The sequence below is a fragment of the Daphnia carinata genome, chromosome 5 (assembly GCF_022539665.2).
Source record: "Daphnia carinata strain CSIRO-1 chromosome 5, CSIRO_AGI_Dcar_HiC_V3, whole genome shotgun sequence".
NCBI lineage: Eukaryota > Metazoa > Arthropoda > Branchiopoda > Diplostraca > Daphniidae > Daphnia > Daphnia carinata.
Window position 1 is genome coordinate 5032151 of NC_081335.1, and position 59833 is coordinate 5091983.

General features: G+C 38.9%; 12 protein-coding genes and 1 pseudogene across 15 annotated transcripts; 9 read left to right on the forward strand and 4 right to left on the reverse strand.

Annotated features, from left to right (window-relative positions):
- Nucleotides 1–1221: 1221 nt before the first annotated feature.
- Nucleotides 1222–8649, forward strand: LOC130696130 (relaxin receptor 2-like). Its single transcript, XM_057519198.2, has 22 exons — nucleotides 1222–1480; nucleotides 2709–2831; nucleotides 3283–3402; nucleotides 3549–3604; nucleotides 3750–3808; nucleotides 3963–4034; nucleotides 4398–4469; nucleotides 4559–4702; nucleotides 4791–4859; nucleotides 4968–5039; nucleotides 5161–5232; nucleotides 5367–5438; nucleotides 5545–5616; nucleotides 5723–5794; nucleotides 5871–5938; nucleotides 6021–6182; nucleotides 6308–6453; nucleotides 6567–6714; nucleotides 6847–6976; nucleotides 7741–7873; nucleotides 7970–8030; nucleotides 8128–8649. The coding sequence occupies exons 1-22, from the start codon at nucleotides 1357–1359 to the stop codon at nucleotides 8523–8525; spliced, it is 2445 nt and encodes an 814-aa protein (XP_057375181.1). The 5' UTR covers nucleotides 1222–1356; the 3' UTR covers nucleotides 8526–8649.
- A 2019-nt stretch (nucleotides 8650–10668) lies between these two features.
- LOC130696144 (transmembrane protein 33-like) lies at nucleotides 10669–11974 on the forward strand. The gene is made up of 5 exons (XM_057519220.2): nucleotides 10669–10947; nucleotides 11018–11199; nucleotides 11260–11327; nucleotides 11400–11533; nucleotides 11603–11974. Exons 1-5 carry the CDS (start codon nucleotides 10778–10780, stop codon nucleotides 11829–11831), a joined length of 783 nt encoding a protein of 260 aa, XP_057375203.1. The 5' UTR covers nucleotides 10669–10777; the 3' UTR covers nucleotides 11832–11974.
- A 181-nt stretch (nucleotides 11975–12155) lies between these two features.
- On the forward strand, nucleotides 12156–16653 carry LOC130696151 (mediator of RNA polymerase II transcription subunit 25-like). Its single transcript, XM_057519229.2, has 10 exons — nucleotides 12156–12565; nucleotides 12627–12883; nucleotides 12942–13224; nucleotides 13287–13862; nucleotides 14179–14689; nucleotides 14764–14926; nucleotides 15273–15449; nucleotides 15521–15862; nucleotides 16117–16412; nucleotides 16487–16653. The coding sequence occupies exons 1-10, from the start codon at nucleotides 12262–12264 to the stop codon at nucleotides 16599–16601; spliced, it is 3024 nt and encodes a 1007-aa protein (XP_057375212.1). The 5' UTR covers nucleotides 12156–12261; the 3' UTR covers nucleotides 16602–16653.
- Nucleotides 16654–16845: 192 nt separating this feature from the next.
- On the reverse strand, nucleotides 16846–17704 carry LOC130696149 (large ribosomal subunit protein eL31-like). The gene is made up of 3 exons (XM_057519226.2): nucleotides 17589–17704; nucleotides 17123–17346; nucleotides 16846–17053 (listed from the first exon to the last, which is right to left on the reverse strand). The coding sequence occupies exons 2-3, from the start codon at nucleotides 17344–17346 to the stop codon at nucleotides 16903–16905; spliced, it is 375 nt and encodes a 124-aa protein (XP_057375209.1). The 5' UTR covers nucleotides 17589–17704; the 3' UTR covers nucleotides 16846–16902.
- Nucleotides 17705–19765: 2061 nt separating this feature from the next.
- LOC130696147 (endocuticle structural glycoprotein SgAbd-1-like) lies at nucleotides 19766–20651 on the reverse strand. The gene is made up of 3 exons (XM_057519224.1): nucleotides 20542–20651; nucleotides 20236–20465; nucleotides 19766–20151 (listed from the first exon to the last, which is right to left on the reverse strand). Exons 1-3 carry the CDS (start codon nucleotides 20548–20550, stop codon nucleotides 19854–19856), a joined length of 537 nt encoding a protein of 178 aa, XP_057375207.1. The 5' UTR covers nucleotides 20551–20651; the 3' UTR covers nucleotides 19766–19853.
- A 494-nt stretch (nucleotides 20652–21145) lies between these two features.
- Nucleotides 21146–22021, forward strand: LOC130696146 (endocuticle structural glycoprotein SgAbd-3-like). The gene is made up of 3 exons (XM_057519222.1): nucleotides 21146–21202; nucleotides 21280–21527; nucleotides 21611–22021. Exons 1-3 carry the CDS (start codon nucleotides 21146–21148, stop codon nucleotides 21930–21932), a joined length of 627 nt encoding a protein of 208 aa, XP_057375205.1. The 3' UTR covers nucleotides 21933–22021.
- A 3034-nt stretch (nucleotides 22022–25055) lies between these two features.
- Nucleotides 25056–25941, reverse strand: LOC130696706 (endocuticle structural glycoprotein SgAbd-1-like). The gene is made up of 3 exons (XM_057519799.1): nucleotides 25832–25941; nucleotides 25526–25755; nucleotides 25056–25441 (listed from the first exon to the last, which is right to left on the reverse strand). The coding sequence occupies exons 1-3, from the start codon at nucleotides 25838–25840 to the stop codon at nucleotides 25144–25146; spliced, it is 537 nt and encodes a 178-aa protein (XP_057375782.1). The 5' UTR covers nucleotides 25841–25941; the 3' UTR covers nucleotides 25056–25143.
- Nucleotides 25942–26435: 494 nt separating this feature from the next.
- On the forward strand, nucleotides 26436–27311 carry LOC130696698 (endocuticle structural glycoprotein SgAbd-3-like). Its single transcript, XM_057519792.1, has 3 exons — nucleotides 26436–26492; nucleotides 26570–26817; nucleotides 26901–27311. Exons 1-3 carry the CDS (start codon nucleotides 26436–26438, stop codon nucleotides 27220–27222), a joined length of 627 nt encoding a protein of 208 aa, XP_057375775.1. The 3' UTR covers nucleotides 27223–27311.
- Nucleotides 27312–28844: 1533 nt separating this feature from the next.
- On the forward strand, nucleotides 28845–42319 carry LOC130696743 (succinate--CoA ligase [ADP-forming] subunit beta, mitochondrial-like). Of its 2 annotated transcripts, none has more exons than XM_059495291.1 (8): nucleotides 28845–28928; nucleotides 40509–40783; nucleotides 40839–41001; nucleotides 41057–41159; nucleotides 41219–41380; nucleotides 41443–41586; nucleotides 41647–41927; nucleotides 42000–42319. In XM_059495291.1, the coding sequence occupies exons 1-8, from the start codon at nucleotides 28869–28871 to the stop codon at nucleotides 42162–42164; spliced, it is 1353 nt and encodes a 450-aa protein (XP_059351274.1). In that variant the 5' UTR covers nucleotides 28845–28868; the 3' UTR covers nucleotides 42165–42319. The 2 variants fall into 2 exon arrangements, with proteins under 2 accessions (XP_059351274.1, XP_057375828.1); XM_057519845.1 differs by lacking the exon at nucleotides 28845–28928 and adding an exon at nucleotides 40198–40356.
- On the reverse strand, nucleotides 30353–31238 carry LOC130696699 (endocuticle structural glycoprotein SgAbd-1-like). Its single transcript, XM_057519793.1, has 3 exons — nucleotides 31129–31238; nucleotides 30823–31052; nucleotides 30353–30738 (listed from the first exon to the last, which is right to left on the reverse strand). Exons 1-3 carry the CDS (start codon nucleotides 31135–31137, stop codon nucleotides 30441–30443), a joined length of 537 nt encoding a protein of 178 aa, XP_057375776.1. The 5' UTR covers nucleotides 31138–31238; the 3' UTR covers nucleotides 30353–30440.
- Nucleotides 31781–32610, forward strand: LOC130696704 (endocuticle structural glycoprotein SgAbd-3-like; annotated as a pseudogene).
- A 947-nt stretch (nucleotides 42320–43266) lies between the features above and the next one.
- Nucleotides 43267–46966, forward strand: LOC130696742 (zinc finger protein 436-like). Of its 3 annotated transcripts, none has more exons than XM_057519841.2 (12): nucleotides 43267–43446; nucleotides 43779–43907; nucleotides 43963–44038; nucleotides 44105–44298; nucleotides 44412–44503; nucleotides 44565–44754; nucleotides 44902–45225; nucleotides 45290–45451; nucleotides 45520–45828; nucleotides 45890–46000; nucleotides 46062–46239; nucleotides 46306–46966. In XM_057519841.2, the coding sequence occupies exons 1-12, from the start codon at nucleotides 43312–43314 to the stop codon at nucleotides 46839–46841; spliced, it is 2436 nt and encodes an 811-aa protein (XP_057375824.1). In that variant the 5' UTR covers nucleotides 43267–43311; the 3' UTR covers nucleotides 46842–46966. The 3 variants fall into 3 exon arrangements, with proteins under 3 accessions (XP_057375824.1, XP_057375826.1, XP_057375827.1); XM_057519843.2 differs by having other exon boundaries at nucleotides 43268–43446; nucleotides 45296–45451; nucleotides 46306–46964; XM_057519844.2 differs by having other exon boundaries at nucleotides 43307–43446; nucleotides 43967–44038; nucleotides 46306–46965.
- Nucleotides 46967–47471: 505 nt separating this feature from the next.
- Nucleotides 47472–49394, forward strand: LOC130697042 (ionotropic receptor 93a-like). Its single transcript, XM_057520157.2, has 9 exons — nucleotides 47472–47609; nucleotides 47673–47788; nucleotides 47851–47932; nucleotides 48007–48165; nucleotides 48222–48381; nucleotides 48449–48669; nucleotides 48731–48856; nucleotides 48921–49069; nucleotides 49141–49394. The coding sequence occupies exons 1-9, from the start codon at nucleotides 47472–47474 to the stop codon at nucleotides 49379–49381; spliced, it is 1392 nt and encodes a 463-aa protein (XP_057376140.1). The 3' UTR covers nucleotides 49382–49394.
- Nucleotides 49395–59833: the final 10439 nt, after the last annotated feature.

The following is a 59833-nucleotide window of genomic DNA, read 5'->3' on the forward strand; positions in this document are numbered from 1 at the left end:
AACCGGGTCGATGACGTTTTGTTTAAATCATCCAGTTTTATTTCGGCGATTTTTCGAAATTGTTTCAAAGTGCGCGCGCTTTTTGTTCTGTATCATTCTCAATTCAATTTAGTTTGGAATTTTTTGTTTTACTTCACGGACGCTGAGCTCATCAAACGGGAAGACGAACGCCAAGGACTTTGATGATATTGTTCGAAAAAATTTCCAAGGTGTTTGTAAGGGATCCGTGACAACTGGCCGCTTCAAGTCGTGTGATCTGAGGCTTTTGGCAGCATCGCCACACCAAGGAACTCGTTGGCATTCAACGAGCGTTCATTACAAAAAAAAGAAAGAAAAAAAGCCGGACTGAGAAAAAGAAAAAAGAAATTAAATCTATTCGGCGCCAATGCTCTAGGTAGTGTCCCACCCCCCTTCTCTCAGTTTCAATCAACTGACACACCTGAACACTACCGGTCTTGACTCGACGTTTATATGTGATTTTTTTTTTTTTTCCTTTTTCACTTAGTGAGAGACGGTTCGAATTCATTTTTGTTCTTCTCCAAATCATCGGTTCTTGGCAAGAAAAAAAAAAAAATAATAATTTGGATCCAGGGTCTGATCAGGTGCATAGACGCCTGGATATGTTGAATGCTTCGACGCACGTCAAATTCGATCCACTAAGGCAGTGAACGAAGTCGAGAAAAAGGGGGAAAAGAAGCCGTGAAAGTTTTTTCGCGTGAAAAGAGAACAACCGACTCGATTTGCGCACGAATGACGTCGTGATGGCGGTGTCGGACGAGGAAGAAGAGACAGCCACTACCGTTTGTAGTAACTTAACGACAATTTCGTACAACTCCCGTGCGGCTACGACTCGTGAATTCGTTTCGAAAAGGTGAATCGCCAACACAAAAAAAAACAAAAAAAAAAACAAAAACAAAGGGACAACGACGTTTGATTGTCATTGTTATACGTCGTCAAGAAAGAAAGGACAAAAAAAAACAAAAAAAAAAAAAAGGAAACTTTACCGCTTGAACCGATCGCCATTTTTGTTTTGTTTTTGGTTTTTCATTGGGGACCGCCCTTGTTTGTTCTGTGTTCTACAGTGATTGATTTCGGTGCGCACACGCTAAAGAAAAAAAGGCGAAGCGAAATTCCGAATTGAACGGTGAGTCGGTACAATCTGAACAAAAAAATAAAAGGGAGACAGAAAACCGGAAATAAGATCTCTCTCTCTCTCTCTCTTTCCGCCCCTCGTGCAATTCTCACCAAAAAAAAAAAAAAAAAAGGAAAAGGAAAAATCAAAGTTTGTGAGTGTGTGTATGTGCATTTGGTTGCTGCGCGTGTATCGTTGTTCGACACGGAGATCGGTGCGGAACGATGCCCACTTCTGTGGGCGGCGGTCACGGATTGGTCATATCGCGCCGGGTGTTACTGATAGTCGGACTGACCGTCTCCATCGTCCTGGTCGTCTGCGCCTTCACCCTCCTCCTCGTACTCCAAGGTTTTTTTTTTTTTTTCCTTCTTACTTACATAACAATTTATACATTATTATTTTCATTTTTTACTCTCTCTCTCTCTCTCTCTCTCTCTCGCCCCTCTTATCTCGCCGGGCGTTGTATCTTACATTCCGTTTCCATAGCCCATCGCTGTCTGGAAGTTAAAACAGACACAAGCCGTCGACAATTGTTTTTTTATTTTATTTTTTTTTTTTTTATCTAGACTGAGTTTGTCTGTGTGTATGGGTGTGTGTGTGTGTGTGTGTGTGTGTCATAGGATGGTCCCATCATTATAGTCTGACAACCATTCCCTTAGCAGAGTCCTCTGTTATCATCCGCTAGCGGAAGGATCGTAGGGCATATCTGGTTTCAGTCGTCCCATCGTAACGATTCCTGCCCATTATTCAATTAGTTTTGGCTTTACGTCGGAAGTTGATAGATGACGTGGTCCACTGTACGGGTGATCAGATAAAAAGAAAAACAAAACAAAAATCAAGCCACTGCATACACGGTATAATGCCAAAATAAAAGAAAACACTCGAGCTGAGTCGTATTTTATCTTCGGTGCAATGTTTCTCGTTTATTATTGACTATAGTCATGTTTTTACTGTCACCTCACATGGCAATCGTTAAACTGTAGACAAAAAGCGGGGAAAAAAAAAAAAAAAGCCATTTGAAAAGTATCAGGTTGGGAAATTGAAAACAAAAGACGTCGCTTTTTATACTTTCGTTCTTGTGGTCCTTTTTTCGTGAGACTAATTGCGGGTGTAGGGAGGCCAAATTGAAATTGTATAACTTTCGTTTACGAATTGAAACATACGCGCTAAAAGTGTTACTTGTTAAATTTTTTTTTTTAATTGGTGAAAAACTCGAAAGATCTTTTTTCAAACTGTGTCGTACCTTGTGTGTGTGTGTGTGTGTGGTATATCGTTTGTGTACGGCTACATGCTTTGTTTGCGAGAAGCCTTCGTTTTGAAATCCCATCAAGCAAAACAGCAGTCACAGCCAAGAGGCTTTGCCCGCACTCATACGAACGACCTCATTAGAATTTGATTTCATCGTCTCTTGGGTTTTTCCCTATTCCCCCCTCTTCCTGTCGCAATGGGAAACAGAGTTTTCCCGAATTATATTTATTTGTGCTATTCCGCGAAAAAAAAAACAAACAAAAAAACATAAAACAAATGTCATTTATTTTTTATTGTTTCTGTTTGTTTGATTTGATACAAAATCAAGATGGACCGTGCGGAAGCGGCAGTTTTCAATGCGGTAACTCTTCCGTTTGCATACCTCAGCAGAGCTATTGCGATAACGATAAAGACTGTCCCAACGGCGAGGATGAGGAATACGAAAAATGCGGTAAGCGAACTCAATGGCAATTGTTCGTTTTATTACATCCTTTCAATGGTAACAGTGACGGGCAATAATTTAAAAAAAAAAAAAAAAAAACCGTTCCGTCCTTTTTTTTTTTTTTTGTTCCTATCAATGACGTAAACGCGCCTAGGCGTAACTAACGTGAACCGGTTACGAACGCCGACGAACGTATCAAACGAATGATTATATTTTTGATTGTTCGACATTCGTCAGGGATTATGATTTTTGAAAGCAACGTGACAAACGAGTAACGAGAAAACGTCAGTCTCATTAATAACGTAGACCTTCGATGACCAACCTGACCGATGAATTGGCATGGCATTGAAGGCATTGCGTCATCAACTGTTGATCATCAAAACTCTGTATATTATAGGCATACCGTACGGACTCTTCGATTAATTAAAACCTATACCCTTACCCATATTTTTGTACGCAGTGGACTTTCATGGAAGCACATTTCTGGCACCCGACTGGTATAACGTTTTGAATAAGACTCAGCAACAAGCCGGCCTTCCTGACGTTTCGGCCGGTCAACAAGAGACAAATACGACCTGTCGTAAGCTTGGATGTCTTTTTTTTTTTTTTTTTTTTAAATATAACAAATGGCTTTATATTCATTTTATTTTTCTGGCGTTGTGTCGGTCATTCTTTTTGCTTTTCATGACCGGATCATCATTTATCTTCGTGAAACACAACGTGCAGTATTGAGAAATTTCCCTGGCAAATGCGTCTGCGAGCAAACAAATCTGTTTTGCAAGGTACGTTTAGCATATGGCCCAGTGGCGCCCAGAGTCATTTGAAATAACGACTCTATCGTCAGTGATTGATAAAGAGAGAGAGTGAAAAGGAAGCAGTTCAGCGACGTATTCTTAATGAGCTTCTTGTCTTCTTTTAACAATGCAGCACATGGGGCTCGCCCATATTCCGGAGCAGATCACTCCACCCAACACACTCAGTCGCCTGTAAATATTGAATGTTTTTCTTTTACTGATTTATATATTCACATAAGAAAGCCATTATTCATTGTTACGTTATTTTAAATGTATTGAACGTGACACCAATGGGGAATAACGTCAGACTTTCATTCGTCTTTTCCCTCTTGTTTTTTTTTTAAAGGATTTTAGCCAACAACAGCATCAAAGCTGTCCCTCGCTTCGCTTTCAGTCGCTACACCGTCCTGGAAATCCTGTATGTTGAAACAATGAAAACCCTAACATTTATTTTCACCCTACATAGTACTGTATGTGTTTGTTTTTCTCCATTATTCACTTGGGTTGTAAGTTTGAACTTTACTTCGAACCAACCGTCCAAATAGTTTTTTTTTGCTTTCTGACGTTTCAGTGCACACGTGCAGCCCTTTTTTGTTGACTGCTGCATTGTACGTTACATGCAGTGTACACACTGCAGTAGTACATAACTACATAAAAAAGCGTTACAGTTTGAATAGAATTAGATCTCTCTTGTTGACGATTGCATTTGCGAGTTCCATCTAATCTCCCAATTTATCGCCATCTAATCTCCTTTCATTGCAAACAATTTTTGTGTATGTAGACATTTGGAGCAGAATAGCATCAGGGCAATTGCCAATGACGTTTTCCGCCATCAGAAACTCCTGCGTTTTTTGTAAGTGTTTTTTTTTTCAGCTATGTTTTCAAAGCTAAATTGTTATTACTATCTTTTCGATTGATTTAAAATGACATTTTTTAAAACAGGTACTTGTCGAAGAATTCCATTAGTTCGATCGAGCCGAACGCTTTCAAAGGACTGGGCAACGTCAAACGACTCTTTCTCGACAACAACGAGATCAACGATACATCCCTAGACGCTCTCAACAGCCTACCCAATCTTCAATGGCTGTAAAAATTCGTTTATCAATTCATCTTAAATTACGAGGGTTTGACCGACATGTTTTGTCATTGCAATGTGTGCGTAATATTTTCGTAGGGACTTGTCCAGTAATTACTTGCGACTTAGCAATCATAGCTTTTCATCGTGGATACACCTGAGGGAACTGTAAGTGCATTACGATTCTTGTTTTGTTTTATTCTTCAAAAAGACGAGACGACATTGATTCTTTGATGTTCCGTTCGGCTTAAACGGTCGGCGTCTTTCCCATTACAGGATGTTGGAGCACAACGAAATCCAGTACATCGAGGAAATGACATTCCGCAATCTCAGCTCTCTAACCTACTTGTAAGTTCTAGGACTAGATTTTTAAACTCATTTCATTTGTAGCGAATGTTTATGAAGTTTGAAGTTGACTGATGGAAATATTGATCATGTGGCATTTGATTAATCGGGGCTACTTCAATAGATCTCTTCGGGAAAATAAACTGACTCGGCTGCATCCCAAGTCGTTCTGGACGCTCACCCAGCTCCAGGAATTGTATGAGTATCATCTAGATTATACCAACATAGTAACCAAGTGCAGCTCTAATGATGTTCTCTTGCTTTTGTTGTTGTTGTTGTTGTTGTTTTATTGGCCTCTATTTTGACTATCACATCGGACACTTATCGTAGGGATCTGTCCCGTAATCGACTCACCACCATCCCGCCAAGGCTCTTTGCTCAGAATATCCAGTTAACGTCATTGTAAGTAATTAATTTCATGAAAAATGGAAATTCAGAGGAAAAACAAAAAGAAACCAATGGTGGTTGGCAGCAAACTAATGAACCTCTTTTTTTTTTTATTCACGAGGTCTCTGGGTTCCAACAACATTCTACAACTGCCAGCCGAAGTTTTTCTGCCATTGAAAAACATCAAGTCCTTGTAAGTTTCTTTCTTTTTTCGCCACAACTATCAACTTTAACATTCATCAAAGAAATGACCTTACTACCATAAAATTTAACTTTCTCTGATTTTGATTGTAAACTAGAAATCTGGAGGACATCGACATTCAGAACATCGACGTCGACATGTTCATCACTTTAACTAATTTGGATTTCGTGTAAGTAATCAATTTATAAAGGTGAAAAACAAGAAACGAAGAAGCCCAATCTTCACGCAGATTTATTCACACACAGGTACTTCATCCGGTTCCAGTATTGCAGCTACGTACCTACTGTCCCCAAATGCAGACCAAATACTGACGGTACGAAACACATGAGCTTAGATAACATCTCAAGAATCACGTTTTCCTTATTTCTTAAAAACAAATCCCAACAAATACACAGGCTTATCTTCTACGGAGAATCTGCTGAACCGAACACTGATTCGCATCATCCTTTGGGCTATCGCTATTTTTACTTTGATTGGCAACTCGCTCGTGTTACTAGGCCGTGGTATACTCAAAGATGAGAACAAAGTACCGCTCAATTTCATCCGGAGCTTAGCAGGTACAATATGAATCCGTTTCAGCTGACCGATATGATTCATTTTTTTTATTTAGTTTCCCGCTTATTTTTTGTTTTGTTTTTTTCTGCTGACGTTTTATGTTCGCCATCCTCATTCCGCCTCTCAGTGGCCGATATGTTGATGGGCTTCTACCTATTCGCTATCGCCATTCAAGATTTGCAGTATCGCGAGGTCTATCACCAGTACTCGCATCAATGGACCTCGTCGTTGGGCTGCACTTTTGTTGGCGTGGTAGCCATGACCTCCACCGAGGTAAACGATCATAGCTTAATCTGGTCTGGCATTGCGCCATCTCGGCAATCTTTTGGCCAGGAAAGGAGCTTTTGTTATCGTGTACAGTTTTTTTTTCTCTCTCTCTCTTTAAGGTTTCCCTGTTGCTCTTAGCCTTCATGTCAATGGAGCGCTTCCTATGTATAGCTTCACCTTTCGGCTACACAAAACTCAACCAGAAAACAGCCAAAATTAGCCTTGTCCTCATTTGGGGCCTTGGACTCATCATGGCCATCGTTCCAGGTCGATAAATAATCTTGCCAACATAAGAAAACAAAAAAAAAAAAAAAAATTGAACCTTAAAACAAAACAAACAAAAAAAAACTAAAAATGCAATAACTCATTGTCACTTTGTATTTTATGCATAACGACCAGTGTTGTATTGGCGGCAGTCGACGCACTACTACGGCTCCAACGGACTCTGCTTCCCGCTGCACATTGGCGAGTCACTTTCACTCGGCTGGCAGTATTCCGCTTTCATCTTCTTGGGTGTCAATAGTTTATGGTAAGGAGACGCCCCTATAACAGTCAACTCATTTCCATATAAGAATTTTGCCTCGTCTTTCTTTTTTTTTTTTTTCATATCCTTCTACTTGACTATTTTTTGCCATTCAATCGACTATTTGTGAAAAAAAAAAAAGAAGAAGCCATTTCAACAGCTTCCTATCATTATTTCTTTCACAGCCTGGAATAGATAGGGTAACACTATCGTGACGTCAATGAGCTCGTTTTCTTTTGCTCGTAATATCTTTTGTTTCCCTTAACAGTTTTATTCTTCTATTTTTTTTTTTTTTTTTAGATATAAAGGACCCCGTTCCGCTTTGGTTTTTTTTTTTTTTTTTTGGCATCCGTTTTTCACTGGCAATAGCCTCCCGGTGCTTCCTATTCCCAGATTCCTCCTATTGAAAGGCATAAAACAACAATAAAAGTTTTGGGCTCGGTCCAAAAGTTTGGCAAATATCATAGCGCCCCGTTCGTTTTTAATTGTTTTCTGTAATCCCCATTCCAAGTTAAGACATTTACTGCAGTGTACTTGATGAGGATCTATATTGCCCACCATCCACTCCTCTACCCCCAAAAAGCAAAAGTTTGCGCACGGAATTTTGTTTTGAAACACGTGTGCGCTCTAATTAGTCCGGAAGCCTTTTCCCGCAAGCAAGCCATCTCCTCTCGGATATTTTGGATTTTTTTTTGAGCTAAAATAATTAATCTATTGGTGCACCTTCTCTACTGGTACTAATCATATTTTATTTTATTTTTTTTGCGTAGCGTGTTGGTCGTGATCTGTACCTACGTCGGTCTGTTCGTGAGCATCCGCCGGACGCGCGGTCAAACGCCACTAGCTAATCCCAATGATATGGATTTTGTTTTACGATTTTTCTTCATCGTTCTCACCAACATTGTAAGTTATCCTCCTTTATTTTGTTGCATTTAATAGAAAACAATCTCTAATTTTTTTTTATTCCCCTTTTATCTCGTACGCCTTGTCCATCGGTAGATGTGCTGGGCTCCAGTTTACGTTCTCAGACTCCTCGTCCTTCTTAAGTATCCAGTTCCAGGTGAGCAAACTTATTACGGCAACCCACCGTCTTTTGTCATAAGGGTCATATTATACGTCACCTAACTTCTTTATGTTTTGGTTGGCATCCACGCTAGATGAAGTTTCTATTTGGGTAGTCGTTTTTGTGGTGCCGATCAATGCGGCTATTGATCCAATTCTGTACACATTCACGACGCCGAAATTCCGCCGCCTTCTTGCCCAGCTATTCGCTGCAACGGGGGCCGGAAGCTTGGCGCACAATAGCCGACGTTTCAATTCAACGTCTACAAAATTCAAAGCCGATCAGAGCTACATGCAGCCCATGCTTTCGCCTTATCATCGCCGCATGAGCTGGGATCATCACCTCCAGCTAACCCGCCGGGTTTCCAGAGATACTACGGCCGTCGCTGCAACCGACCCAGTGGCTCTGATGGACGGCCTTCACGATCCGTCAGTTTTCATTGAAATGGTCAATCTCCAGTCGCCCATGGCCGGCCGGAGGAATTCCTTGTAACTATTAATTCCACCATTTGTTTGTAATTAATGTACATGTTTTCAAAATCAATTAAGCTGTTTGTCTGATCGTGACCATCAATGTCATCGAAAATCGATGTTCAATTTCGTTTTCACCGCTTCTAAATATAAATATTATCAAAGTGATGGGCAATAAGAAAGCTTATTTTTAAAAAACCCAAAACAAGACGAAGATAACGTGAGACGAAGACGAACGCTCGGAAAGTTAGGATGTAACGTGCGCATAACTCATTTTTGAGGCTTCATAAATCGTTTAGTTCTCATCGCACAAGGTGATGACGATCCATATGGATAGTATTTCACTTTACGCGACTTGATAGGGTTGCAGCTATTTAATGTTCAGTTTAATTAGAGCAGTCATTAGAAAATGAAATGAACTTGATGACTTATTGAAGGCATTCGTTACATTTGGCAAGTTCTTGGGTTTACGAGACTGGTCCAGTTATTTTGGACCAAGAGAAGCGAAAGTGTAGACCACTATCACCTTTTCTCTTGGTATAAAGTCATTGACGTAACCATGCAGACGTGAGTGGACTAACTTTATACTTCAAAATGAAAGGACGACAGAAGATTTTCTAAACTGATTATTAGATGCTTATGTCATCTCTCCTTGAAAAATCGAGTTGTGCAGAAGGGAGCGGTAAAGCGAGAGACTAATTAACGAGAACGCTTCATGGAGAGGAAAAAATGTTATTTTACTTTCACGTCAACTAGTAGTGTTTATCTGGGTCCGACGGCTAGTTACCTAGCAGGCTGCTTTAGGTTTCGTCATGTACGTAAGCTTGTTTCATTTTTTTTTGTTGTTTTAGTTTGAGCTTACTTCTGTTGAAACTCACCACTGTCCACCTATTAAGGCTGACTTATCTTGAATCTACGTAAGTTTTCTTCGAGAGTTTCGCTCTCAGTTGCTGAAGAAATGGAACTTGGATCAGAGCTGGAACTTGAATTTAAAGGGATGGTCGGATGAAGAACTAGACAAGCAAGAGTTCAACACGATTTCTGCTTGGCACAAAGGCATAAACAAATCCGGCGAGATAAATGCAACGATCGACCCGATATTTTCTTCTTCTTCTTCTCCTCTTTTTTTTTGGTGGCGTTCGGAAGTCAAGTAAAAATAAAAAGGTGGCATGCTGCCAACGTTCAACAAAATTCATTGAAATTCTTTCTTTGTGTGATTTCATGTCCTGCGAGGCTATACCTCCGTAACAACTACTAATTCATGCAAAAAGAAAGAAAAACATTTGCCTCCCGTCTCATCTGCTTGTTAAGTGGTGTTTTACATCCTATTTCTCGAGTCACCTTAATTAACGATTCCCTATGAAAAAGCATACTTCGCCGATCAATAGTAACACGAACGACAAAATTACAAAATACAGCGAGTGTAAATGACAATAGGCTGCCTATAATGGGCCATCAATATTGTCGCTTTGGCAGTTATTGGGTCGTTTAACGAGGTTTTTCGTTCGGGAATTTGACATTTTGAAAATAATTAATTGGTTTTTGATGGGGAATAGCATTTCATGGAGGGAATAATAGGGAAGGATGAACGTGTTAAAAAATCCATTTTCTGTTGGGATCATGTTTGCTACAATGTGTTCTATTCGTTGCCTTCCGACTACTGGCGCAATGCCGAATTTGTATTAGGAGAACTGATAACAATGAACGGTTTTTAGGGGGCCAACATTCTACCATTTAAAAGGGGCTGTTTGTATTTGTTTTTTCTGCATCAAGATATCGCTGTAAATATTATTTAAAATATCAAGAATTCAGGCTGCTTGGCTAAACTACTCTACAAAACAATTTTTCACAAAAAAAATTAATACCAGGAATCGCCATGATGATGCGTTAATAATATGAATTCTGCGGGAAAGAGAACAAGTTTTGCCTTGCATTGTTTAGTTAGGGAAATCTTTTGTTTGTGGTTGTATAGTTCGAGTTTCTTTATGGCTATGGTTCGTCTGTTTTTCTTCATTTATAGGGTTTCGTTTATCTTTACTTCTTCTGTTCTTTAAGAGCCACGACTCGCAAATAGCAACTCGCAATTTTCTATCGCTTTTAGGTCGATAGTAATCAATGAAGTGGCAACGTTGTGTTTATCAGACGGAAATTGCTGGATCTACCTTGAGTTTTTTGTATAACTAGTGTATGACAGATCACGAACGAACGGTCATTGCCTTACCATCTTTTTATTAGTTATTCATCTATATTTCTCACGTAGACTGCGTCCAAAAAATGAGCGAAAGTGAAAACAGAAATGAAGAGGATAGGCCGCAGCCTCAACCGTCAACGGGACTTCACGTGCTTACAGCACACATTAAGCGAAACAAAATCGACTTCGCCCTTTGGTGCACCCGGTTCGCCACAATCATCTTCACCTTTAACTATCTAATCCCAATATTTGGGTAACTAATTTGAAAAATTTACATCTATTTTTGAAGTTTAAATAGTTTAATGTTTTAAATTCTTTCTCAGGTCGGGCTACAATATGTACTATAAAGCTCTGCTGGCTAATTCCGCAACAAGTGCCCTACGTCTTCATCAAAGACTTCCACAAGTTCAGCTGAGTCGAGAGTTTTTGGGAAAAGTGTTTCTAGAGGATAGTGCTCATTATCTCCTTTATTCAATGATATTTTTCTATTCTCCTCCTGTCACATGTAAATAAATTTGTATTATTATCTTTGTAACAGTTAAAAAATTGTAGTTACTTCTTTCAGGGGTTTTGCTGCCAGTATTTCTTTTTGCACTACTCCACATTTCTAGCTATTCTTTAGGCCTGATTGAGGTAAGCATTGTAGTGTGTGCCAACAAAAAGTTTAGCCATCATAAACATCTGACAATCTTCTTTTTTAAACAGCTATTGGGCCCAAATGCCTTAGGATTGGTGAGGATGGCTATTGGAATTGTGGAAGTACAAAGTGTCAACCTTTTGAGAACTATTGCCTCTTCTGAAATATTCCTATTTCCCTTGCTGCTTCTCTCTTTTTTCAGGTAAATATTTTAATGGCGTATTGGAAAAGAAATGTGTACCTAATCAAAACGTTAAACTTGGAATTACAGTGGTCGCGCTACGCTCATGACGCTGTTCGTGTACTACAGGTTTCTTACAATGCGTTATTCGTCTAGACGTAATCCCTACACGAGGAATACTTTCGGCGAACTTCGCATTCTTGTCGAAAGCTTCGCACAGAACCCATCTTGTCCAACAGTTATCCGTAATCTAGTATCTAAGTTGGTCGCTCTTATCTCCCGGCTTGCTCCTCCTATTATAACTGCAGAACAACAATAACAGATATTGCGATTGCGATATGGGTGTCTATGCCGCCTAAAAAAATTGTCCATGCCCTTTTGTTTTTATCTAGTTTAATCCAGTAGATGTTTGGTGTACTTCCTTAATGTAAGTGTGAAGAATAAATTTTTTCTATAAATGTAGCACCATGGAACGTTATCCAGCGTTGAAAAGGCTATTCATTAACTGCCGGAGCATGGGGTAGGAATTGGAGAGTGGAGACCGCCAGTCCGTCACGGCGCCACTGGAAAATGTCTTTAAATAATTTATTTCTAGTTTAGAAATGTGGCAACGTCGAAGAATCAGTGCATCTCAGGGAAAAAAAATGTCAAATGCGTTTTTGCATCAACGAAAGGAAACCGAGTAACTGAAACGATCTTAAACAGAAAAGCCATTCTTGTAAGAATCCTACCCATCAGGGTTTACAAGAATGGTGGTAGGCAGTGCGGAGGCCGTTTGCAATGATATCGTTTTCCTTGTTGAAGGGACTTCTGCTTGTGGAGCTTATATGAACGAGATTAAAATGAACTACATTTGTCAAACAGTAGAGTACTTTAATGGAGGACCTATAATAGAGGACAGGGATTGCGGATCAGAAACTTTTGCTACATTGTACTCATTGGTGGTGTATCATTCTTCTGATTGTTTACCTGCTGATATGGTTGATGTGTATGGGCCATTCAGAAATCCACACAAGTTTCTACAGCTCCTTGATAAGCTCGATTTCTCAGGAGGTATCATACATTTTTTTGCAATGCTATTGTATTATTATGTTTTAATGTTGAAAATTATTAGGTCATGCTGAGCATATGGCTTCATTAACCGAAGGATTAGCTACCACTTTAGAATGTTTCAAGGATCTTGCATTATTACGGGACCCTGGTTTAAAGGCACAGAAGTTCTGCATTCTGGTATGCAATTCAACACCCTATAATCTGCCAGTAATGGATCTGCCAAGCTTCAGAGGTCTGACCTTGGAGCAATTGGCAGTGCTTGTGAATGAAAATAATATACAATTGAGTATAATCAGCCCAAGAAGACTTCCTACATGGGTAACACCAGCAATATGTTGCAAATAGTAAACTTATTAATCTGTGGAAATGTATGTAGATAAATTTATTTGACAAAGCTGGTGGAGATTCAATGGCAGCCAATTCAAAACACTATGCAAAAGATCTCCGCCATTTGGTTATGCTGAGTGGGTTTTCGCTACAGGAATCCACCATTAGCCAAGCACCTATACCAAGTATACCCATTCCAACAGTCCCAACTAGTCCCCAAGGCCTAAGTCCAAACCAACAACAAACTCTTCGGCCAGTTGTGAATGCTGTGGTCAGGCCAATTCAGCCTCAAAACCAACCTCAGCAAAGACCCCCTGTACCAGTACCCTTTGGTAAGTCTCAGTTTTTAACTTGCCTATCTTGCCACTAACATATATCTTCGTCTCTATAAAAGGAATTAACGTTACCGGACCCACGTCTGCTCCTAACGTCACGATTGTTAACACAGTACCACCGATGATGACTACCGATGGTGGGGTTCGTATTCGTGGCCCTAACCCACGGTGGACAGGTCCCAACCAAGGCCAGCAATTACCGAATCAAGTTCTTCAACAAACACAACAAACCTTACCAACACAAATGCAGCCTACAAATCAAGTGCGCCAGCCGTCTCAAATTCAGATACCGCAAACAATGCAGATTCCACTGCAGCAACAACAGTTACAGCAACAACATCAGCAGCAAGCGTCGATGCTTCAAACCCAACCGCAACAAGTTCCTCAAGTTCTAAATCAGAATTCCATGTCAAACAATCAGAACCTTCAAAATTCTGTACTCCAACACCAACAGCCCATGACAATGCCAATGGCTACCAATTCCATCCAACAGACGCAGGGTCAAGTTCAACTCCAAGTGCCACAGCAGTCTCAAGCAGCAGGTCAAATGATAATCAATCCCCAACAGCAGCAAAATGTTCGGGCGCCATTTGTTGCCTCGCAGAGTTTGGTGAATCAGTTGAATCAAGTACAAGGTAATGTTATTTCGTTAATTAAATTCGTACGGCTACAGTCTTTGGAAACTTTAAGGTTATATTTTTAAAGCTTGATCTATTGAGATGCTCATGGGCATTTTGAGCACAATTATTGAACTAAAACCTGAAATAAGTATAGTGATGAATTTATGAACGGATAAACAAGAAGTTGATTCGGTTGAAATTCGCCATTGCGAATTGATGCTTTGAGTCCTTCTATGAATAAATTTACTTTTCTGACGTAATGCTTTGTAGATTTTTGGAAATTAAGTTGTCTTATGATTTCGAAGATATCTGACATTTTGTTCTTGGGTAGCTCCGAACGCCGGTCAAATGGTGAACGTGAACCAGCAGATGCTAAATCAACAGCAACAACAACAAATGGCTGCCAGAAAATTAGCAATGGAGCAGCAGCAGCTCCAACAGCAACAACAACAGCAGCAACAACAACAACAACAGCAGCAGCAACAACAGCAGCAGCAGCAACAACAGCAACAACAGCAACAACCACAGCCACAACCACAAAATATGAATTTCGCGATAAACCCAGCGAATGCCAATTTGGGCATGCAGCCAAGTATGCCCCAACAGCAACAAATGCAGCAGCAGCCTCAGCAGGTCAATGTTCCTGCAACCTTGACACCAGGAATGGTTCAGCAACAAGCTACTGCTGTGGTCGGTGCAGCTCCGGCAAACCCCGCCCGCGAAAGACAAGTCATCTGGCAAGGTGTGCTTGAATGGCAAGAAAAAACCCGTGATCCACAGAAACTTCCCCGACACGTCCCTTGTCAAGTATCCGCGTCCGTCACTAACGGCGAGAGCGAAGTGTAGGTTATTGTTTTCTTTATATCATTTGAAAAGGCGTAATAACGCTGTGTTTCCATCTTTTTGTTTCACACAGAAAAGCGGAACACTGGCCGCAAAAACTACTGATGCAGCTTATACCTAAGACGTTAATAAGCAATTTTGGTGGCGCGCATTTCCGTAATGCCCGTTCGGTAATGTTCCATCCCCAGGACTGCGAAGCCCTAGAAGCTCTTGCCAAAGTGATGTCTACTGGATATGTAAGTTTGTTGGTTTAATTGTTTCTTTAGATTTTTCACTTCAAGCCTAGTTTAAACAGCGATAAGGTTTAGTTAGTTTACTTTACATAAAATTAAAAACCCCTTCGTGTCTTTAAAGAAAAACATGTTGCGTGATCGCCAAACGTTTTTATATATCAAACTATTTCTTAAAACAGTTCTTAGAACATGTTGTCCTTAAAAAAACAAGCAACGCATTAAAACAAAGCCTAGATGAAAACTAATTGAAGGTTCATTATTGTCAACGAGTAAACCGTTATTACTTGTGTTAACTAGGCTTCTCGTTTGTGTTATACAAATTCATTTTATATTGATTTCTTTTAATCAGGCTGGCTGTGTCCACTTCACGGGAATGGTCAATCCGAACGCCTGTGAAATTAAAGTGCTGATGCTGCTTTACAGCCCCGACAAGAAAGCTTACATTGGCTTCATCCCAAACGACCAGGCTGGCTTTGTCGATCGTATTCGTAAAGTTATTCAACAGCAAAAGAGCAAACAGGTTCAGGTAAGCATAGCTAAAATGGTCTTTAGCGAGCTTCTTTTCTTATCATTATAACTAATTCTTGAAAAATGCAGCAGCCACCAGGTCCTGGCCAAGCAGGTCCAAGTCAAAATATTGCTCAAACCGGACCAAATATTTTGGTGACACAGACCAATCCGTTGTCGATGGGAGGTGGTCAGATGAGCGCAGCACCTCAACCTCAGCAGCAACAGCAGCAGATGCAACAGCCTCAGATGATTGGTAATGCTCAACAGCCGGCGATGGCTGCCCCTGCTCCAATGGCAAATCCTGTCCGAGGTGCGGCACCTACTCCTGCCCAACTGGTAGCCGAGAGACACCAAAATTTGATGACCATCAAGCAGTTGCAGCAGACACTTGAAGCGGCCCAACAGAAGGATATTCATCTCAAGGCACTGGTATTTTCTGTATTTCCTTACGTTTAAGGTTGCCTTTACGCTGGTTTGGGGCTTAACTAATAATTATACGCTTAGAATATTACGCTTTAATTGCTCAAACTTCGTCAGTAATTTTTGGCTAATTAGAAAATCAAATTGCTCTACAATTTTAGGAGCAGCAACAACGACGTCAAATGTTGCAAATGCAACAACAACAGCAACAACAACAATTAATGCAACAGCAGCAGCAACAGCAACAAATCCAGCCCAATCAGCAGTTACAGATGCAACAACAATTGCAATTGCAGCAACAACAGCAGCAAATGGGTCAGCAACAAATGGGCCAGCAACAACCAATGGGACAACAACAACAAATGGCTGGGCAACAGATACAGCAACAGCTTCAACAGTTGCAGTCTCAACAGCAGATGCCGGTTCAGCAAAAATTGCAACAGCAATTACAGCAGGCCCAGCAAATGCAACAGCAAAGAAATATTCGACCTGCTGCGGCTCTACAGAACAACCCAGGATTGCGCAATCTTTTGCAGCAACAGCAGTATCGTCCGCAAATGTAAGAAAACCTTCAATATCCATTTATTTTATACTTGAGTTAACTTGTTTTTCTCTACTTTATTCATTGCACAGTATGCAGCCAAACCCACAAAACCGCATGCAACAACCTAATATGCAGCAGCCACAACAGCAGCAGAACAGTGGGGGAAGTCAATTTGATAATCTTAGTTTGGCAGATTTACTATAATGTAAAATATTGTAAATTGATGGGATGAAAAATAAAATTGTTTTTGTAATTATTACAACAGATTATTTCTATCCAAGTCTACTTACCTATCAGTGTAAACAAACCATGACTAAGAAAAGTATGAATATATGGTGCTAAAATGGTTACTTTCTTAGAAGTACAAAATTGCATAAGTGAATGATGTAGAACTACTTATTTTTAGTGAAAACCAAATGCTTATGTTTTGAGTTGATAAAACAGTATGTTAACCACAACACATTGTATTCCATTTGTCATACAACGAATCAGGCCATTGGATGTTTTAGTCTTCAGAGACTTCCTGGTTCTCAGTTTGAAGTCCCTTGAAGGATGCAACAGGGATGAAAGAGACCAAGGTGTACAGCTTGTGGGGAGAATCTTCATCCTCGTTACGGCGACGCGACAGGCGAACACGGACTCTGAAGGGGACACTCCTGTAAAGACCAAACTGCTGTTATAATCATCCTTGGTCGACAACAATGAAACTCAAAGGGATGTCTTACCTGACACCCTGAGACCAGATGTGTTTGTTGAGTCTTGTCTCAATACGAACGTCTGGGGTTCCCATGGCCTGTTCAGCGAACTTACGCAGTTCCTTGATGGCCCTAGGAGCGCGCCTCTTGAAGCTAATACCATGAATCCGTTTGTGGAGATTGACGGTATAATCTCTTGTCACCACCTCATTGATGGCAGACTTACGAGTCTTCTCTCGCTTTTCCTTGGCCATCTGAAAAATTAGTGAAAGACAAACGATTAAAACAAGTATACAATGACAGAAACCTTGCTCGACCGGCCGTGTGTAGCGATAGCTAACACTAAGGCAAAACATCGACAACAATCACAAAAATAGCAACAAACGGTACCATAATGTAGGGAATTTTCTTACTTGTACAAATAAAATTAAACTTTAAACGAAAGAGTATTCCAGTCGAGGATGAGAAAGGATATATAAGAAAATATCCAACTTACTTTGCTTTCGAGCTGTAGACTGCGACCCAAGTGAAGGAGGAGTGGCCTAAGTGAAAGAACAGCAAGGTTGTCAGACGCGAAGAAGGCGCTGAAGGTCCAAATAAACAACCTCCAGAAAGTCCATCCTTAACTTTAAAATGAGGAATTGATTGAACTGTTTTAGGAATCAATAAATGAAATATCCTCCAAGATGTGGCTTGTGCTCAACTTTTCAACTGATTATAATTCTTCAAATGTATATAGTTGTTGTAATTGTATACAAGTAATAAGCTTTGTTGAAAAAATCGATCATAAGATTCGTACTTGGCACCAGTAAAACTAGACATGTTCGGAAAAATTATAAATATTTGATGGTACCGCTAAATTTTAAGTAAAAATAAATATTTAAGTGAACAACTAAAGAAAATGTTGACTGACTTGTATCAAACTATCAATTCACTATAAAGTAAAAGCTTTTATTTAAACACCTTGTTTACAAACAAAGCGCCTACCACCATTCAAAGGGTTTGGCCAGTTTTTTTAACTTCGAATTCATTTATGTATCTGAACTGATGCCCATAGGATGCCAATAAGCAATCGGGGAATTTTACTATTGTTTGAAATACATCAATGAATGGTACGGATAGTCATCACAGAGGCATAGAGGGGAAACACAAAAAACAACCCCCTCTATGACTCTAGATATCGTAAACCGCACTGAATCGTACAATCACGGGTAAAATTAGTAAAATTTTTACATTTGCACTAATTAGTAACTAAATTATAAATAAACGAGAATTTTTGTTATTGTACTTGTAAAATATTTCACGTTGGGTTTCCTTCTACGGTACATCTAGAGTACATCCTGCCCGCCCGCAAATTCCACATACGAAGATTCGTTCTACTTCCACGATTATTTCCACGCCATACCGTTCCACATTCCAAGTACGCGATATACACAGGCGAAATGCATATAAATATTCTTGGAGGCTTACTATGATCAAGTAGGTTAAAAAGTTGACAAACGGAATAGAACGTCAACACAGGCGAATTATTCATATAAATATTTTAGATGTCAATGGTAAAGTTGTCATCTTAGGACATTTTCTGTACCAATACAATTCCAAATAGTACAAATTTTGAACATTGATAAAATCCCATAATGTAATATTGTTCTTCATCAACAGAGTTCCATATCCATATATTGAGTGCTAAAGGTAAAGCACTTTCAAAGGGCCCATACTTCTTAATAGCTGTAAATGGATGAAAAAGCTTTCAAAACCCGAAATAGAATATAATGGGTTGAAATTATTGGCTTATCACAAAATACCCGTTCTCAGAGGCCAAATTCAGGTACATTTTTTTGTTAACATTAGTAACAATTGTGACACTTGGTTAGAAAAATCTGTCAAGTCAATATGGACTGAAAAATACAAAAAAAAAAATGAAAACTATAAAAATAAATAAATATTTAAATTTGATGACAGTATTGAAATTTAGGACGATCACCAGGTTGTTATTAACGAGTTTTACCACCTACATAGAATTAACAGGAACAAATTGTCCTCCATTTGGGAAAGAACAACGTTTATATGGAAAAAAGTGTTTCAAAACTGGTCGATCGTGTTTAGCCATTCCGTTGGTCGTAGGATATCTTTTGCTTACTGCAAATGATAATTTCCTTTTCGTGAAACGGGTAATGCGGACTTGAGAAGACAAAGAGAGCTAGACAGGGCCGACGGTCATCCTAAACCTGATAATGTTTCACTAGCTATACAATCTTGGACAGAAGAAGAATGCTAGAAGCCAAAAATGTACTTCGAATTCGAGATAAAATCCTCAAGTCCGTGTTGCACGATGCTCGTGATGAAATCAATTTACCCATGGACACAATATGTATTCTCTTAAAGACCAGAAATTCACGTTGACGTGGACTGATGATGATGCTGCATTCCAGCCCAAAAATTGATCATTTGCCCGTCGCACCTGCCCACGTCTAGTCAATGGATGTGACACTTTCTTCAACGCTCATCCCCCCGTTTTCACCCAATATTCAACATGGTTTTGCATCTTCACGTCATTCAGGATTCATTTCGATCGTTTCACAATATTCCCCCACAACTAATCAACACCCAACATCGACGCAACAACTCAATTTCACGAAGAACAATATTAAATATGTGCTTCAAACAAACAAGTTTGCCAGATAGTCTCTGCGTTATATTTACACGTTTATACACCGAAAGCAGGGCCTTATATTATTTATTCCACTGAGATATCATTAGTTTAATAGATCTTGTAGCCTTTACCGTTGAAAGGGATGTGGACAGGGGCGACTGGAAGTTCGTATTCGTGGACGGGAGGAACGGGCAAGTGGTCACCTTTGGGCTGGAATCCAGCATCATCAGCAGTCCACGTCAAAGTGAATTTCTGCCCTTCAGGAGAAACCCAGTAAGAGGATCCCTTGTTGGTGTTACCTAGGACTTCACCGTACGATTCTTTTCCATAAGAGTCGTACGTGACTCCTTGCATTTTCTTCTGGACCTGAGACTCTTCCCGAGTTGTGTAGTCAGATTGTGCGTAGCTATGGGTAAAGAGAATTTAATTTTTTTAAATATGAATATTTTAAACCCTATGTTTGTGAATACAAGACATGAAATGCAGTAACCTCCATTGACTGCTGCCATCGAGGTTGCGCTCGTCAGATTGGCTGGTGATGGTGATATCAACATATTTGTTATCCTTGTTATAGCTGGGAGTAGGATAGGCTGGTGCGGGATATGCTGGTGCGGGGTACTTTGGTGCAGGGTAGTTTGAGGCAGGATAGCTGGGAGTGTATTCCGGTTTGTAGCTGGATGGAACGGCGGCAGCAACAGCCAAAAATGCGACGACGAAGAACTATCGGAAAATACCGTCATTTGTTAAAAGTCCTATTTTTTCCAGGTTAGGAAAATTGAGGGATGAAATGCCTTACCAGCTTCATGTTGCGCTAGGTTGGATTGGTAAACAACTGATGGTTTCGGGTATCCATTCCTGGGCTTTTATAGCCAGGGGAATGTTAAGTAACATGCAGTCGAACTTACGGTTGACCTAGTTGTTTTGGCTACTAGCTTTCCTTCAAGCAGTTTAGATTTGGGCGTTGTACGAAACATTCTGCACTCTCACTTTTCGCACTCACCATTTTATAGATTGTTTTTCTCCTTTGGGATAAAGCCCTCTGCCAGACCGTCTACATTTTCAGATTTAAATAGTGCAGCCCAATATTCTAAACTTATCTCTAAACTCTATATAAGCATTGAATTTGTTGGAACTGAGAAATTATTTCCTCCCACTCCTTCAAAGTGAGCAACTTAGCGGATTGTTAACTACTCATTTAGCAACAGTTGAAGTATGAGCACAAGCATGCGGACATCGCATTCTATTTTTCGCATACAATCACTGCGTTGCAAGGGCCATGGTCAGGAATGCTAACCAGAAAAGTTAACCACCAAAGGACGGTGAACATCGTTTTTAAAAGTAGGTCAATAAATGAAACAGAAGTAACACGCCCTGTTATGCCGGCTACATAAGCCCGTTGGATGGTGATTCGAAGACATCAGTTGTTCAGTTCATCAAGAGTACCCAACATGGAACTTGTAAACGGCATTTCTTTTGATTTTGTCGACTTACGGTTTCATCGCTTATTGAAAAATTTCGATTTCTTTTCATATAGTTTATCATCGCCGTTGTTTTGGCTGTTGCTGCCGCAGCGCCTTCCAGTTATAAGCCGGAATACCAAGCTCCCAGCTATACTACCCCAAGCTACCTAGCACCAAAGTACCCTACTCCTAGCTACCCTACACCAGCCTATCCCGAACCAGCCTACCCTACTCCCAGCTACAACAAGGATAATAAATACGTTGATATCACCATCACCAGCCAATCTGACGAGCGCAACATTGATGGCAGCAGCCAGTGGAGGTTAGCACATATCATGTCTCTTATTCAGGAACATATGATTTTAAAATATTCATATAAAAAAATTAAATTCGCTTTATCCATAGCTATGCTCAGTCTGACTACGCAACTCGTGAAGAGTCCCAGGTCCAGAAGAAGATGCAAGGAGTCACTTACGACTCTTACGGAAAAGAATCGTACGGTGAAGTCCTAGGCAACACCAACAAGGGATCCTCTTACTGGGTTTCTCCTGAAGGACAAAAATTCACTTTGACGTGGACTGCTGATGATGCTGGATTCCAGCCCAAAGGTGAGCACTTGCCCGTCGCTCCCGTCCACGTCTACGAGCTCCCAGTTGCTCCTGTCCACGAATATGAACTCCCAGTTGCCCCTGCTCTCCCTTATGCGCGCACTGGACTCGGCTATTAAAACATTAGCATTTCGTTAGTGATATCTGACTGATGCGAACTATTAGGGACTAAATTATTGATTTTCAAATAAAACGGATGGAGCCTGAACACTTTTTTAAACATTTAATTGTATAGCGGATTATAATAAGTTTCCATGAACGCGTAGAACTATCCGTAAGTCTGTTCATTATCCATTTACAGTGTCGAATGTTCCATCAAGTATAATAGTTTCCACGTCTGCAATCTTCCGCAACAATAACTGGCTAAGATTGGAAGTACTAACTAACGAAGGGAGGCTGATTTGAAATGCTCGGCAACGTAACTAATCAGGAAACACGCAAAATGAGCGCTGCTTACTAAAGATGTGCGTATCCGTCGTTTTCTCGTTTTAATAGTTCGTTTTGATAATAAAAATATGTATTCTTTAGTATACGGTCACCCCTCGCAAGACGATATTAAAGGATATACTTTTGGTGACTTCGAACCGCTGCTTCTTTCACTGGTTCAGGTAAACGAGTACTAAACGAACTCTTGGCTTAACTTTCTTTCTTACAACAGAACTATTAATTTCCTTTTTTAAAATTTGATCGTAGTGTCAAAGGGACGAGATGCAGAAGCCCGATGTGACGCAACTAAAGCAGACACCCAACGTTTGTTTGAAACCGGTATACTATAACTTATGAGACCACCATTAGCTGATCCACTATTAGCTGTTGTAGTTGTTAACATTTAGATTTACTTAGTAAAATTATAATATTGATATTTTTAATGCCTCACGTATTTTCAAATATTCAGGAACAGCCAAACTAGGAAGGGTCTGTTATTCTATTTTAACAACTCGCAGCTGGGCTCAGTTTCGTCAAACTATTGCCAAGTATGAGAGTATACATGGCCATTCTTTGGAAAGTACTGTGACTAGCGAGTTGTCAGGTAACGGCCAACAGTGTATTTTAGAGCTACGTAAGCGTCGACGCTCTAATTTCCTGATGATAAACAAATAAAATAAAAATACGAATAAAAACACATTTAACGTGTATAACGCTAGAATCTTCCTGTAGCAAGCCAAGTCTCATGTGACAGGATGCCAAGTCCTATTATGGATACATAAAATCATGTATTCTATCATTGCTTTTCAACCATCTTGCCTAGATTGTTGATAAAGTGTAGCACATATTCCATCTTGTTTACAGTTGTACAGGATTATTAAAACTTTTCAGCTATGAGCTGAATAATAATATTTGTTTTAACGTTGGACTGTGAAAAGTAAACGTTGATGGCTCTTCAGGTCTATTAAAATGCATAGTAAACATGAACATAGATAATCTGGGTTGACAGTCATTTTTTAAAATTTAGATTTATATATAAGTTGTTATGTAGAGAGACTGATGGTTGTAAGCACCAGGCAAAAACTGACCAGTCTGACTGACTTGTCTAGCAGTTTAAAAGGATTCTTCAACTGTTGCCATCAACCAATTCACCCGCGTTTGATACTACAATCCACAAATTAGTCAGCTGATTTGAGGCGTCGGGCGGTTGAACAAGAGGAGACCTGCGTAAAAATAGCGGCTCCAGGCCTGGCAAACAGCTGTTTATCCACTGTTTAGCATCACGAATCCATAGGTTTGTGTCGTCTACCATCAGATAGGAAAAACGACTAGAAAAATGGCTACACTTTTGCAAAGATTCGCCATTGCTGCGGAAAAGCCTTTACAATCCGGACGGGTACTGCTTTATCATTGTTTTAACGCTATATCGAAATACCCAGGGTTAGGAAACCAATAATTAGGAGATATAGTTTCCATGTACAAGCTGACAAGAGACCATACTGGAGGACGAAAGGGAAAAGGTTTAAAAGTTAAGAACTCAGAACGTCAACACAGGCGAAATGCATATAAATATTCTTGGTGGCTTACTATGATCAAGTAGGTTACACTGTAAGTTGACAAACGGAATAGAACATGCGCATAGCTTAACCTTGACGAATTATTCTGGCACCCTTCCCGATTAGATGTCAATGGTAAAGTTGTCATCTTAGGACATTTTCTGTACCAATACAATTCCAAATAGGCACTACAAATTTTGAACATTGATAAAATCCCATAATGTAATATTGTTCTTCATCAACAGAGTTCCATATCCATATATTGAGTGCTAAAGGTAAAGCACTTTCAAAGGGCCCATACTTCTTAATAGCTGTAAATGGATGAAAAAGCTTTCAAAACCCGAAATAGAATATAATGGGTTGAAATTATTGGCTTATCACAAAATACCCGTTCTCAGAGGCCAAATTCAGGTACATTTTTTTGTTAACATTAGTAACAATTGTGACACTTGGTTAGAAAAATCTGTCAAGTCAATATGGACTGAAAAATACAAAAAAAAAAAAAACTGAAAACTATAAAAATAAATAAATATTTAAATTTGATGACAGTATTGAAATTTAGGACGATCACCAGGTTGTTATTAACGAGTTTTACCACCTACATAGAATTAACAGGAACAAATTGTCCTCCATTTGGGAAAGAACAACGTTTATATGGAAAAAAGTGTTTCAAAACTGGTCGATCGTGTTTAGCCATTCCGTTGGTCGTAGGATATCTTTTGCTTACTGCAAATGATAATTTCCTTTTCGTGAAACGGGTAATGCGGACTTGAGAAGACAAAGAGAGCTAGACAGGGCCGACGGTCATCCTAAACCTGATAATGTTTCACTAGCTATACAATCTTGGACAGAAGAAGAATGCTAGAAGCCAAAAATGTACTTCGAATTCGAGATAAAATCCTCAAGTCCGTGTTGCACGATGCTCGTGATGAAATCAATTTACCCATGGACACAATATGTATTCTCTTAAAGACCAGAAATTCACGTTGACGTGGACTGATGATGATGCTGCATTCCAGCCCAAAAATTGATCATTTGCCCGTCGCACCTGCCCACGTCTAGTCAATGGATGTGACACTTTCTTCAACGCTCATCCCCCCGTTTTCACCCAATATTCAACATGGTTTTGCATCTTCACGTCATTCAGGATTCATTTCGATCGTTTCACAATATTCCCCCACAACTAATCAACACCCAACATCGACGCAACAACTCAATTTCACGAAGAACAATATTAAATATGTGCTTCAAACAAACAAGTTTGCCAGATAGTCTCTGCGTTATATTTACACGTTTATACACCGAAAGCAGGGCCTTATATTATTTATTCCACTGAGATATCATTAGTTTAATAGATCTTGTAGCCTTTACCGTTGAAAGGGATGTGGACAGGGGCGACTGGAAGTTCGTATTCGTGGACGGGAGGAACGGGCAAGTGGTCACCTTTGGGCTGGAATCCAGCATCATCAGCAGTCCACGTCAAAGTGAATTTCTGCCCTTCAGGAGAAACCCAGTAAGAGGATCCCTTGTTGGTGTTACCTAGGACTTCACCGTACGATTCTTTTCCATAAGAGTCGTACGTGACTCCTTGCATTTTCTTCTGGACCTGAGACTCTTCCCGAGTTGTGTAGTCAGATTGTGCGTAGCTATGGGTAAAGAGAATTTAATTTTTTTAAATATGAATATTTTAAACCCTATGTTTGTGAATACAAGACATGAAATGCAGTAACCTCCATTGACTGCTGCCATCGAGGTTGCGCTCGTCAGATTGGCTGGTGATGGTGATATCAACATATTTGTTATCCTTGTTATAGCTGGGAGTAGGATAGGCTGGTGCGGGATATGCTGGTGCGGGGTACTTTGGTGCAGGGTAGTTTGAGGCAGGATAGCTGGGAGTGTATTCCGGTTTGTAGCTGGATGGAACGGCGGCAGCAACAGCCAAAAATGCGACGACGAAGAACTATCGGAAAATACCGTCATTTGTTAAAAGTCCTATTTTTTCCAGGTTAGGAAAATTGAGGGATGAAATGCCTTACCAGCTTCATGTTGCGCTAGGTTGGATTGGTAAACAACTGATGGTTTCGGGTATCCATTCCTGGGCTTTTATAGCCAGGGGAATGTTAAGTAACATGCAGTCGAACTTACGGTTGACCTAGTTGTTTTGGCTACTAGCTTTCCTTCAAGCAGTTTAGATTTGGGCGTTGTACGAAACATTCTGCACTCTCACTTTTCGCACTCACCATTTTATAGATTGTTTTTCTCCTTTGGGATAAAGCCCTCTGCCAGACCGTCTACATTTTCAGATTTAAATAGTGCAGCCCAATATTCTAAACTTATCTCTAAACTCTATATAAGCATTGAATTTGTTGGAACTGAGAAATTATTTCCTCCCACTCCTTCAAAGTGAGCAACTTAGCGGATTGTTAACTACTCATTTAGCAACAGTTGAAGTATGAGCACAAGCATGCGGACATCGCATTCTATTTTTCGCATACAATCACTGCGTTGCAAGGGCCATGGTCAGGAATGCTAACCAGAAAAGTTAACCACCAAAGGACGGTGAACATCGTTTTTAAAAGTAGGTCAATAAATGAAACAGAAGTAACACGCCCTGTTATGCCGGCTACATAAGCCCGTTGGATGGTGATTCGAAGACATCAGTTGTTCAGTTCATCAAGAGTACCCAACATGGAACTTGTAAACGGCATTTCTTTTGATTTTGTCGACTTACGGTTTCATCGCTTATTGAAAAATTTCGATTTCTTTTCATATAGTTTATCATCGCCGTTGTTTTGGCTGTTGCTGCCGCAGCGCCTTCCAGTTATAAGCCGGAATACCAAGCTCCCAGCTATACTACCCCAAGCTACCTAGCACCAAAGTACCCTACTCCTAGCTACCCTACACCAGCCTACCCCGAACCAGCCTACCCTACTCCCAGCTACAACAAGGATAATAAATACGTTGATATCACCATCACCAGCCAATCTGACGAGCGCAACATTGATGGCAGCAGCCAGTGGAGGTTAGCACATATCATGTCTCTTATTCAGGAACATATGATTTTAAAATATTCATATAAAAAAATTAAATTCGCTTTATCCATAGCTATGCTCAGTCTGACTACGCAACTCGTGAAGAGTCCCAGGTCCAGAAGAAGATGCAAGGAGTCACTTACGACTCTTACGGAAAAGAATCGTACGGTGAAGTCCTAGGCAACACCAACAAGGGATCCTCTTACTGGGTTTCTCCTGAAGGACAAAAATTCACTTTGACGTGGACTGCTGATGATGCTGGATTCCAGCCCAAAGGTGAGCACTTGCCCGTCGCTCCCGTCCACGTCTACGAGCTCCCAGTTGCTCCTGTCCACGAATATGAACTCCCAGTTGCCCCTGCTCTCCCTTATGCGCGCACTGGACTCGGCTATTAAAACATTAGCATTTCGTTAGTGATATCTGACTGATGCGAACTATTAGGGACTAAATTATTGATTTTCAAATAAAACGGATGGAGCCTGAACACTTTTTTAAACATTTAATTGTATAGCGGATTATAATAAGTTTCCATGAACGCGTAGAACTATCCGTAAGTCTGTTCATTATCCATTTACAGTGTCGAATGTTCCATCAAGTATAATAGTTTCCACGTCTGCAATCTTCCGCAACAATAACTGGCTAAGATTGGAAGTACTAACTAACGAAGGGAGGCTGATTTGAAATGCTCGGCAACGTAACTAATCAGGAAACACGCAAAATGAGCGCTGCTTACTAAAGATGTGCGTATCCGTCGTTTTCTCGTTTTAATAGTTCGTTTTGATAATAAAAATATGTATTCTTTAGTATACGGTCACCCCTCGCAAGACGATATTAAAGGATATACTTTTGGTGACTTCGAACCGCTGCTTCTTTCACTGGTTCAGGTAAACGAGTACTAAACGAACTCTTGGCTTAACTTTCTTTCTTACAACAGAACTATTAATTTCCTTTTTTAAAATTTGATCGTAGTGTCAAAGGGACGAGATGCAGAAGCCCGATGTGACGCAACTAAAGCAGACACCCAACGTTTGTTTGAAACCGGTATACTATAACTTATGAGACCACCATTAGCTGATCCACTATTAGCTGTTGTAGTTGTTAACATTTAGATTTACTTAGTAAAATTATAATATTGATATTTTTAATGCCTCACGTATTTTCAAATATTCAGGAACAGCCAAACTAGGAAGGGTCTGTTATTCTATTTTAACAACTCGCAGCTGGGCTCAGTTTCGTCAAACTATTGCCAAGTATGAGAGTATACATGGCCATTCTTTGGAAAGTACTGTGACTAGCGAGTTGTCAGGTAACGGCCAACAGTGTATTTTAGAGCTACGTAAGCGTCGACGCTCTAATTTCCTGAGTGATAGAAACAAATAAAATAAAAATACGAATAAAAACACATTTAACGTGTATAACGCTAGAATCTTCCTGTAGCAAGCCAAGTCTCATGTGACAGGATGCCAAGTCCTATTATGGATACATAAAATCATGTATTCTATCATTGCTTTTCAACCATCTTGCCTAGATTGTTGATAAAGTGTAGCACATATTCCATCTTGTTTACAGTTGTACAGGATTATTAAAACTTTTCAGCTATGAGCTGAATAATAATATTTGTTTTAACGTTGGACTGTGAAAAGTAAACGTTGATGGCTCTTCAGGTCTATTAAAATGCATAGTAAACATGAACATAGATAATCTGGGTTGACAGTCATTTTTTAAAATTTAGATTTATATATAAGTTGTTATGTAGAGAGACTGATGGTTGTAAGCACCAGGCAAAAACTGACCAGTCTGACTGACTTGTCTAGCAGTTTAAAAGGATTCTTCAACTGTTGCCATCAACCAATTCACCCGCGTTTGATACTACAATCCACAAATTAGTCAGCTGATTTGAGGCGTCGGGCGGTTGAACAAGAGGAGACCTGCGTAAAAATAGCGGCTCCAGGCCTGGCAAACAGCTGTTTATCCACTGTTTAGCATCACGAATCCATAGGTTTGTGTCGTCTACCATCAGATAGGAAAAACGACTAGAAAAATGGCTACACTTTTGCAAAGATTCGCCATTGCTGCGGAAAAGCCTTTACAATCCGGACGGGTACTGCTTTATCATTGTTTTAACGCTATATCGAAATACCCAGGGTTAGGAAACCAATAATTAGGAGATATAGTTTCCATGTACAAGCTGACAAGAGACCATACTGGAGGACGAAAGGGAAAAGGTTTAAAAGTTAAGAACTCAGAACGTCAACACAGGCGAAATGCATATAAATATTCTTGGTGGCTTACTATGATCAAGTAGGTTACACTGTAAGTTGACAAACGGAATAGAACATGCGCATAGCTTAACCTTGACGAATTATTCTGCGCACCCTTCCCGATTAGATGTCAATGGTAAAGTTGTCATCTTAGGACATTTTCTGTACCAATACAATTCCAAATAGGCACTACAAATTTTGAACATTGATAAAATCCCATAATGTAATATTGTTCTTCATCAACAGAGTTCCATATCCATATATTGAGTGCTAAAGGTAAAGCACTTTCAAAGGGCCCATACTTCTTAATAGCTGTAAATGGATGAAAGAGCTTTCAAAACCCGAAATAGAATATAATGGGTTGAAATTATTGGCTTATCACAAAATACCCGTTCTCAGAGGCCAAATTCAGGTACATTTTTTTGTTAACATTAGTAACAATTGTGACACTTGGTTAGAAAAATCTGTCAAGTCAATATGGACTGAAAAATACAAAAAAAAAAAAATGAAAACTATAAAAATAAATAAATATTTAAATTTGATGACAGTATTGAAATTTAGGACGATCACCAGGTTGTTATTAACGAGTTTTACCACCTACATAGAATTAACAGGAACAAATTGTCCTCCATTTGGGAAAGAACAACGTTTATATGGAAAAAAGTGTTTCAAAACTGGTCGATCGTGTTTAGCCATTCCGTTGGTCGTAGGATATCTTTTGCTTACTGCAAATGATAATTTCCTTTTCGTGAAACGGGTAATGCGGACTTGAGAAGACAAAGAGAGCTAGACAGGGCCGACGGTCATCCTAAACCTGATAATGTTTCACTAGCTATACAATCTTGGACAGAAGAAGAATGCTAGAAGCCAAAAATGTAGGCTACTTCGAATTCGAGATAAAATCCTCAAGTCCGTGTTGCACGATGCTCGTGATGAAATCAATTTACCCATGGACACAATATGTATTCTCTTAAAGACCAGAAATTCACGTTGACGTGGACTGATGATGATGCTGCATTCCAGCCCAAAAATTGATCATTTGCCCGTCGCACCTGCCCACGTCTAGTCAATGGATGTGACACTTTCTTCAACGCTCATCCCCCCGTTTTCACCCAATATTCAACATGGTTTTGCATCTTCACGTCATTCAGGATTCATTTCGATCGTTTCACAATATTCCCCCACAACTAATCAACACCCAACATCGACGCAACAACTCAATTTCACGAAGAACAATATTAAATATGTGCTTCAAACAAACAAGTTTGCCAGATAGTCTCTGCGTTATATTTACACGTTTATACACCGAAAGCAGGGCCTTATATTATTTATTCCACTGAGATATCATTAGTTTAATAGATCTTGTAGCCTTTACCGTTGAAAGGGATGTGGACAGGGGCGACTGGAAGTTCGTATTCGTGGACGGGAGGAACGGGCAAGTGGTCACCTTTGGGCTGGAATCCAGCATCATCAGCAGTCCACGTCAAAGTGAATTTCTGCCCTTCAGGAGAAACCCAGTAAGAGGATCCCTTGTTGGTGTTACCTAGGACTTCACCGTACGATTCTTTTCCATAAGAGTCGTACGTGACTCCTTGCATTTTCTTCTGGACCTGAGACTCTTCCCGAGTTGTGTAGTCAGATTGTGCGTAGCTATGGGTAAAGAGAATTTAATTTTTTTAAATATGAATATTTTAAACCCTATGTTTGTGAATACAAGACATGAAATGCAGTAACCTCCATTGACTGCTGCCATCGAGGTTGCGCTCGTCAGATTGGCTGGTGATGGTGATATCAACATATTTGTTATCCTTGTTATAGCTGGGAGTAGGATAGGCTGGTGCGGGATATGCTGGTGCGGGGTACTTTGGTGCAGGGTAGTTTGAGGCAGGATAGCTGGGAGTGTATTCCGGTTTGTAGCTGGATGGAACGGCGGCAGCAACAGCCAAAAATGCGACGACGAAGAACTATCGGAAAATACCGTCATTTGTTAAAAGTCCTATTTTTTCCAGGTTAGGAAAATTGAGGGATGAAATGCCTTACCAGCTTCATGTTGCGCTAGGTTGGATTGGTAAACAACTGATGGTTTCGGGTATCCATTCCTGGGCTTTTATAGCCAGGGGAATGTTAAGTAACATGCAGTCGAACTTACGGTTGACCTAGTTGTTTTGGCTACTAGCTTTCCTTCAAGCAGTTTAGATTTGGGCGTTGTACGAAACATTCTGCACTCTCACTTTTCGCACTCACCATTTTATAGATTGTTTTTCTCCTTTGGGATAAAGCCCTCTGCCAGACCGTCTACATTTTCAGATTTAAATAGTGCAGCCCAATATTCTAAACTTATCTCTAAACTCTATATAAGCATTGAATTTGTTGGAACTGAGAAATTATTTCCTCCCACTCCTTCAAAGTGAGCAACTTAGCGGATTGTTAACTACTCATTTAGCAACAGTTGAAGTATGAGCACAAGCATGCGGACATCGCATTCTATTTTTCGCATACAATCACTGCGTTGCAAGGGCCATGGTCAGGAATGCTAACCAGAAAAGTTAACCACCAAAGGACGGTGAACATCGTTTTTAAAAGTAGGTCAATAAATGAAACAGAAGTAACACGCCCTGTTATGCCGGCTACATAAGCCCGTTGGATGGTGATTCGAAGACATCAGTTGTTCAGTTCATCAAGAGTACCCAACATGGAACTTGTAAACGGCATTTCTTTTGATTTTGTCGACTTACGGTTTCATCGCTTATTGAAAAATTTCGATTTCTTTTCATATAGTTTATCATCGCCGTTGTTTTGGCTGTTGCTGCCGCAGCGCGCCTTCCAGTTATAAGCCGGAATACCAAGCTCCCAGCTATACTACCCCAAGCTACCTAGCACCAAAGTACCCTACTCCTAGCTACCCTACACCAGCCTATCCCGAACCAGCCTACCCTACTCCCAGCTACAACAAGGATAATAAATACGTTGATATCACCATCACCAGCCAATCTGACGAGCGCAACATTGATGGCAGCAGCCAGTGGAGGTTAGCACATATCATGTCTCTTATTCAGGAACATATGATTTTAAAATATTCATATAAAAAAATTAAATTCGCTTTATCCATAGCTATGCTCAGTCTGACTACGCAACTCGTGAAGAGTCCCAGGTCCAGAAGAAGATGCAAGGAGTCACTTACGACTCTTACGGAAAAGAATCGTACGGTGAAGTCCTAGGCAACACCAACAAGGGATCCTCTTACTGGGTTTCTCCTGAAGGACAAAAATTCACTTTGACGTGGACTGCTGATGATGCTGGATTCCAGCCCAAAGGTGAGCACTTGCCCGTCGCTCCCGTCCACGTCTACGAGCTCCCAGTTGCTCCTGTCCACGAATATGAACTCCCAGTTGCCCCTGCTCTCCCTTATGCGCGCACTGGACTCGGCTATTAAAACATTAGCATTTCGTTAGTGATATCTGACTGATGCGAACTATTAGGGACTAAATTATTGATTTTCAAATAAAACGGATGGAGCCTGAACACTTTTTTAAACATTTAATTGTATAGCGGATTATAATAAGTTTCCATGAACGCGTAGAACTATCCGTAAGTCTGTTCATTATCCATTTACAGTGTCGAATGTTCCATCAAGTATAATAGTTTCCACGTCTGCAATCTTCCGCAACAATAACTGGCTAAGATTGGAAGTACTAACTAACGAAGGGAGGCTGATTTGAAATGCTCGGCAACGTAACTAATCAGGAAACACGCAAAATGAGCGCTGCTTACTAAAGATGTGCGTATCCGTCGTTTTCTCGTTTTAATAGTTCGTTTTGATAATAAAAATATGTATTCTTTAGTATACGGTCACCCCTCGCAAGACGATATTAAAGGATATACTTTTGGTGACTTCGAACCGCTGCTTCTTTCACTGGTTCAGGTAAACGAGTACTAAACGAACTCTTGGCTTAACTTTCTTTCTTACAACAGAACTATTAATTTCCTTTTTTAAAATTTGATCGTAGTGTCAAAGGGACGAGATGCAGAAGCCCGATGTGACGCAACTAAAGCAGACACCCAACGTTTGTTTGAAACCGGTATACTATAACTTATGAGACCACCATTAGCTGATCCACTATTAGCTGTTGTAGTTGTTAACATTTAGATTTACTTAGTAAAATTATAATATTGATATTTTTAATGCCTCACGTATTTTCAAATATTCAGGAACAGCCAAACTAGGAAGGGTCTGTTATTCTATTTTAACAACTCGCAGCTGGGCTCAGTTTCGTCAAACTATTGCCAAGTATGAGAGTATACATGGCCATTCTTTGGAAAGTACTGTGACTAGCGAGTTGTCAGGTAACGGCCAACAGTGTATTTTAGAGCTACGTAAGCGTCGACGCTCTAATTTCCTGAGTGATAGAAACAAATAAAATAAAAATACGAATAAAAACACATTTAACGTGTATAACGCTAGAATCTTCCTGTAGCAAGCCAAGTCTCATGTGACAGGATGCCAAGTCCTATTATGGATACATAAAATCATGTATTCTATCATTGCTTTTCAACCATCTTGCCTAGATTGTTGATAAAGTGTAGCACATATTCCATCTTGTTTACAGTTGTACAGGATTATTAAAACTTTTCAGCTATGAGCTGAATAATAATATTTGTTTTAACGTTGGACTGTGAAAAGTAAACGTTGATGGCTCTTCAGGTCTATTAAAATGCATAGTAAACATGAACATAGATAATCTGGGTTGACAGTCATTTTTTAAAATTTAGATTTATATATAAGTTGTTATGTAGAGAGACTGATGGTTGTAAGCACCAGGCAAAAACTGACCAGTCTGACTTAGGTATATGTTGCGCGAATTTTTTGTATTAAAAAAATAATGCCGTTTTTGTATCGTAATGCTAAAAGAATTTTTTTAATGTCTCTTCCAAAAGGGATTACTCCTTGTTCTCCCTGTTTTCTGGTTAATAGGGCGGCAGGAAACGGGAAATCTGATTTTGGAGCAAAAAGACGTTCGGCAAATGTTAGAAATATTGGATCTTCTGGATAAAGAAGAGTAAACGTGCTTTATTGTAATGTCCGAATCAATGTAACTTTGATCAATGCATGGTTACTTCCAAATTTCACTTTTTATATTAATTTCTTTTAATTCATGCGGATTTTTGGTTTACTCATCAATTGCTCTTTTTTCCAACTTAAATAGGTAATATTAAACAAATTAATTAATTAAAGAAACTCGTTATTAAATTGAAACTGAAATGTATTTTTCATTTCGGCTTAAATTCGAATATCAGAGAGGAAACACAAAACAGTAATCTATCTCGGATTTGTATGACAGAAGGCAAAATGAGCTTGGGATGTCACAGAATACAAAACGGACGTATATTAAAGATGTAGCTTAGCTATTTGTGCGGTGGGGAACGAATAGCAACCGCTCTTGTTTGAACGATTGTCATCCTTTGCTAAGCATCGTTTTTTGACTAGCATTTTTGGGCAAGGAGATTCATGGCTCTGATCAGAACCACCGTTTATAGGTAAGCACCAACCGAGATCCGATAAAGCCGCTCACACAGGAACTGTTTGTAAGCAGCCAAGGGTGGTTTGACGAATTCCTAGCAGATTTTGTAGTTTGGTTTCGGTTCTCAAGGAAAAGGAGAGGGTGGTATATTCAAAGTTATAAAGCAAATTCCAATGTAGATAGGAATACACGGATATGTGTGATTACTGGATGTTAGAGAATCACAGAGTCGCGAAATAATGATAAATCATTATTCCCAAGACTCACTTCGATGGTTACCGGGCAGCCACACACACATGACGATTCCCCTTTATTACTCGTGACATAAAAGTCAAACCACTTTTGTTTACCTTTGACATGTTGTTGTCGTCATGTTTGTTTGACCGGGGTAAGATAAAGCCGCTCGATCAGATCCTTTTATAGCCGGTCGTAGTTAAGGATGGTATGAAGGCAATCTTGCACACTTGAATTTTGGTTTCCATCTTCGACGAAGAGGCAAGGGTGGAATTTCAATGTAGTAACGTAAATTCCCGTGCAGACAGAACTACACGGGTGCATGTAATTACCCGATGCCAGAACATCCCAGAGTCGAGGGAAGATGACGAAACATCGTTCCCAAGACTCACATGGACGCTGACTGGGCAGTCACAGGCACGGCGCTTTACGTTATTACTCGTGACTTAAAAGTCAAGCCAAAGGGTTTTAAAAAAGTTGTGAGGTGTTTTTGTGTGCAAGGTTAAGCTATACATCGGGTTGTTATCGGAGAGCTCGAAATCCGTTAACAATACTGCGCTTGATGGGCCAGTCGAACTGATGTCATGTCGAGCCATTTATCATATTTGCGCCGCGAATGGCTATTGGATATGACTTCGTATCCATATTTAATAGTTTTGAAAATAGCTTCATGCTTTTTCTGGTCGGGCGAGCCTCGATGCTTGTCGGGATGATGGATTCGTGATTTTGCATAATATGCCGACTTAACCTCGCTCGTTCCAGCGTTACGCTCGACTCCCAAGAGTTTGTAGTAATCCGGTCCGACTACTTCTACATCCTTGTCAGCGCGTTTCTCCAATTCTTCGATACTTCGTTGCAATTGCTCGATATGCCTATCACGATTTTCGAGCAATTTTGCGTGAAAGTTGCGCATTCGGCCAATGGTTTCGTGGTTGGCGATAAGTTCATCGAAATGAGCATCTGAGGTCGCTTTTTGTTCGTGCAGCGCCTCTTTCAGAAGGCGGTTTGCTGTCTCCATCTCTGAAAATTTCTTCTTACACTCTTCCAGATTCGTGGCTAGTTGTTCAGCCTTCATGCGCGCTGAATCGGCGTTGTTGCGAAAGCCTCGCACTTGCATTTGAAACTTGTAAGAAACCTCGGAATACTTAGCCGCGTATTGGGCTTTCGCCTCCTGTAATGCCGAATGCAGACGCGCTTCATGTTCCTTCTCAAGTTGGTTGCGCAACCCTGCCATTGCGGATACGTAATGGATACGTTGTTCGTCCACGTCGAGCTGGTGTTCCTTTACCATCCTTTGTACGAGAACCTTGTTCTCCGACTCAATGTTGTTCAGCTGTTTGGCATGTAGCGCCATCGTATGCTCCATCTTAGCTTGTTGGTGAACTTGTTCTACTTTGCGTTGATTCTCCTTATCAGCCAATTCCTTTTCCAGGCGAGACATACGTTCTTCATAACTCACTCGACGAATCTTGAGGTTCCGGATTTCCTTCTGCATTAGACCAACCTTGTTTAGACCTTGGTGCTTAGAAAAGACGATGTCTTTCATTTTTTGCTCAGCCCGCTGCAGATCGCTGTCCTTCTTCAGTAACTCGTCTCGCAACTCGATGTTTTGCCTGGTGAGTTCGTCACGCGCAGCGCTGGCTTCCGTGGCTTCCAATTTCATCCTGTCGATGATTTCTAACAGCTGTTTGTTAGCCGAAAGAGCCACATCCTTCTCTTCCATCAGGTCAGCATGCTGAGCCTTCAGCTCTCTTTCGTTGCACTTCTTTTCAATTCCGCAATCATCTTCCGACTTTGGCACTGGTTCGACGACACAGTCCAATGCGTGGTTCTCAGCAGGGAGAACAATCGGGTCTTGAGATTGATCTTGCGAGCCACTCGCTGCATTAGTAATCGCCACAGGGGCCAATTCGGCGACAGCTTTTTCAGAAGTTGCTGAAAAAATGGAATGCCACTGGTAAATGAGACATGGTAACACAGTGAAAAAAGGCATTTTCGAAAAGAATCACTTGGAATCACGTGGAATCACTGAAATCACTTGAATTCACTTGAAATCGCTTGAAATCGCTAGGAATTTCTGTAAATGCAGATATTTTTGCGGAATCAAACCTGCAGCTATGTAGTTGCAGCCAGAACGAAAGCCATTTCGAAAGCTTGCATTCTCCATTTTCGGACTTTTCACGTGTATTTTATTGATTTTGAACTAAACATGCTATCAGTTTTTAAAAATTCGCATTTTAAAAAACATGTTTCAACAAAAACAAAATTGATTGCTTTAATTTAAACGTGCGAAAATAGTAAAAGTAAACTTTGCTTGCTATACCGTCATAAGGCGATTAGGCGTCACTGTGCGGAATTCGGCTCATTGCAGATGATCGTTCTCGTTGTGTAGGAAGGTTTATCAGTTTTCGAAATAAGATGTTTCTTCGTTTAAAAGCTGAAACTTACGAAACCGTAGTGTTTTTTATAGTTTTAAAATATTGGGTGAATGCGCTCAAGTTCACCGTTCACCCCAACTTCATCCATATCTTCAGTAATACTCATCAACTGTTGCTGTCAATCGTCATTATACCAACGTATGGTTTGTCATAATTTCATCATGTATTGAACTTTCTCTAAAGTGTTGAAACTTTCAGATGCACTTTAAACACTAAATATAGATCCAGGCTAGCCTCAGGAATGTAAACTAATGAAAAACAGTTCAACCGGACCTGGAATTTTTTATCCTACATCTCAAAGGTAACTTAAATACTATTATAGTTAGACAAAATAGTAGAATAAGCACAGCAGTCTTTTAATTATTGATACCTACAAAGGTTGTTTCCTTGAAATTAATCAGCAGATGTATTTTAAACACCACATGTGGATCTTGGTTAGCTCTAGTTATAGAAGCTAGTAAAAAAGACTTCAGGATGACCTGGACTCCTAGAGGTTTTTTGTCCTGCATGTCAGAGGTGAATAAACATTGTAGTAGTTAAACAAAATATCAAAGTAAGCATGGCAGGCTTTAAATTGTCTGTGTTTTCATAGGATATTTTTTAAACTGAATTGTTCCCACAATAAGCTTTTTACCGTGTATTAAAGGACATCCATGAAAATTGAGTATTGGCAAGGTAAGTAAATTTAGCATTAAAATTCTTCTATCTTTCCTGCCTGATGCTTAGTCAATTTTCTCCCTTTTTCCACTCTGTCATTGATCCTAATATTCATCCAGTAGATGAACGAAAAGAAGTCCTGTTGGAAAAGCAATTTTTGGGCATAGAAGTTAGGTACTTATTGGTTAGGCTTTCTTTGCCTTGCTAAATTAAAAAATTTGTTGATAAGTTCATTATTAATGCATCACTTTGTCTTTAGGTAATAGTAACAATGCAAAACTTGCTTCCCATCTAGGAAAACATTGAATACCTTTTTTTTTTTTTTTTTTTTTTTAAAGGCAAAGGTGAACACATAGCACGTTCTCGATTCTCATTACATTGTCTGCAAGGCAACATAGTCTACAAGATCCACCTTTTATCTAGATGAGGGTATGGTTTTTCAACCAGAAGAAGAAAAAATGCTGCAACACGCCTCTGGCGTAAATTATGGCCGTTTTCCCATCAGTTGCTTTCCCGTTTCGTGGGCATAAATGCAGTTGAGCATGAAGGTAGAAAGTTTAATATCGCTGATAGTTGACACTTCACCAGTTGCTCGCCTGGAACGTTACATTATACCCAAAAGGATCGCCTCTCGTGAGTATAGTTTAAGTTCATTTTCATCTGCATTCAAATTTGATTCTAGTTACATCTTTAGCTGTTTGGTGAATTAAATGTGTTGAAAATGAACAAGCTAGCAACAGGTAGAGACGTTATGGCGCAATGCATTTGCCATGGAGGAAGTGCCAACAACCTCATCCTAGTAAGTATTTTTCTTTGCTTTTCGATCTAACTAAACACCGACTTGAGTTGTTCGTTTGGAGATCTAATGGTTGCTTTTTGCTTTCCGAAGGCGAAATTCATGGCGCGGGAAATGTACGAAGCAATGATTGTAGTAGGAACTAGCGAAGGGAGGCTGATTTGAAATGCTCGGCAACGTAACTAATCAGGAAACATGCGAAATGAGCAATGCTTACTAAAGATGTGCGTATCCTTCGTTTTCTCATTTTAATAGTTCATTTTCATAATAAAAATATGTATTCTTTAGATACGGTCATCCCGCGCAAGACGATATTAAAGGATATAGTTTTGGTGAGTTCGAACCGCGGCTTCTTTCACTGGTTCAGGTAAACGAGTACTAAACGAACTCTTGGCTTAACTTTCTTTCTTACAACAGAACAAATATTAATTTCCTTTTTTAAAATTTGGTCTTAGTGTCAAAGGGACGAGATGCAGAAGCCCGATGTGGCGCAACTAAAGCAGACACCCAGCGTTTGTTTGGAACCGGTATACTATAACTTATGAGACCACCATTAGCTGATCCACTATTAGCTGTTGTAGTTGTTAACATTTAGATTTACTTAGTACAATTAGAATATTGATATTTTAATATCTCGCGTATTTTCAAATATTCAGGAACAGCCAAACTAGGAAGGGTCTGTTATTCTATTTTAACAACTCGCAGCTGGGCTCAGTTTCGTCAAACTATTGCCGAGTATGAGAGTATACATAGCGATCCTTCGGAAAGTACTGTGACTAGTGAGTTGTCAGGTAACGGCCAACAGTGTATTTTAGAGTTACGTAAGCGTCGACGCTCAAATTTCCTGATTGATAGAAACAAATATAATAAAAACACGAATAAAAACACATTTAACGTGTATAACACTAGAATATTCCTGTAGCAAGTCAAGTCTTATGTAACAGGATGCCAAGTCCTATTATGGATACATAAAATCATGTATTCTATCGTTGCTTTTCAGACAGCTTTCATTGCTTCTATCGTTGCTTTTCAACCATCTTGCCTAGATTGTTGATAAAGTGTAGCACATATTCCATCTTATTTACAGTTGTACAGGATTATTAAAACTTTTCAGCTATGAGTTGAACAATAATATTCTTCTTAACGTTGGACTGTGAAAAGTAAACGTTGATGGTTCTTCATGTCTCTTAAAATGCATAGTAATGTTACACGAAAATAGATAATCTGGGTTGACAGTCATATTCTTTAAAATTCAGATTTATGTTTAAGTTGTTATGTAGAGAGACTGATGGTTGTGAGCACCAGGCAAAAACTGACCTGTCTGACTGACTTGTCTAGTAGTTTGAAAGGATTCTTCAACTGTTGCCATCAACCAATTCACCCGCGTTTGATGCTACAATCTACAAATTAGTCAGCTGATTTGAGGCTCTGGCGGTTGAACTAGAGGAGACCTGCGTAAAAATAGCGGCTCCAGGCCTGGCAAACAGCTGTTTATCCACTGTTTAGCATCACGAATCCATAGGTGTGTGTCGTCTACCATCAGATAGGAAAAACGACTAGAAAAATGGCTACACTTTTGCAAAGATTCGCCGTTGCTGCGGAAAAGTCTTTACAATCCGGACGGGTACTGCTTTATCATTGTTTTAACGCTATATCGAAATACTTAGGGTTTGGAAACCAATAATTAGGAGATATAGTTTCCTTGTACAAGCTTCCTTGGTGAAGCGACTGTAAAAGGAAAAAAGAGCTAACTTCATTGTACTGATATCTTTTAAGATCTTGCGTGCTACCACTGCGTATGCTAAAGCATCATCGCCATTCGAACAACGACGACACCTAAATGTTCATGAATATGTCAGCTATACCCTGCTTCAACAAGAAGGAATTGCAGTACCAAAATTTGGGGTAGCAACATCCAAAGAGGAGGCCCAGAAGATAGTTGAAGAGCTTGATTGCCTTGACATGGTAGTTAAAGCCCAAGTATTGACAGGTGGAAGAGGAAAAGGGTATTTTAAAGGTGGTCTTAAAGGTGGAGTCAAAACTGTATTCTCGTAAGTATGATCTTTACATCTTTGCAATCATTTTAATCAATGAAAATTTATTCAGGCCTGAAGAAGCAGGAGATATAGCTTCAAAAATGCTTGGTGACCTGCTCATTACCAAGCAAACTGGCGAGAAGGGTAGGATTTGCAACTCTGTAATGGTTACTGAACGGAAGTATCAGAGACGAGAATACTATTTCACTATCATGCTGGAACGTGCTTATGGTGTAGGTATATCTTAAGGTCTAGTGAGGTTGCTCTTATGAAATATTTCTTTCACAGGGGCCAGTACTCATTGCATCCACACATGGTGGGATGAATATTGAAGAAGTGGCCCATGAAAATCCTGAAGCTATTATCACTGAACCAGTTGACATAATTAAAGGTTTTTTGTTGCTTGTATGTAGAACTAAGGAGACATTGCAAGACATATTATTTTTTTAGGACTTACCAAAGAGCAGGCCCTCTTAGTGGCTGATAAATTGGGTCTGAATTCCAAACGGGAGGAAGCTGCGGATATGTTTATTAAACTGTATAACTTATTCATCAAATACGATGCTACGATGATTGAAATCAATCCTTTAGCTGAGGACCAAAACGGAAAACGTAAAATCTGAAATATTGTTTTATGTGGTCAGATAGTTGGTAACTTTAAGTATTTTTGTCAGTGATGTGCTTGGACGCTAAGATGCGCTTTGACGATAATGCGGATTTCAGACAGTCAAAAGTTTTCTCTTACCGGGATTGGACCCAGGAAAATCCACAGGAGGTTGAAGCTGCTAAGTTTAACCTTAATTATATTGCTCTCGACGGTATTCGAAAAATCGTTTGTAACAGATTGATGCATAGGTTAACATTCTTTTTTCTTGTAGGTGACATTGCTTGTCTTGTAAACGGCGCTGGGCTTGCTATGGCTACTATGGACATTATCAAATTGCACGGTGGAGAGCCGGCCAATTTTCTTGATGTCGGAGGTGGCGCGACATCGGCCCAAGTTAAAGAAGCTTTTAAAATCATTACGGCAGACCCCAAAGTTCATGCAATCTTAGTCAACATTTTCGGAGGAATCATGCGCTGTGATGTAATCGCAGAAGGTATCATAATTGCCGCCAACGAGTTAAATCTTAAGACGCCAATCATTTGTCGGCTGCAGGTATGGCTATTATTTCGATGATTAACAGTTTGGCAAGGTTAATTCGTGGTTTGTGTGTTGCTTTTCCTCTAGGGCACAAATGTTGATGAAGCCAAGGTTTTAATTGCAAATTCTGGACTAAAGATCTTGCCCTGTGACAATCTTGATGAAGCAGCAAGGTTGGCTGTCAAACTATCCAGCATTGTTTCCCTAGCAAAAGCAGCAAGACTAGATGTCAATTTTGAAATCCCTATCTAAACATTATGGGATCCAACTAGGTCATCCGGTAGAATGAATTATACTGTTGCTCTCATTGCTCCCGTGAGGCGAGTGATCATGTATGTAAATTAAAGTACTGTTGTTTGACATCGATTAACTTGGAATACAGCTTCCAGTACAGGAAAATGATGCTGTTGTTTCTTCGGAAACCAAGTATTTCACGTAGAAGGAAAAAAAAAATAACATCTTACATTTTATTTTGTATTCACTGTTAGCTGTTCCTTTTGAAAATTATGTCTGTTAAATACATAGGCAATAGTGCGGTGCATATTAAACATGTCGATAGTGGGGATCGTCATCTCCCTTGGAATGCAAATTTCAATCGAGTTTAGGATGTTCCTACTCGGCGGAAGTGGAATGGCAGAATGGCCTATACAAATGTTGCGGTGATACGCCTAATTGGCGGAACATAACTGACTCGGCGTAATGTCCACAGCATTTCTAATAGAACCTGTTTTTAAAGACTTATGTAGGAATGTTTATTGGTTATAAAAGGTGAGTCAATAAACCTTAGTTATTTATAACTGTAACTTTTTTATTTCTTTATCAAACATGTTTCCGAGCAAACATATTAGGAAAATCTTGTACACATTGCATGAATCAGTTCGATGTGGGCAACGCCACGCTGAGCGTTCCTCCTTCAAAAGTTCACGTGGGATGGACTCGTACCCTGGAAAATATCACTTCGTGCTATTGACACAGTCCATTATGGTTCTACACCTTTCAAGCCAAATAGTGTTGATCAATTAAAGACGGTTCCTGGAGACCAAGCCGCCGTTTAGTTATACGCAGCTGACGAATCGAACCCGATTATCTGAGACCCGGCTTACTGCTAGAAGGTACGTGCGCGAGACTTATTAAATGTGTTTTGTTAGTTTACTGTATAGATTTTTTATTTTTTCAGATTTCGTACCAGTTTGGTAAGTCAGTAAAAACTATTTTTTAAAGAGAGACCTCTTTTTTTAAGAAGGTTCCGGGTCTTCCGTGTTGAATTCGATCCGATCAAACCCCATCGGCTCGGCCCATCGGTTTCTCGGGGCAAGGGCGGTTTGGAGCCGAGCCCTGCTAGGAATAAACGACGAATGGCTGGGAATAGTTGTGTCTGCAAAAAAAAATCTAAACAAATATGGCGACACCTTTGCTAGAGTCCAACATTTGTCGTCTTTGCACTGCAGAATTTGACCATGGTTTCAACATATTTGAATCCTCTAATTTATCTCCACAATTGGACACCATTATTAACCGATATTTGCCGCTAAAGGTGAGCAAAATATCTGATGCAAATTCGGAATTGATATAGGCTTTTCATTGAACAAAACGACTACAGAAAGCGCCATTATTTTAAATCTTCAAATAAAAGTTCCGGGTACTTACTCGTTCATGTTCCTTGCGTAACTTTATTACGAAAAAAAGTTGTAAAAAGATTCTTTCGCTTTATTGGCCCTTCATATGTCTACTTGAAGGGTTGAAATAGTTTGGACAACCATTGGAGCAAATAGATAGACTGGTGTCATAATGAACTGTTGTTAATTCTTGAACGTGGAAATGTGTCTTCAAAGCAAAAATTTACATGGATTCATTTTATTATATTAGGTCCTTGATGATGGAAAGTTACCCCGTCATATCTGTCAGTCATGCAGTCAAACAGTCAAAGATATTTCAACATTCTTTGATGTGTTGATAGCTGGACAAAGAAGGTTACGGGAATTATGGAAAGAAGAGGTAAAGATCCAATAGGTTTTCTTCCTAAAAAAAAAAACTATTTGCTTTGTTTTAGACAGAACGACAAAGAAAAGAAAAAAGATTATCAGAAAAGGCTGTGTACTATCAAGATGTGAATATTGACATTCCTGGTAAAAAGGAAGATTTTAAAAACATTTATGTAGATGGTGAAAATTTTTCTTTTAATTTTGAAACAGAAGGAGTTTCATTCTTTGATGGCAATCATACAATCAGTTTAGCCATAGAGGGTAGAGAAGCACCACGTCGAAAACCGGGGCGTCCTCGAAAGCCGAAACCCACGGAAGTTGAACTTGAATTTTTGATAACGAGTGATACTCATAAGACCAATGAAGAGCAGCCAGCACCTGAAGATATCGTTGATCCCGAACAAGTAAGAAACATGTTAAAAACAAAGCAGGGTTTCTATCTCATCTCTAAAGTAGTGTATCTATGATCGAAAAAGCGACCCAAACATATAATAGAAACTCAATTCGTTTTCTTCAGGCTTTAGAATTGATGTTCAAAGAAGCAGAAGAGAAACGCCAGACAACTGGGGACGTTTCCGGCATGCGTCGTCGTCGACGTTTACCGCAGAGGTAATACACTCTTCCGCCCACAACATATCTCTAATTCATGTAAGCTTTTTACTGCCATTAGATTCCCAGGCGAAGTACAAGGTAAAGAACTAGAAGCTATCTTGAAAGATGAAGGAGTAATTGAACCAGATGAAGAAAACGAAGAAAATCTTGAAGAAGAAGACGAGGATGTAGAGCTACAAATAAATCGAGAAACTCAAAACGAACTAGAAAAAGGAAGCGACGAAGAAAATGCCATGAGCATGATTTTGGTGAATAAACACTTATATCTTGGCTGGGATTTCAGGATTGCCTTTTTCTTCTTCTTTTTTTCCCCTTTTTAGAATTTCTTTTTTTATGTTTTTGTCTTTAAGATAGATTTTTAAAGTATTGGCTAAAGTAGTATGATTGATATACAGGAAGAAAGCGAAGTTGAAGATAGTCGCAACTGTATACGAAGCAGTGCGTTTAAGGTAAAGATGAAGAGCAAAGTTGGTCGTCCAAAAAAACGCCGTTTCGTCTGCGAGTATTGCGGAAAGTCATTTCTCCATTCTGGTCACTTTGCACACCATATTCGTACCCGGCACGAGCAATCTCAGTTCATATGTTTGACTTGTAAAAAGTCGTTTGTAACGAAGGAAGAGCTGAATAATCACCAAAAGGAAGTCCAACATACAGGGGAAGGAATTTCGGAAGTTCCAATTATGGAAGAGACGGATCGCGAACTAGACGAATCAGCAGAGGTTTGATTTTGCAGATTTCAAGTTATGTGCTCTAAAAACGATTTTTTCCCCAAAATTTATGGAGCAACAGGTTGAACTTAAATGTGCGTCATGTGAAAAAAGTTTTTCCCACCAATCGGCCTTAACGAATCATATCGTCGCCCAACACATTACAGAAAATAGTAACGTATGCGATTTATGCGGCAAGACCTTCTCACACCCTAGCTCAGTGATCTACCATAAAGAGGTATTATTATATTACGTGTGGTCTTCGTAGCCCTTATCTTACTGCCCCGTCTTTGTTGGGAGTAATAGGTAGCCCACAGCAAAAGTGCGTATATCTGCACCATTTGCAATAAGGGCTTTAAACACAAGCAGCTTCTCCAGCGACATAGTTTAGTTCATTCAGATGATCGGCCTTTCATTTGCGATGTTTGCGGCGCAACATTCAAAACTAGAGCAAACTTGTACAATCACAGTAATATTCACAACGAAGAAAAACCATTCCAGTGCACCTATTGCGACGCCAAGTTTTCCCACAAAACATCTTTGATCCTACATACTCGCTGGCATACGGGCGAAAAACCTTATACATGTAAATACTGCGACAAAAGCTTTTCACAGGTATTAAGCTCAACCTATAATGCATATTCGAAAAAACATACTACCAGCATAGTTGCTATAGGGCGGAAATCTCCAGGAGCACATGCGGATCCATACAGGAGAAAAACCATTTAGCTGCGAAGTTTGCTCCAAACGCTTCACTACATCATCGCAGCATCGACTGCACATGAAGGTGAAGAAAATGATAATCAGCTGTTTTTACCTTATTTCTTAACGATTACGCATGGATTTAGAGACATACAGGAGAGCGACCGTGGAAATGTGAGTACTGCGGGAAAGATTTTCTTCATAAAGATTCATGGAAATGCCACCTTCGTCGACACCGTGGGGAAAAGCCATTCTCCTGTCCTGTCTGTCCACGAACTTTCACTGAACAGTGGGCTCTCAAAAAACATGTTCGCCTTCACACAGGTAAACGAACAATAAAATGTAAGCTGACTAACGGAAGATTCACCATTTTTGACATTGGTTGCAAAGGCGAAAAACCTTATGCATGCAACATTTGCAGCAAGTCTTTCTCGGACCTATCTAATCTGCAGAAACATAAGAAAATCCACAAGAATCTCCAACCACCTATAAATGATGTAGCTATCTTGGGCGACACGACAGTGTCTGCTTCCGTCTCCAATGATGAAGACGGAGAGGAAAATGCAGTCTCTGCTTTGACTGATGGACAGCACATCTTTTACGTGACGGCTGACCAAACCCAGCTTGTAATTAGGACTATTGGATCAGAAGAGGCTGGCCTGATATCAGATGGCAACATTGAGTATTCATCAATGATTGACAATGATGTTGCCATGGTACATCTGGATGAAGATGAATCACAACAATTGAATGTCGAATTACAACCAGAACAGACAGGTGATTCTGAAAGCGTCCTAGCTATTGTAGGAGAGGACAGCGCAGATGATGTACAACAAGCAATCGAAATCACTACAGAAGATGGTCGCCGCGTCACCTTGCTTATTCCAGCTAACGGTGATCCTTGTGAAATATCTCCTGATTATTAGAAAGCGCAGATTTAGGCCATTTTTGTCAAAATTTGTTTGGGTTTTTTTTTATTATTATCATTATTTTCCTTCCCCTAAAAAAATAGCGCATTGCTGGTTCATTTGATCGTCGTCTTTTAATGCCGTAAACGCGAATGGCAAAATACACCATTCTCTACCACGTCAGTGATGAGACAGCTATCGCATTTTCCTAGTTCTTTGGTTTTTTTTTTATATTTTTTGTTGAAAGATTCATCTTACACAACTTTGTCTACCAAATCAATAACAACAATACAGCAATGTGAATACAAGGACAATTGGTCCAAACTTCTCAAAATGCAGATCTGGAAGTACTGTTTCCGGATGCCCGTGCCATATTGAGTTGTATTCCCGTATAACTTGTTTCGTTACGCATTCCATTCCGTCTGATTCAGCCAACTCTATCGTCAGTAAACTTTCCATTTCGATTTTCCTGTCAATTTAGACGAATGGCCCAACCAAAACCCAGTTCTCAGGAACAAATGTTTCAACCACGCCGGGGATTCGGGGAATATCTGTTAATGTCGCGTTTGTTCGAATAAGAAGGCAACAGACGAAGCAAAACACTTGCATTCTCTCAATAGTTTTCAAGTGTATCGTACCGTATGTGCAATGGGGTCGTTTATCAGAATAGCATTTATTTCACTTTCTTTGGGCGTGGCGTTCGTTGCATCCTTTATTGAAGTTAGCTTGCTAAAGGAAGAAAGACAGCGACTTTATGGCCTAGAATTGAGAGCTTCTGCCTTCAACGTATGTCGTTTATTATACTGAACAAAGATTCGTCGTAAGTATAAAAATGTTCTTGATTTACAGTATCCTCCCTGCCTTTTTGCCATTAAAGCGCCATTGGGGAACCATTCATTAGTTCCGTCATTTTCTGGTGTCTGCCACGACATTGCTACTTGGATTTCTACACATTTTCGCATGAAGTAGGAATCGTTTTTTCTGATATTTAAATTATGTGTTATGAACGATTCTGCTTAAATTAAAGATTGATATACGTGCCTACAAATACTTCGGATATTGTCAAACATGGGTTGATTCCCGCGCTCATCAAACAAATTATCAACGGGGTTCGTGTTTATACCTTCTAAAAGGAAGTGTTCATTATAGCACTACATCCACAATAAAACAGTATACACTTTAGGAAGTCGATATTATACCATATGCGTTTGCCCCTTCGGTGACACTGTTACAACAACTAGATTTTACCATCACTCTTCGCGTAGAGGATTATAACCTGCTGCAACAATGGCCGAAAGAAGAGAGCCGGCTTATTGCGTATATAAGACCCTTTTCCTACGAGGTAAAGCCAATCTCCATGTTACATTTTTTAAATGTGATTTTCAATTTGGCCTCTAGGTTTGGTTATTATTTCTTGGTTCAACTGGTTTTGTTGTTATTGCTATGGCCATACTGACTCATCATCATCAACAATTGGGTGCAAATTGGAAGTCCACGAATTTTATGAAGGCTTTAAATCATCATACTATGTACGTTATGACGGTGATCACCGGACAAGGTACCTTCACGGGCGTAAGTTGCGACTTAACGAAAGAGTTATCTTTTTTTTTCTTTTCAACGTAAAGGTAACTGCATATCCCCAAAGGCAAAACTTTCGTTACGTCTGATAGCAGGGCTGTGGTGCCTGACGATGGTAGTTTTGGTAAATGCATACTCGAGCACGTTAATGTCCTACTTGACTGTTCCAAAGTTAACTCCTATTGTGAACACGCTTGCTGAATTGGCAGTTAGTCGCGATTCACAGATAACGATTGATTTTGAATCGGACATGTCTCGTATGTTCATGGTAGGCTGCGATGCAGAGATAAAGCACAAAGTTCAGAAAATTTATTATTATTTTACCACAGGACGCCAGTTCTGGGCCATACAGAATACTTGGTAATTCATTACGTAACAACCCTAAGCTTCTCGTTAGAAGTGGAAGTCTAGAAGGATTAAACAATGTTTTACTGCGTGGCAATGTTTACTTTGCGGTAAATACTAAAACACTCACGTTTTAAAAATGAATCAGATAGCCCGTTTTGCTTTGTATATTAGAATCGTCCAACTGTCAAATACTTAATGTCCATGGACATGAAAAGTCACACCAAATGTCGCTTGACTTCCTCGGATCCCATTCCATACATTCGAACTTACTCAATGGGTTTACCTAAGGGCAGTCAACACAACTCCATCATCAATCACGAGTAAAAGATGTTCATTTGTTGTTATTAAACCTTTTCCGGACCCTCCCTTGTTCACTGATTTTCTTTCACAGTTTGCAATATTTACAGGAAAGTGGTCTACTGGACCACTGGTTAAAACAGTACACACCCAACGTTGATAAATGTATGGTAGGAAAGAGCAAACCTCATGAGCGGGTGGTTCCTTTCACCCTGCTAGATCTGTCAAGCGCCTTTCTACTTTTAGGCATCGGTATCGGATTGTGCTTATTTGCGTTTCTGTTAGAATTAATTGTCTCTTTACAAGCTAGTCCACGAGAAAAAATCACCGCCTAATGGTCCCATAGCAGCCCAAGACTTCTTCAGATTAGTGTTGGCGATAGTTTGATATTTACAATCATTTTCAAAGATCAGGGTATCCAACCGCAAGTAGCAGAATCCCGATAGGCACGACATAATCGTCCAATAATTAAATCTATTTTTTGCCGCACATACTGTATCCCGTGGAAGCATCGGTCGAATAGACCACACGTCGAAATGGAAATCTGAGATGTAAGTGCTAACGACGGGCTTGTTGCATTGTTGTTTGTTTGAAAAAGTGCTTGACAAATGTCATTGAATAACAACGGTACCCTTGCATGTATGCACTTGATTGTCTAACCAGCAAACAGACGCGGCGAAATCATTTATAGACTTTGCACAAATTCATGTTTGCAGGAGGGCTGCCTGAATAACTTTCTGAAAATAGAAATACAGTAGTTTGCATCGGCTGCCGAACTAAAGCGCTTTTCTAAACCCGCTTTGTTTTCAATAATGGAATCGCAGGTTATTCCCTGCAAAAGTCTTCGCATCCACGCCAAGTACTTCGATGACACAGGATGTTTCCAAACAAACGAAAGTAAGGTAAAAGAGCGAATTGGGACAGCGTTTGGGCTAACAGCCTTTCTTATGGGGAATGCGTGTAAAGCCGATCTGCTAATTTCGGACAAAAACCCTAATTCATTGGACATTTCTACTAATTCTGGACAGTCTTATTTTTAAAAACTAATTTATTCATTCGATTCAGTTTTTAATTCTGAATCGAATAGCTTAAGACACCGAAGGGGGTGCAATAGAAAAATATTGCGAAATTTATGTTTCAACAACCAAAACAATGAGCTGTCAAAACGAGACTTCATTTTTCAGGCCTGGTAACTTGCAATTGAAATTCACCCCAAAAACATAAAATATGGATTTTTAAAATTGTATTAAACACTTCGCTCTTTAAGTAGCCAATAGGTTATAGGTTCCACGGTAAAAACGAAAAAATAAATGTGATTCAAATTTTCGAGAAAAAAGCATAAGCACTTCCCGTAAACACGCTAATGTCCGAAATTTTAAACCGAAAAAAATTGTTTTTAACTTGCCCTATCCTACCAAATATCGCCGTAAGAATGTTCGTCGACTGTTTCGTAACAATGCGTTAAAATTTGTTACTAACGTAGACATATACTATTCATTTAATTGCTGACTGATTTTAGTCTATTTTCCCATAAGTTCCCATGACGCTAAATCTGGACAGCAGACTATATTGATTTGTATAAGTTGTATACCAAAAATTACAAAACGTTCATAGCACAGTCATAAGGCTTTGGCGTGCAAGTTTGAAAGTCGGTGGTTCAACCCTACATAGTGACTGATTGTATTTCTTTGCTTATATATTTCAGCTCACTCTTTTTAACCATACGAAATTTTTTTTTTCAAGAGAGATTGTTAATTCATTTTAATCATCCAAAGCTAACATTTTTCCAATTATTATTACTTCCCTGGGTTCGCCTAAATTCCGGTTATAAATCAGAAACTTCATCACCTTAGCCAGCTTACAATATTCATCTAACCTGTGATTGCAATTTTCATATTTTTTACATAAGCTCCCATGGCACTAATTTGGGACATCAGACAATAAACTAAATAACGTTGGTAGGTTGTGTTTCTATTATCAATCAACAGTGGCTTAGTCGTACGGTGTTGGAACACCAACTCGAAGGTTGGTGGTTCAATACCAGTTGGGGCTCTTGTGCAAATGTTTTTTTATTACTTGTAATTTTTAATCTTATTTTGTGAGATTTTATACAATCGCCAAAGACACTTTAAACAAACGCAATATCAACAAATCTTGGTATTAATAGATTCGTTTAAATGTTCTCCACAGGGCTGTTAAATATTTTATGAAAATCATATGACAATATTCATCTAACCAATGATTTAAATTCTTATATTTTTTACATAAGCCCCCGTGACGCTAATTTGGGACAGTAGACTACATACAAGTAGACATGTTATGCTTTTCAATAGTTTTATACTAACCATGGCATAATCGTAAGATGTTGAATTGCCAACCAAAAGGCTAATGGTTCTATACCGTATGGAAACTATACAACAACTTGTATTTTCTTATTTTTGAATTTTTTCGTATTTGATGAGATATTTTAAAATCAATAAGAACATCTTAAACTAAAGCAATATCATCAATACTGGTATAAATAGATTCGTTTAAGTTTCCTCTACATGGCTGTTAAATATTTTATGAAAATCATATGAAAATATTTATATAATGGGTGATTTTAATTCTTATATTTTTTACGTAAGCTCCCGTGACGCTAATTTGGGACAGCAGACTACATAAAAAAAGACATGTTAAGCATTTTAGTTATTTTCTGTGAACCATGGCAGAGTCGTAAGATGTTCGATTGCCACCGTTAAGGTTAGTGGTTCTATACTGTCAAGGCACTATTTGTAAGTTTCGTTTTCCCCATTTCCTCATTTTTCCCTTTTTTGTGAGATATTTTGAAATCACTAAAAATACCTCACACTACTACAATATCAATAATATTAGGATCAATAGATACGTTTAAGCTTTCTCTACATGGCTGTTAAATATTTTATGAAAATCATGTGAAAATATGCATCTAATCGGTATTTGCAATTTTTATGTTTTTCACATAAGGCCCCCATGACGCTAATTTGGGACAGCAGACTACAAACAAAACGACACGTTATGCTTTTTGATTATATTTTGTTAACCGTGGCATAGTCGTAAGACGTTCGATTGCCACTCTGAAGGATAATGGTTCTATGCTGTCCACAAACTATTTTTAAGTTTCATTTTCCTCATTTTTCCTTTTTTTTGAGATATTTTAAAAGTCACTAACGATACATCGCACTACAAAAATATCAATAATATTATAATCATTAGATACGTTTAAGTTTTCTCTACATGGCTGTTGAATATTTTATGAAAATCATGTGAAAATATGCATCTAATTGGTAATTGCAATTTTTATATTTTTCCCATAAGGCCCCATGACGCTAATTTGGGACAGCAGACTACATACAAAAACACATGTTATACTTTTTAATAATACTTTATTAACCGTAGCATAGTCGTAAGACGTTCGATTGCGATTCCAAAGGTTAGTGGTTCGATACTGTCACGCACTATTTTTAAGTTTCGTTTTCCTAATTGCTCATTTTCCTTTTTTTGCGAGATTTTTTTAAAATCACTAAAGATACCTCACACCTCTACAATATCAATAATATTAGGATCAATAGATTCGTTTAAGTTTTCTCTACATGGCTATTGAATATTTTATAGAAATCATATGGAAATATCCATCTAATCGGTGATTGCAATTTTTATGTTGTTCACATAAGGCCCCATGACGCTAATTTGGGACAGCAGACTACATACAAAAAGATATTTTATGCTTTTTAACTACATTTTGTTAACCATACCGTAGTCGTAAGACGTTCGGTTGCCACCCTGAAGCACAATGGTTCTATACTGGCAACACACTATTTTCAATTTTCGTCTTCCTCATTACCTTATTTTTCCTTTTTTTGTGAGATATTTTGAAATCACTAAAGATATCTCACACTACTTCAATATCAATAAAATTAGGATCAATAGATTCGTTTAAGTTTTCTCTACAAGGCTGTTGAATATTTTATGAAAATCATGTGAAAATATGCATCTAGTCGGTAATTGCAATTTTTATGTTTTCACATAAGCCCCCATGACGCTAATTTGGGACAGCAGACTACATACTAAATGACATGCTAGGCTTTTCTGTCAAGTTGTGTTAACCATGGCTTAGCTGTACGACGGTGGGTTACTGACATAAAGGTTGATGGATCTATACCGCATTGGCACCACATTTAATTTTTTTATTCTCGTTTTTGAAATTTTCCTATTTGGTGAGATATTTTTGAAATCACTAAGAACACCTTAAACTAAAGATATATCAATAATATTGGTGCCAATTGATTTGTTTTAGTTTTCTCTGCATGGCTGTTGAATATTTTGTGAAAATCATGTCACAATATTTATCTAATCAGTGATCGCAATTCTTATGTTTTTTACATAAGCTCCCATGACACTAATTTGGGACAGCAGACTACGTTTTAAGACACATGTTATGCTTTTCAAGATATTTTTATTCAGTATGGCATAATCGTACGATGTTGGATTGCCAACATAAAGGCTGAAGGATCTATACTCTATGGGAACTATATATAAGTTTTTTTTTCTTTATTTTTGAATTTTTTGCCATTTGGTGAGATATTTTGAAATCACTTAGTACACCTTATACTAAAGCAATATCATCAATACTGGTATCAATAGATTCGTTTAAGTTTCCTTTACATGGCTGTTAAATATTTTATGAAAATCATGTGAGAATACTTATCTAATGGCTGATTGTAATTCTTATCTATTTTCCATAAGCTCCCGTGACGCTAATTTGGGACAGCAGCCTACATACAGAAAGACATGTTATGCTTTTGAACTTCTTTGTGTGAACCATGGCATAGTCGTAAGACGTTCGATTGCCAGACCAAAAGGTTAATGGTTCTATACTGTCAAGTCATTGTTTTAAATTTTTTAATCCTCCTTTCCTCATTTTCCCCGTTCTTGTTAGATTTTTTAAAATCACTTAAGATACCTTACACCACTGCAATATCAACAATATTAGGATCGATTGATTCGTTTAAGTTTTCTCTACATGGCTATTGAATGTCATATGAAAATCATGTAAAAATATGCATCTAATCGATGATTGCAATTCTTATGTGTTTTACATAAGCTCCCGTGACGCTAATTTCGGACAGCAGACTACATACTAGATGACATATTATGCTTTTGAAAAATGTTTAATTCAAGATGGCATAGTCGTAAGACGTTGGATTGCTAACCAATAGGATCGTGGTTCTATACTGACCAGTCACTACTATTTCATTTTTTGAATTTTCCCATTTTTTGTGAGATATTTTTAAATCACTTAAGATACCTTACACTAACACAATATAAAAATATTAGGATCAATGGATTCGTTGAAGTTTTCTCTCCATGGTTGTCGAATATTTTGTGAAAATCATGTTATAATATTCATCTAATCGGTGATTGCAAGTCTTGTGTTTTTTGCATAAGCTCCCATGACGCTAATTTGGGACAGCACACTACATACTAAATGACTTATTATAGTTTTCTGTTACAATATGTCAAGGGTGGCATAGTCGTAAGACGTTGGATTGCCAACCTGAAGAATCATGGTTCAACTCCAGTTGTAGAAAATCAAAATTTACTTTTGCCTAAATTTTTCACTTTTTATCACATTTTGTGAGATTCTTTTAAATCTTCAATGACGCCTTGAGCTAACGCAATATCAACAAACACTGGTATCGATAGAATCGATAAGCTTTCCTCTACATGGCAGTTGAATTTATCATGAAAATCATGTGATAATATTAATCTAATTAGTCATTGCAATTCTTATGTTTTTTACATAAGCCCCCGTGACGCTAATTTGGGACAGCAGACTACATACTAAGTGACATATTATGCTTTTCAAAAAAATTTATTAGCCATGGCGTAGTGGTAAGACGTTGGATTGCTAACACCAAATGGTATGGTTCTATACCGACAGTGCACAACATGCGAAGTTCAATTAAATCGATTTGCAATTTTTCCCTATGTGTGAGATATTTTGAAATCACTAAAGACATATTCAACTAACGCAATATCAACAAACATTGCGATTAATAGATTCATATAAATTTTCCCTACATGGCTGTTGTTGTTTTTCGTTGTTGTTTTACATCATTCTTGATTTTTTCACATTTCGTGCGATATTGTTGAATCGCAGTTTGTAAGAAAAATTGCAGAAAAAAGAAAACTCATTAAGAATTTTTTACTTCGTCACTATATGTTTACTGCTGTATGATAGTTTCCTAGCGTTCTGCAAAATAGCTATTCAGTTTTAACTTCTATCTGGCATTGAACTGCAGTCCTTATTATCATGAGTCTAATGCTTTACCTCTGAGCTACCAAACTTCTGATGATAAAACTTCTATTTATAAATACTATTTAAATGTTACCCCAAAATGCAGACAAAAATATTACTTTTTGGGGATTTTATTTGACATGATAGGCAGATATCGTCTATCGTCCCTATAAATACATCGAATGTATTAATTAAACACAAGATTATATTTGAGCTGCTGAGAATTGAACCTCAGACCTCCGTCTCACCATCCAGGCATTCATCCACTGTGCCATGTCGTAAGATAAAATATGAAAATTACCGCCACCCCACGCCCTTCGAAAACAGTGTCCAGAATTAGCGCTTTCGCTTAAAGCACAATCAAATGGGACTATGACGAGAACAACAAAACAGTTTTTTTTTTATTTTTACTTAAAACCAATGACTTATTAACAAATTTCTTCTACGACAAGTAAAAGGAACATGAAAAGCGTGAAAAACCACTGAAATTTCTGAAAAAAACTACAAATAAACTTGTGTCCCAATAAGGGACAACAGTTTCCGAAAAATTTCTCGTTTAGTCACTGGTAAAATGAAATAAAAAATACGGAATTACCTTTAAAAATATAAAAAGTTTATTGGCTTTGAAGTTACGAAAAAAAAAGTGAAAGAATGTAAATTAATTTTTTAAAAAAGCTGCGTGGATGAACCCAGACTAGATTCTAAGTCCCTAAAGTATTTTTGCGTTATTTCTATGAAAATGATTCAAAAAACGGATAAATATCCTACATCAATCGATTTATTTTTGAATTCTGCGTCGATTGATGTAAAAATATTGAAAAAAATTTTTTTTTTTTTTTTCGAAAATATCTGTGTCCTAAATTAGCGTCGGCTGTCCCAAATTAGCAGGAATGGGGGTTTTTTCTGGTTTGTAATATTAGAATAATACTAGCATTTAATGGGACAGACTTGTACTTAATCTGTAGAACTTAACTTGCTCTACTGTTTGATATAATTATTTAATGGGTTTCTTCAATTTTACCTTAGAAATTTCCTGTGCCGACCAGGTGTCAGCTAACAAATCGTACGCTGTTTAGGTTTTTCGCCCGCAAGCAAAACGCACAGATTTCAATTACCGTTTTCTCGAATATTGTTATGTTTTAAATTTTGCCCTTTTGATAAATTGCGTAACCCCCTTTTAGTTTATAATTCGCCTATAAGATGTCCCAATAGAACCCCTATCAGTATACCATTCGTGATGCGACGAAATGTATGTTTTTTGTCCCAAATTAGCAGGAACCGGGCCTGTGTCCCAATTCGCTCTTTTACCTTAATTGTCTTAAGTGAAGTGTTTTTGTATGGACTGATTGGCTATTACTTCTGGGAATTAAAGAATGCGGTTTCCATAAAATTAAAGTTGTTCTATCCGAAATGGCAATACTTCAGTACAGCCTTGGATGGTTTTCAATCGAAGCTACATAAGCTCGAATGAAAAGAAAAACTTATCACTCCTGCTCGTTTTACTTGTTCAAACAGTATTCTATCTGCATAACACTGTTTACGGTTATATTTTCTGCCTCACCTCTCGCCGTCTTGTGTTTTACTCAAATTATTGTCTATCGCTAACGTAGAAGGTGCATTCCTATAAAAATTTCCCAAAACAAAGGCTCCTGCAGTTATGAGCCAGAATGACGAAGGTGAGGTCCTTCGTTGAACACATAAAATTATACCGGTGGCTTTTCACCGTAAAAGTGGAGACTCCTTCCACTCCTGAATGTTCTTCGAAATGCTTTCACCAGCTTATTAGGAGGTCGGCTTTCTCTTCCGAGTCGGTTATTAACGTACCGTAGTTAGAACGGAGATGTTGTCCAGCTGTTGAGTGGTTGAAGCTGCGCCCGGTCATCGATTTGGAGAAGCTCAAAGCGTTTCTTGTCCGTTTCAAAAATTAAGACCTGTGATAAGCTTTCCTCGTGCGTTCTTTTTTGCATTTATGATGGTTTTCCTTTTAATTGGCTTCGTTTGTCTGCTAGACGATCATTTTGTCATTAGAGAAGAGGTCTAATCTCCATTCAGCGAGGGCTTAGCGTGTTTTCTTTACAAATATGTAGCCTGGGTTTGGATTTTTCTGGATTAATTCTTTTCTTCACTGTGAAGAAGGAGTCGCTGGTTTCAATATGGGTGTTGTAGAATATTTGATAGGTTTCTTATGGAGTGTTCAGGTCCATATATTTTTTTTATAGCTCCCGTTACTGCTGTATTCCATTCTTGCCATGGTCGTCGTTTAGGATCATAGGCTTCTAAGTAACGGCCTAAAGCGGGCTATATGTTTTAAAAGCTGAAATAGTTATATTTTTGGAGGTTTTTTTTTTTAAATATAGAGCTATCGAACTAAAGATAACTTCTAGGTTGTAGTTGTGGACTGTTAATGCTATAAGTTTGCTATTCCCACCTGTGTTAAAAAACCCCAATTTATTAGAGACGCAATTCAGAAGTTTTTGACGCAGCATCCGGAACTGGTCTATGGAGATGGAGTTATGGACCAAAAGATAATGTAAAATGGGTCGTGGTAAACAGAGGCCTGTGTCGATACACAAATAACAAAATATTAGTAAATTGTAATATTAAAAGTTAATGTAGTCATAAATAATAAAAAAAAACTAAATAAATTTATTTACGTATGAAAATCTGTATCTTAAGTCTTAAAAAAAAGCGATTTGCTGCAATCGAAGACGGTCGGGGCCGAGCCCTAACCGTAGCTATGTAATTCATGAAAGGGTTCTGTACCAGGACTTCCCGTCGTACGTTTTCTGGTAGGTTCAGGCAGCTAAACGAGAGCGAGTTGCTCTGGGCCTCTGGCCATAGATAAAGACCACTGGTTCGTTATCCCCATAAGAAAAATAACATGGGCTGCTGACGCAGAAATTTGTAGTACCCTTCCTACGATTTTTTGGATCCTTACTCTGCTTGTAATGTCATCAAGTGGCGGTTTTTATCACTACTGAAGGTTTAAATAGCTTCCGACCAACTGCCAGTGTTTGTGACATTTGCCAGCCTCGTGTTGCGTGATTGTGCTTCAAAATGTCTTTGTCTACCGAAATCTTCATTTTCCAAAATTGAATGCTGCTATTCTTAACCATAACAAGCTTTCCAAAGTTGTATCCATTAAAAACAAAGATATAAATGTGATAAAGAAATAAATGTGATATTTCAATCAATGTTGAATTATAATAGTCAATTTTTTATCAGTACTTCAAAGGAAATTTAGTTCAAGATTGTATTGCTATTCCTATAATTATAATTTATCGTATAGTTAATAATAGTGGACTAGTTTTCATGAAAACATATACTTCGAACACCCGTCAAAAGTCCCTCAACCCTGTTTCTATGCGTTCATGTCATATAGTTCTTTGCTTTGTCTGCGAGAGGTACTACAATCAGAGTAAGGATTTTGCTTTTTCGGCATCAGTAGGGATAGGGCTAAAAGCATAGCACACTGCGAACCAGTGGTCTTTATCTATGCAATAAGAATTACTTTTTGAGATTGAAATATATGAATCATTGTTCGGAAATAATGTGTTGGTTGTATTATTGGTCTTTTGGGAAAAACCGGATTAATACAATCCATGATTATGCCTATATGTTTTGAAATTCCCAAAGATCGCCCAGCTGTTAAATACCTAATGTCCATGGACATGAAAAGTCACACCAAATGTCGCTTGACTTCCTCGGATCCCATTCCATACATTCGAACTTACTCAATGGGTTTACCTAAGGGCAGTCAACACAACTCCATCATCAATCACGAGTAAAAGATGTTCATTTGTTGTTATTAAACCTTTTCCGGACCCTCCCTTGTTTACTGATTTTCTTTCACAGTTTGCAATATTTACAGGAAAGTGGTCTACTGGACCACTGGTTAAAACAGTACACACCCAACGTTGATAAATGTATGGTAGGAAAGAGCAAACCTCATGAGCGGGTGATTCCTCTCACCCTGCTAGATCTGCCAATTGACAGATCTTAGAGAAAGGCGCTTAGCGCCTTTCTACTTTTAGGCATCGGTATCGAATTGCAGACGAAGAAGCGTGCCGCACAATAAAAGTTGTTCGCTGTTTACATTGGCAAGCAAGGGCGAGTTTTGCTTTCAGGGTGACCTTGTTGCCGACCGCAGTCTATTTTCGATTTACGGTCACTCCGTCAGCGTTCTTCTTCTCATCTCGTTTGTTTTTACTTCCATGATACCTGTTAAGAGACTAATTAATTTGTATGTAATTTTCTCTAAAATACGTTTACAGATCTTCTGTGGTCGTTGTGGTTTTTGAAAGGACTCCTAGTCCTCCGAAATAAGTACGGGATTTCGAAACACTTCAGTAAAATCGGCAACTTTTTGTTCAATAACTTGTTGGATGTCATTTCGTATTTTTTGTGGCATTTCGCATTTTTTTTTACCCCCTCCCCCCCTCCCTTTCCCCCCCCCAAAAGAAACAAA

Coding starts and splice junctions, on each gene's coding strand:
- LOC130696698 (XM_057519792.1), top strand. CDS start 26,436: ATGGTGATTCGAAGACATCAGTTGTTCAGTTCATCAAGAGTACCCAAC. Junction 26,493..26,569: donor GAGTACCCAACATGGAACTT/GTAAACGGCATT, acceptor CTTTTCATATAG/TTTATCATCGCCGTTGTTTT. Junction 26,818..26,900: donor GATGGCAGCAGCCAGTGGAG/GTTAGCACATAT, acceptor CTTTATCCATAG/CTATGCTCAGTCTGACTACG.
- LOC130696151 (XM_057519229.2), top strand. CDS start 12,262: ATGGTGGTAGGCAGTGCGGAGGCCGTTTGCAATGATATCGTTTTCCTT. Junction 13,863..14,178: donor TCAGTTGAATCAAGTACAAG/GTAATGTTATTT, acceptor GTTCTTGGGTAG/CTCCGAACGCCGGTCAAATG. Junction 16,413..16,486: donor CAGCAGTATCGTCCGCAAAT/GTAAGAAAACCT, acceptor TTCATTGCACAG/TATGCAGCCAAACCCACAAA.
- LOC130696144 (XM_057519220.2), top strand. CDS start 10,778: ATGAGCGAAAGTGAAAACAGAAATGAAGAGGATAGGCCGCAGCCTCAA. Junction 10,948..11,017: donor TATCTAATCCCAATATTTGG/GTAACTAATTTG, acceptor ATTCTTTCTCAG/GTCGGGCTACAATATGTACT. Junction 11,328..11,399: donor ATTCTTTAGGCCTGATTGAG/GTAAGCATTGTA, acceptor TTTTTTAAACAG/CTATTGGGCCCAAATGCCTT.
- LOC130696149 (XM_057519226.2), bottom strand. CDS start 17,346: ATGGCCAAGGAAAAGCGAGAGAAGACTCGTAAGTCTGCCATCAATGAG. Junction 17,054..17,122: donor ATCTGGTCTCAGGGTGTCAG/GTAAGACATCCC, acceptor TGGTCTTTACAG/GAGTGTCCCCTTCAGAGTCC.
- LOC130696146 (XM_057519222.1), top strand. CDS start 21,146: ATGGTGATTCGAAGACATCAGTTGTTCAGTTCATCAAGAGTACCCAAC. Junction 21,203..21,279: donor GAGTACCCAACATGGAACTT/GTAAACGGCATT, acceptor CTTTTCATATAG/TTTATCATCGCCGTTGTTTT. Junction 21,528..21,610: donor GATGGCAGCAGCCAGTGGAG/GTTAGCACATAT, acceptor CTTTATCCATAG/CTATGCTCAGTCTGACTACG.
- LOC130696130 (XM_057519198.2), top strand. CDS start 1,357: ATGCCCACTTCTGTGGGCGGCGGTCACGGATTGGTCATATCGCGCCGG. Junction 3,809..3,962: donor CCCAACACACTCAGTCGCCT/GTAAATATTGAA, acceptor TTTTTTTTAAAG/GATTTTAGCCAACAACAGCA. Junction 4,860..4,967: donor TGGATACACCTGAGGGAACT/GTAAGTGCATTA, acceptor TTCCCATTACAG/GATGTTGGAGCACAACGAAA.
- LOC130697042 (XM_057520157.2), top strand. CDS start 47,472: ATGGGGTCGTTTATCAGAATAGCATTTATTTCACTTTCTTTGGGCGTG. Junction 47,610..47,672: donor TGAGAGCTTCTGCCTTCAAC/GTATGTCGTTTA, acceptor CTTGATTTACAG/TATCCTCCCTGCCTTTTTGC. Junction 47,933..48,006: donor TCAAACAAATTATCAACGGG/GTTCGTGTTTAT, acceptor TATACACTTTAG/GAAGTCGATATTATACCATA.
- LOC130696699 (XM_057519793.1), bottom strand. Junction 30,739..30,822: donor GATGGCAGCAGTCAATGGAG/GTTACTGCATTT, acceptor CTTTACCCATAG/CTACGCACAATCTGACTACA.
- LOC130696706 (XM_057519799.1), bottom strand. Junction 25,442..25,525: donor GATGGCAGCAGTCAATGGAG/GTTACTGCATTT, acceptor CTTTACCCATAG/CTACGCACAATCTGACTACA.
- LOC130696742 (XM_057519841.2), top strand. CDS start 43,312: ATGGCGACACCTTTGCTAGAGTCCAACATTTGTCGTCTTTGCACTGCA. Junction 43,447..43,778: donor ACCGATATTTGCCGCTAAAG/GTGAGCAAAATA, acceptor TTATTATATTAG/GTCCTTGATGATGGAAAGTT. Junction 45,226..45,289: donor AACTAGACGAATCAGCAGAG/GTTTGATTTTGC, acceptor AAATTTATGGAG/CAACAGGTTGAACTTAAATG.
- LOC130696147 (XM_057519224.1), bottom strand. Junction 20,152..20,235: donor GATGGCAGCAGTCAATGGAG/GTTACTGCATTT, acceptor CTTTACCCATAG/CTACGCACAATCTGACTACA.
- LOC130696743 (XM_059495291.1), top strand. CDS start 28,869: ATGGCTACACTTTTGCAAAGATTCGCCATTGCTGCGGAAAAGCCTTTA. Junction 28,929..40,508: donor AGCCTTTACAATCCGGACGG/GTACTGCTTTAT, acceptor ATATCTTTTAAG/ATCTTGCGTGCTACCACTGC. Junction 40,784..40,838: donor GGAGTCAAAACTGTATTCTC/GTAAGTATGATC, acceptor AAATTTATTCAG/GCCTGAAGAAGCAGGAGATA.